This window comes from Alosa sapidissima, chromosome 19 (assembly GCF_018492685.1).
Source record: "Alosa sapidissima isolate fAloSap1 chromosome 19, fAloSap1.pri, whole genome shotgun sequence".
Taxonomy (NCBI): domain Eukaryota; kingdom Metazoa; phylum Chordata; class Actinopteri; order Clupeiformes; family Clupeidae; genus Alosa; species Alosa sapidissima.
In genome coordinates this window covers 23659440-23731364 of record NC_055975.1, presented here as the reverse complement: position 1 = coordinate 23731364, position 71925 = coordinate 23659440, and the positions used below count along the sequence as shown (strand labels likewise).

At 43.1% G+C, this 71925-nt stretch overlaps 2 protein-coding genes across 7 annotated transcripts; one reads left to right on the top strand and one right to left on the bottom strand.

Annotated features, from left to right (window-relative positions):
* Positions 1-833: 833 nt before the first annotated feature.
* Positions 834-30519, bottom strand: nsd2 (nuclear receptor binding SET domain protein 2). 3 transcript variants are annotated; one of them, XM_042072382.1, is made up of 24 exons: positions 30298-30519; positions 27018-27808; positions 26248-26404; positions 25878-26029; positions 24808-25512; positions 24498-24626; positions 24079-24250; positions 23738-23818; positions 23444-23553; positions 23000-23186; positions 22526-22638; positions 21873-21968; positions 19689-19815; positions 19262-19462; positions 15929-16108; positions 14938-15094; positions 14233-14435; positions 13671-13774; positions 7170-7439; positions 6778-6894; positions 4282-4423; positions 3730-3836; positions 3364-3562; positions 834-1631 (listed from the first exon to the last, which is right to left on the bottom strand). In XM_042072382.1, exons 2-24 carry the CDS (start codon positions 27777-27779, stop codon positions 1285-1287), a joined length of 4818 nt encoding a protein of 1605 aa, XP_041928316.1. In that variant the 5' UTR covers positions 27780-27808; positions 30298-30519; the 3' UTR covers positions 834-1284. The 3 variants fall into 3 exon arrangements, with proteins under 3 accessions (XP_041928316.1, XP_041928317.1, XP_041928319.1); XM_042072383.1 differs by lacking the exon at positions 30298-30519 and adding an exon at positions 30205-30274; XM_042072385.1 differs by lacking the exon at positions 30298-30519 and adding an exon at positions 29171-30162.
* Positions 30520-31713: 1194 nt separating this feature from the next.
* Positions 31714-70765, top strand: letm1 (leucine zipper-EF-hand containing transmembrane protein 1). Of its 4 annotated transcripts, XM_042072437.1 has the most exons (16): positions 31714-32169; positions 42388-42445; positions 42687-43182; positions 55568-55711; positions 55947-56084; positions 57806-58009; positions 58317-58436; positions 58613-58744; positions 58854-59012; positions 59396-59524; positions 60312-60344; positions 61315-61449; positions 61818-62011; positions 62968-63000; positions 66383-66521; positions 66734-70765. In XM_042072437.1, exons 1-16 carry the CDS (start codon positions 32091-32093, stop codon positions 66884-66886), a joined length of 2346 nt encoding a protein of 781 aa, XP_041928371.1. In that variant the 5' UTR covers positions 31714-32090; the 3' UTR covers positions 66887-70765. The 4 variants fall into 4 exon arrangements, with proteins under 4 accessions (XP_041928371.1, XP_041928373.1, XP_041928372.1 ...); XM_042072439.1 differs by lacking the exon at positions 62968-63000; XM_042072438.1 differs by lacking the exon at positions 60312-60344 and having other exon boundaries at positions 31715-32169.
* Positions 70766-71925: the final 1160 nt, after the last annotated feature.

Below are 71925 nucleotides of genomic sequence, written 5' to 3'. Positions count from 1 at the left end.
ATAAGCAGACCAGACCACGGTTTAAAACTATAAGAAAAAGGTTGAAAATTTACTTTTAAAAATGTAAGTGGATGAAGATGCAGATGATAATCACAGTATTTACAGAATGAATGTAGACTATTTTAAATGACCGTTTACACTATCATAGCTTATCAGTAAATTTCGACATGCATGGATGTCTCCAAATTTGGGCTTTAAGTTTTACAATGTGATTAAATTGTTCCACATGATTTCATAACGGGCCAAATACAAAGTAAATGTTACAAATATCGCCTAGCTATTGGTAAATCATAGGACAGCTGACTGAGAGTTTGTGAAAGTAGCTTTAATGATCACAAAATGCTAAGCATGCATCTAGGCTATTTGAGTTTCTCAAAGCTGAGCTGTGCTTAAATTGTTCTATACATGATTTCATAACAGGCCAAATATAAAATAAATGTTAAATATAGCCTAGATATCTGTAAATATTAGATGATCAGATGATTTACAGTTCTATGTAATGTTTCATGTTTTTGTAATGTTTCATACAGTGATGCAGGTCTACTGCAGTGAATAGGCTAAATACAACTTTGACCATTTTTATAGCCTACTACTGTATAGTTAACTTTGGCCTTTGTGCCCCCCACCAAATATGCCCAACTGAAGGCCAAGTGGCCTTGCCCCCAGAATAGTGTAATTCCAAGCCTGTAACTGACCATTCACTGCATTCTATTCTACAAATATCAATCCCCTTTTCTTTAGCCTTACCTAAGTGCTTATTTATGCACACCACCTTACAATGATACCAACATCTCGAACTAGTCACTTTAAAAGATTTAAGGATTCTTGCCAAATATATACAATTTTTTTTATTGTACTCATAGGCCCTAATAGCAAAATCCAATATTTTGCTACACAGTATAATGTTATACAAGGGGAATAAAAACATATGGGCATCAAGATGAGGACACAAACACTAATTAAAAAGTCACAATTCTGTTACAAGATACCTGTAAATGAATCTTTATTTCAAATAACTGCAGTACAACTACGTCTTAAGTGTCTAATATAATTTTTCTTGCCTATATAACCAACTGACATGACTATTGTACGTAAGGTTACTGATGAAATGGGAAGATTGCTTGATATTAATTTACACTTAAAAAAAAAAAAAATGTACATTAAAATAAAAACAAAGAAAAAAAAAAAAATGTTTGATAGTGGACTCTTAGGTCAGGGAATGGGAATGTTAGGTGGAGTTGTGAGGGGGGTAGGGGGTTTCAATATCTGGAGTCCACTGTCTCTTTAGACTTCTACTGACTTTTTGGAGTTATTCTTTTTGAGGGCCTTCCTGGGCGCCGCTCTAGGCCCTCTCTTAGCACCTGTTTTTGGGTGAATCTGGGGCAGAGTTTCGGCCAGGGCAAGGGTGGTAGGGAACAGGGGTAGTTCAGAGGGGCCCTGCTGGGACTCGGAGGGGAGCACCAGCGGCTCCAAGGCTTCGTGCTCCTGGCAGCAGAGCTTGCCGGTGGTGGGGCAGAGCTGCAGCGCCCCCTCCTGGTGAGCCTTGCAAAAGGAGTTAGGACAAAGCTGGCAGAAGGCGTCCGAGTTCTTGCCACACACGTCACAATGGTGCCACGGGCAGTCCCAACGACCTGCACACAAGTAGGAGGTCATGGTTAAACACAGTGACACACACACACTTACTTAACACCAGACAATCCCACAACGGCTTACAAACAAGCAAAATGTCATGGTTAAACAACAGGACACACACACACACACACAATAATCACACACAGACAACACAAAAGTGTCGCTCGACAAAAACAAATTGCTGCCGAAAGATGTCGTCAGTGACAAATAGTCAAATAGAATGTCTGCTAGTTTCTATAACAACTTGGACATTAAAGTTACATGTCACGGCTCTGATGTCACTGCAAAACAAAAGTAAACAAATACACCGTGACCACAGCAACACACAATAGAACTCAAACTTCAGTAGAACTTTGAGTTCATATCCTATCCGAGTATGCGACAATGTCTGTGCCGTTTAATTTTTTTTGATGTACGCATCAAGCTCTGTGACACTGCAGCAGACAGAGATTGCCACATTTATGTCATATTATGTCGCATGAGCATGCGGTAAAAAAAAATGCTACCTTATCAGATTTAATATTGGACCTTTACTTAAAAATACTTTATTTGTAGCCAATGGCAGTCATTGCAATGGACATAGACAATGTTTATGTGACAGGACACGCTAAGACATAATTTTAGCGGTAAACACAAGTAAGCTGGGACCCTGAATATTTGAAGTAGGCTAGCATATGGATTCACTTAAATTGAGGATAAAATAGGACAGGAAACCCCAGTGTGTGGTGTGCAGTGAATTGCTGGCACATGAGAGCATGAAGCCATCAAAACTAAAATGCCACATGGAAACAAGGCACCCCTGTCAAAGTCAAACCTGTCGAGTACTTTGAAAGGTGACATCAGGAGTTTAAGACTTTGTTCTTTGCATTAGCAACAAAATGGCTCATGACAGCTGAACGAATGTGTGAAAGTTAGCTTTTACCATACAGGTGCAGGACCTGTCAAAGCAAAGTCATCATGCAATATGCTCGAGTTTGTAAAGGGACAGGCACACAAACAGGTCACTCTGAACAGGGCTCTTCAGACAGGGTTGAAAGGTGCTGTGGTGCTTCTACCTTTTGGACCTCAGCTTTTATTAAAACCTCGAGAAACTATCTAACATTGTGGGAAAAGGGGTAAAATATGGAATTGAGAAGTCTTTAACTGAGTTTTATGCCAATTTGAGCTGGGAAGAGGACAGATATGAGCAACTCGGCAACTCACTCAGGACGCTGAATGAATGTGTGCGTGCATACTCTAGGGCTGGGATGGTATGGATGTTTTCTTACCGCGGTTGGAAAGCAAGAGCAGTTTCACGGTATACCTCTTTACCACCCCCCCCCCCCCCCCCCAAAAAAAAATCTGATTGCGAGTTATGGATTATGAATTTTGTGCCACCATCACAGCCAATTAAACTTTAGACAGCCACAGCAACTTCAAAGATCACTGGACCAAATGCTTCAGACATTACATAAATAAGCAGTTTATCAACAAGGCCATCACGATTTTAGAAATGTTACATTCATGGCACTTATGCTCGGCCTACAGTTACAACGGTAGGCTGCTGCACGTTTTTAGCTTAAGACCTCTGCAGGCGGCGCCCAAATGTTTCACGGATTTTTCTTTCTTTTTTTTTTTGCGGTGATGACAGTGACGAGCTCAGACCCACGGTAGGGGTCACATGACCGCGGTATTGCGGTTACCGTCCTAGCCCTATGCGTGCATATGTGTGTGTACTGCTGAGGCACTGACCGAAGGGCCTCTTGGTACGGTCCAAACAAGACAGGTGGTAGGCCTTGGTGCAGCCCTTGCGATCACACAACACCAGCTCGCCTCCGTCTCCACAGCGGAAGCACTCATCCTCAGAATGCTTCTTTCCCTCGCTCCGACTCTTCCGCCGCTTGCTCTTCTTCTTTGTTGACTTGGTCTTGGGCTCCGACGCCTGGCCATTCTACGGACGGACACACACACACACACACACACACAACAGATAAGTACACCTGATTACAACAGGAAACTGACTGGTTACATCTTTATGTAAAGCAAAAAGAACTTAAGGAATTTGTAACAGTTTGTAGGTCAGTACTCAATACTCAAATCAACTGTGTAATGTCTGACCTTGGGCCGGTCTCCAAGGAAACCGCTGCAGTTTGGTGCGCCGCAGCGACACACTGTCTTTTCGTTGCCAAGGCAATCCAGGTTGTAATTGAAGGTCAGCTCTGTGCCTGTGAAAGACCGCCAATGGTTATTAAGATTAGGCATTTAGTATCAAACACTCCACCACACACACACACACTTATTAGGGACACAGACAGGTAAAAAGTATATAAAAAGGTGAGAGTAGGGGAGCTGGAGCCCAGTGGCAGTGTCAGTGTCCCACACCACAAATGGGTTTAGAGCCCACAGAGACCCAGGTTAAAAGTCCGGCCTAAGGTCATTCCCCCGCAACCCACTCCCCATCTGTTGTCAACTTCAACTGTCTAGCTCACCAGAATAGTTCAATACATTTTCAACAAACAAAATCAACCCGGTGTTTTTGTTTTCACTGAATGCAGTCCATAGACTGCGCTTTAAGTTAAAAACGAAATGAAAATACCGCAATGTTGAGAATAATATCATCCCCGGTGCTATCATTTATTTAAGAATTCTCTCCCAGTCTCTCTCGCTCACCAGCTGGGATGTCGCAGACGGCAAAGAGACCGACGCGCGTGTCCCCATTGACCGTCCACTTCTGAGTCTCACAGTTGGGCTGGCAGCTGTGGTTCATGAAGCGTGAATAGTTGCCTTTGGGTCCAGCGTCTATGATTCGGTCCTGAGGAAAAAAAAGTACCATCATAGTATAAGTATATATACTCTTTTGATCCCGTACGGGGAAATTTGGTCTCCGCATTTATCCCAATCCATGAATTAGTGAAACACACTCAGCACACAGTGAACACACAGTGAGGTGAAGCACACACTAATCCCGGCGCAGTGAGCTGCCTGCAACTGGTGTTGTCTGCATGACTCACACCGACATAGGCAATTGGGGAAAAGTCTGTGCTATAGGCTACTAAAGAAATATTTTTCAAGGGTAACACTGTCCGAAGATTTCTGCATAAGCCATTGTTTCCCAACCTTGGGGTTGGGACCCCATGTAGGGTCGCCTGAAATTCAAATGGGGTCGGCTGAGATACTGGGCATCTTAAAATTGACCAGTACATTACATAAGAATATACATTCAATAAAACAAATATCAAAAACCTCATGAAACTAATATGGATTCATTACACATACCTGCAAACTCAGGGCTGAAAAAGGTGACATATTTCCGAAAGACCCGCTCTCTATTCTAGCATGTCTGGTTTATTCGTACCTCTTTTCAATCCATTATTATTTTATATTTTTTTTGTGAAGAAATACATCTATCCCTCATGTTATGTTGGTGTCTTTCTGCTCCTCTTGTGTCTACTGAGGCTGCAATGATCACATTCCTACTAAAGGGGCGGGTCTCAGCAATAGGTGTGTTATGTCAGTCTACTCTAGAAGCCTAGGTCTCGCTTGTTTGCGCGCTAATTATCAAGAATTATGATCTATATGCTACACAGAAAACAAACAAAACAAACACCCATCACTGAGCAAGTCAAAATATTTTGCAAGGTCCACCAGAACGTCATGGAAAATATAATGCTAAATGAAATAACTTGTGAACAAGCAATAACGTTCCAAGACAATATTAAACTATTAAGCCCAGCTAAATTCACAGTCACACTCAGTGCAGAGTCGTTTTGTTTCGCAAAGCAATTCAAAACGGCCAGCTGCGGGAATGTGAATTTGCGAGTAAACACTTGTTAACCTCACCTCAGCAATCTTTCATTTAACCCACCGAGGACAAGAGAAAAGTAGCCTAACAATATGATGCTTTAACTTGAGTTTATAGTCAGAGAGAGTGTAGCATGTGGCCCGTGTTTGTTAGCTAACATTTTCTTTTTTTCCTTGGTCATATCGCTGCTGCAGGCCATAGGCAGGCTCTGCGTAACAGAAAGTGAGACAGATAAAGCCCGCCCTCAGAAACAACTGATAGGTAGGTCTTCAAAAATAGCACAACGAGAGGCCAATCACTTGCCTATCAATCTCGCATGAAATCGACGATAGTCTCACTCCAGACTATGGGAAGTTGACACCACACACCCCCCCCCCCCCGCAAAAAAAATCTCTTCGGATCTACGATTCACTTGAATGACATATTTTGATTCAAAAACGCCGATTTTCGCCAAAAGGTGACTAGTTTGCAGGTATGATTACAATCTAGTTACCTAAAAATAAACTTAGACAGCCCGCATGAGATCTTAAAAATCAAAGTACTACTCTCGACTGGATGTTACTACAACAGAGATGAGATGCGTGTTCTCGCAACATGTTGTGAATGATTGGGGTCACCAACGTTTTGTGACATCAAAATAGGGTCAACGGCCAAAAAAGGTTGGGAACCCCTGGCATAAGCCAACTAAAAACAGTTATAGAAAATCCACAGCTTCAGTACTACACGGCTGTGCTGACCTTGTGAACTGTTGTATTGTCTACTGTAGTGCAACTGAAGTCTGCACAGTGGCACTCCCAATGCAATACTGTTCCTCTGGCGCCCTCTTCTGACAACTCCAGTCACTGCACAGACTGGAGGACATCAAAGAGAGGCCTCATCCTTTGCTATGCTAGGCTAGTTAATTCAGCTAAAATATACTCAGTGGGTTGCCGCCATCTTTAACAGTAGTGTCAACAGACAAGCCAATTATGTGCCATTTTATTGATGGCCACAGATTATGTTGTCACATAAATTGGTGATGCTCTCAGCAGGAAATTGCCAGCCCATTCACCAATCCAGTGATGTGGCACCTAACTGGCTTGTTTGTGAAAATGTGGGCGGGAGTGAGCACTTGAGGGACTTACTTTTTAAAGATGGTGGATGCTAACTAGCTGGCGCTAACCCTCCAAATCCAGACCCACTTATACAGATAGCGCACCCACCTGGGACTAAGCTGGGTCTTAGATTTGGGATTTACTGTGACTGATTTAAATATGATTTACAATAAAATGTAACAAAATGTCTGATAAGAATATAATCATTGCAAGTAATTGTGAGCTTTGCTGCAACAAAAACTGACACCATTCACACGTGTTGTTCATTACCTTGTCGATGGTGAGCATGTAGAAATCAGACATGTCATTCTCCTGGGCGTATCTGATGCGGTTGCGGCATTCCTCCTCATCGATCAGCTCGCCCACGTACTCGTTAACAAACTGTCCCTGCAGACACACACACACACTTTCAAATGGAGCTCAGTTCAAAAAACTGAGCAGGAAAAAAAAACGGCCCCACCAACACTGCGTTTACCCAGGCCTTCAACAAAGCACTACACACCAATTTTATCTAAATACTTTCAATTAAATTCATATTCACAACTTCCTTAAAGCGGAAAGGTACCCAATGCTGAATCTCAACATCACAATCACACACATAATCCACAGGCTTCCTTAAAGCGGACCCGGCAATACACTGTCCATCACACTCTCACACACACCTTCTTGATGTCGTGCAAGGTGAGCAGGCCCCAGCCCTTGCCGGCGGTGCGGATGATCTTGGTGTCGGGGTACTGGCGCTTGGTGAAGTCCTGGTTGTGGCAGCGCTCGCCGGCCGGGCACACCTGCGGGTGGCACTCGTACAGCAGCATGCGGTTCAGGCACTCCGACTCGAAGCTGCAAGGCCGCTCGTCCGACGGCTTGCAGTTGCACTTGGGGATCTCGGACACGTCCGCTGTGTGCACCTGCACCCGCCCGTGCGGCTTGTTGATCTGAAAGGTGATGTTGGGGGATAGACAGGAGGTTGGAGTTGAGAGTGAGTTTACGAGGGAAACATGGAGGGAACACAAGAGCCATCAGTTTCCTACAATGTGCAGTGACGGCACAAGTGATTACATTTAGTAGCATCTAGGGAAGCCTCCACAGCTTCCTTTCCCCCCCAATGAGCTCATCGAGTTTTTCCCCCTCCCCATCACAACCCAAAAAGTATAGTAATAATATACTAATAATAGCTCAAATGTTAACATTTAAAATTGATTTGATACTTAGCATGAGGAGACCTGGCAAATGTGATGTGCATATGTCCATGTTTTGTTTCTTTCGGGGGGTTTTTCCCCTCTTGCACTTCCGAGGTACAGGTGGTTTTAGCAAATGTGGCCCACAGAGGGTTCATTTCAATTTCAATTTAATTGTCAGGGTATATACAGAAATTCTTTAAATTGAATTTAATACCTTCACAATATGTTTTAATACCAACACGACTTCGAGCTGCAACTAGGGGCAACCTTTCGAAATTCAGTGTTGGGGGTAACTACAGTAATTATAAAGTAACGGATTACTGTCATTTTGTTACTTAACTTTCTGAGTAAGAAAGTGTAGCAATGCTTACAATTCAAATCAAGTATACATTTACTGGATACTTTGTTCCTTTATTGCTTCAATAAAAACACTGGCCTATACACAATTATTTGTTATTTAATCCTAACCCAAGATAAAAAGTTATTTCATTGTTATGTGTAGGAAGAGCACACACCACTTCTCCAGCACTACACTCTTTATTTCACTATCATTCTATCTCAATCAAGACAAATGAAAATCAGAAAAGGTTTACTGGACTTTCTTCTAAATAGGCCCACAACCATACGGTATACACACACACACACACACACACACACACACACACACACACACACACACACACACACACACACAAACACACACACACTTGCTGTCTCATATACTTTACCAGTCAAGGTATCACATTCAAAAATAGGTGGTCACATTTTACAAAAATACTAATTATTGATTGGGTGCTTCTGGAGAATGTGGGCCCCATGTGATGAAATACCTTTGGGCCTGCATGCTCCCCGTTTTTTGAAAAATAACCCCTTAAATGATGACTTCTGGGGAATTTTGTGGAAAGTAATCGATACATTGACTTAAAATATATTATATTATAATATATTGATAGCATATTACAATACAGCCTATAAAAACCTACATAGGTTGTTATATTCAACTAATTTTAAGCAAGTCTATTGGGACTTTGATCTCATCACATACTACATCAAGGGAGTAAGCCTATAGCTCCTGGGCAAGCTTTGAATAATGTAAAGGTCACACCTGTTAAACTAACCTTAACATGACATTTACTGAGGGTAGAACATTTTAAATCTTAGCCTATAGCCTAAACCTTATCTTATAGCCTAAACAAAGAAACACTGTCAGGCCTATGTTTAACCTCTATTCTGTAGTCAAGGCAGGGGTAGCTCATTGCAAATAACCCCTTATAACATGTGCATAATGTTTACATGTTATATTCTTGTTTTTTCCCCCTTTCATTTAATTATATTGTTTGAATGAAAAGGCCTTCTGCCTTTATGGGGACTTTAATTTGAACTTAATTTGAAAAGGGGTTATTGTGATATTGTATGTAGGCCTAGTTTAGGCTATGTCTGCTGCTCTTACAGCCTATGTCATTGAAAACGCGATGGCGCAAATGATTACTTTTTTGGATGACAATGACAGCTGGTAGCGTAGACATGCTGATAGCTTCAATGACGCATATTTATGTGGAGAGACAGTAGCCCTACGTGGCCGATGAGCTACTGAGCCAGGCAGTTGACTTCCACCTCCGCACGTTGTTGTTTGATGGCAAGTATAGACATTTATTGTCTTTTTACAGACGTGGCAACAGGGCTCCGAACCGGTTCAAGGAACGAAAACGAAAACCGAAAACGAACGGAATTTTACGAGGAGCGGAAACGGAAACGAAAACAAAATAGTCTTCAACTGTTCCGGAACAGAAACGTTATTCTGAAATCCACAAAACCGGTTAATAACGGTTTTTTTTTCGTTCTCAACAAGGTAAACAAAAACAATGCTTGAACATTCTATTTGGGCCCCAATCTACTTCCTCTGCATTAAGATAACATATGGAATGTTAAAAAGTAAGTCTTGTGGGGCCAATTATGATGCTGATAATGGAACTCTCTTGAAAGGGTAAATTTCACAAAAGCATATCCTATGTCAGGGAGACTATTTCCGGTTGTGCGAAAAACAAGCCCGCGGATTTAATGCTGCAGTTAATTAGGAAAACCCGATGAGAAAACATTTCTCATTTAATGCGGCGTCCAACAAATCGACCTGCCAAGTCGAGGGCTGCGGGATAGAAATCATTGGGAATCACGGCGGCAACCTGCAGAGACACATTCAAAGACGACATCCAGAGGTGTTCGAGAAGTCACTACAAGACCACCAAAATCAAAACAAGAGGCCAGCTGAGGATGGGCAAAGTACTTTGGACTCGGTCATAGTGAAAAAGCCCAAACAGGTCCAAGTGGCATTAACCCCTGAAACCCTCAAAGAGGCGTGCGTAGAGCTAGTCACGGTTAACGGGAGACCCTTTTCATTGATGGAAGATTCGGGATTTCGAAAAATAATCGACCCAATACAGAACGCTATGGGAAAAAATGTCACAATCAATTCATCTAACATTCGGGATATGGTGTCAGGGATTGCTCAGGGCGAAAAGGAAAAGCTCGCCACTGAACTTAGCGGGAGGCTTCTGATGCTGAAAATAGATTGTGCAACATGTAGAGACCGGTCTGTGCTGGGTATTAACGTGCAGTACTCTGACGGAAAGGGGGTTGTGTTGCTGCTCACCTTGGCAGTGAGAGATCTGACAGAACGGCATACGTCTGAGTACATCTCCTCTGTGGTGATGGACGTCTTGCGTCAATATAACATTAGCTTGCAACAGGTGTATTCAGTCACTTCTGATAATGGGGCGAATATGCTCAAAGCCGTGAGCTTACTGTCAGATATCCAAGAGGGAGCTGTGAGCAACAACGATGCAACCTGCGAGGAGACGGAGGAGATTGGGGAGGATGTTGAAGAGGTTGGGGAGGATGCGGGAAACCAGGAGGAGCTAATCCTTCAACTCGATTCTGCGTGGCCCGGTCATATGTTGCGTAGTGTAAGATGTGCTGCACATACTCTACAATTGGCCGTTGACGATTCATTAAAACAAGCGTCCAACATCATAGCAAAGGCAAGACGTGTAGCAAAACGATTACGCACGCAGAATGTGGTGTGTGTTCTTAAGAGAATGGGGCACAAGAGAGCAATTGTGGATTGTGCAACTCGCTGGCACTCCACTCATGATATGCTCCAGCGGCTGCTCGAGCTTAGGATCTTTTGTGAAGACATGGCCCCAACCATCCCCGAGCTACATCTAAGTGAATCTGAATGGGAATATGTCTCCAACACAGTAGATGCACTGCAACCCGCGAAAATAGCCACCAAATGTCTCCAATCTGATCAGCTAACTGCTGGTGAGTTCTACGGCATATGGCTCAAATGTTCCCTGGACACAGAAAAACTAGCAAGCCCCTTTGCGAGAAAGGTAGCCCAGTGCCTCAAAGCACGCCAGAGCACGTTATTTGACAATGACGCATTCTTAGCTGCTTTATTCCTCGATCCTAGATATCGATTGTTTTTGACCGAGTGTCAGACCGAAAAGGCGAAAATACACCTGCAACGTACATGGGAGGCAATACAGCACCTAGATCCACGCAATGCAGCCAGCGACACCGCTGTGTGCTCAGCAGCCTCCCCTACTCAATCTCAGACATCATCTGACGACGAAATCGAGCACCTTTTGATGGAAAAAGAGAGAGAGACCAGCTCAACACAGCGACTCCCCCAGGACTCCATCGCGTCACTCTTGGACGCATACTCCAAAGAAGACCGTCTAAGGCGCACCGAAGATCTGTTTCAGTACTGGGCTAGGTATTCTGTATCCAACCCCGACCTGTACAAGCTCGCTATGAGCGTCATCCCTCTCCCTGTCACGCAAGCCAGTGTCGAACGGGCATTTTCGAGTTTGAAATTTATTCTTTCCCCGTTAAGATCATCATTGAACGAAAAGGTGCTTGAGGACATTCTGCTGGTACGTCTGAATAAACAGTATGGACTGTAGCAGCCAGTCACCCCCTCCAAAGCTAGACCTAAGCACAATTGAAACCTATTTTATTGCATTTGGTAATTTTATTTCTTCTACTGTTGCAGCACTCTCACTTTTGCCTTATCTAGGCCTATTTTTATTTATTTTTTTGTTATTATTGTAGGCCTATTCTGACAGCCTAATTATTTTATTTTATTATTATTGACGGCCAGGCTAGCCTAATATTTTCTACCACTGATTTTTGTGAATTTGTTTTTTCAAAAGAAGCGCAGATTGCACACAGAGTGTGTCACTGTGGTAATTTTATTTCTGTAGCCTAATGTTGCCGTAGGCCTAGGCCCTATTTTGAAAACGAATGTGACTGCACTGTCTAACTTTTGCCTTATATCTGCCTATTTTTTGTTATTAAGCCAATGCAGATAGAATTATTTTATTTTATCATTATTGACGGCCAAGTAGCCTAATTGTAATCTCTTTAACTGATTTTTGTGAACTTGCTTTTAGAAGCGCATTGCGCTCACAGTTTGTCACTGTTGTGCTTTAAATGTGACGAAACAGCACAGAGCGCACTTCAGATACCAAAGTGTTCTACTTGTTTGATTGTAGGCGAACAGTTTGAAAAAAAAAAAAAAAACGAATAAATGGACCTTTGGTCCAAATGTGTATATTTTGTCTTGCTGTTGTAATGTAACCTATCCGTCTGCCACTTCGGATCTTAGGCCAGCTCGTAGCGTAGGCTACTCAAACTGATTTGGAAATTGTTTGTAGCCTATGCGTAATAGCCTATTTTGCCTGTCCACGCCTTGTCGTTTTAAAGTCGGGATTTGAAATGTTTGCGCAATTATAGCCTATTCTATGTAGAAGAGTTAAACGGGCCTTGTCAGCAACAGACAGGTTCGTTTATAAACAGGGTTGGAATTATAGCGCAAGCCTTTGAAGATCTCCATGGATAAAACTTAGGCTACAACCAGGTAAGGAGTTTAGCACGTATCCAGAAATATTTTTGATAAGAAATTATTTATAGGCATAGGTTAGGCCTACAGTAAGTCTGTAGGCTATGGGATGGATAGCCCATCTGAATGTTTTTGGATGCCGCCTGTGATTTATTATTTTTGGGCATAGCTACGGTATAGGCTAAATCAAGGGGAAATAATGAGTACGTCTATTCTAAGGTAAAGTCCACAAAAATAGACTTGATAGGCCCGCCAAACACTGCCGGAACTTTAAGAACGAACGATATTTTGCGTTCCGAACCGGTTCAGGACCGATATGTTGGTGGCGGAACGCATGCAAGAACGAAAACGTTAAACATAGGCCTACCTGAACCGTTCGGAACGGAACGTTTGAAAAATAATTTCGTTTTCAAGCCCTGCGTGGCAATAAGCCTCTTGGTTGTTGCCAACTAGCCTAAGCCAGTCTTTAAATCTCGAGTACTCTAACCAAATGTCCAAAAAATTACATTTTCCCATGACTTCGTCAATAGTAGTTTTTGGCAACAAGTTTTTACCGCGAACGCACACTGACATGTCGCTCAGGTCCTACTCGCACATATAAGTAATATAATATAATAAATTCACACGAATTTTAGGAGATAGGCCTGCACTTAATACAAATGGAAAACCTCATAGTTAGTGGTTCGAAAATGTAATACCTCATCAGATGACGTTTATTACTTTTTAATACTTTTAAATAGCCTTACATTTGGCTAATTTCATTAACTAACTTTTAATACCTTTTACAACCCCGCAGACACCCTGATTGTACTTATACTTCAGGAAGCAACAGAGGGAAACAGAAGTATGTGATTGCCTGCCTGTACAAACACTGGATTTAAATTCATTCATCTCCTCATGGTAAGTTCATGGTAAGTCTGCTCCCTCATAATGTGTCTGATTCAGTGCAATGTACACAGCTTGTAGCCCATGTACTTAAGTATGCAGTTTAAGAGAGTTTTGATTGGATGAATATAGTGGTGTTTGCTCCATTACATAACAGAGGAGAGGAGGGAAAGGGTAGGAAGGTCAAAAGGTGATACCTTGATGTATTTATAGGGCGGTGGCTTCCTGTTGTTCTCCTGGGCCTCTTTAGCTTCTCGCTCCTGCTTCACCTGCTTGAAGCGGGCCTCAGCATCCAGTAGGGCTGCACAGAGATATTCAACAAGCACAGACATATTCAACACTCCTTTACTACACCGTTGTTTGATTCTTATACCATTACACTAGTAACACACATACATGAACAGGTGTACTAAGTCAACAAGGCTTACACACAATCACATAACGAATCAGATGTTTGTTTAATTTAAGGCCATTTCCACAACTAAGGCTATTTAATGGCCAGAGCATTGTGTGTTATAGAAACTTAAATATGTTTTTTTTTAAATCTATGCTAGTAAGATATTCTAAAACCTTCAAAAAGGTGGGACCTTACTAAAAACAAGGCTTACACACAATCACATTACGAATCAGATAACATTGTCAGACCGTTCCCCTTTCTCATAATTTGCATACAGAACAATGAATCCTGAATAGTATTACATAATGATGTGCACAGATGGGTTCCTGGTAGTTGGCCCTATGGCGGAGCGGTGAGCTCACCGTTCTTGAAGACCTTGCCAATGTTGGTCTGCTGGTACTTGCTGCCGCGGTCGCCCTCCACATAGGGGAAGACGCGGCCCTGATGGGTCCAGAAGTAGTCCTTGGAGCCGAAGAAGAAGACGGGGAACTCGCCGATCTCGTGGCGCAGGTGCTGGATGTTGGTGGGGATGTTCCGTGGGTGTCGGATTTCTGCTGGCCACCACCTGGGGAAGGGGCACCATTACAGCACCACACCTCAAAAACTAGATTTATTAACAGCCACGGGCACAGTTTTAGAGAGTGGCATGGGTCAAAAGAGTACAACATTACATCAGACTTCAAACCTACAGCATTTATTAATAGTCACGTTCATAGACTCCAACTGATGAAGGCAGACCAGCAGACCCCCCAACCCAGGAGAGAGGTGCAAAGTAATAAGTAATAATGGTTAATGGTCATCTCTGAGTCTGACATGTCTGAAGTACGTTGGAACCTGCTCTTAATTAATGTTTGTAACCTGCTCTTAATTAATGTTTGTAACCTGCTCTTAATTAATGTTTGTAACTCTTAACTTTATTAAGTACCTTGAGACAATGCTGATTAGTAATGGCTTTACATAAATGAATAAACCTGAACCTATTGAAATATACATTGCGTATGAACTGACATATTTTAGGGATTGACACAGAGCTTGTGTGGGTCAAAGGTAAGGGGGTCGCTGCGCACCTGTAGTTGCCCAGCTTGACCCAGATGATGTCGTGGTACTTGGGCCGCTTGCCGTTGCGGCAGTCGTTGCAGAACCAGCTGCCGTCAGGCATGGCGATGTTGAGACAGTCGGGGTGGAACGCAGCTGGGCACGATTCACAGCACAGCAGACTGCCACCTGAACACACAGACACCGAGGGGAACAAATGTGTGAAACGGGGCGAGACAGACATCATCAGGAGTGACATTCTTGCCGTGGGGTTGAGTATGCGGGAGCATGTGGTCCTACAGCCTTTTCTGGTTTTGCGCTCAGGCCCACCAACACACAGCTCAATGCTGATGGTTAGAAGTTACACAGCAACTCATGACAAGAGTTCCCACTCTTGTTCCCAAGTCAAATGTAAAATTCAATGACTAAATTCCATGATATTCCAGAAATTCCATGATCCGTGGGAACCCTGTCATGAGCTAATTACATGGTTTTATTTCATAAACATTTATTACCTCAGACGAGTTATGTTGTCTGATGTCTGAAGTTTCAAACGGCCAAAACTCTAACACTATAGTTTTACAGGGATGCCCACCGAATTACAGTAAAACACAGTTACCACATCATATGGCCATAACAGAAACACGAGTTATGGTCATTTTGACATTTCAATGAAGAATTAGGGGTGTGCATCTCCCCCTTATAAGATCATCCGATATGATTCTAGATGCATGAGCAAGGATACAACACAGAAATTATACATTTGAATACAGAAGGATTTGGTGCGATTCGATGGGATACAATGTAATATGTATCGGTGAGTCTTTACACACGTAAAAAGAATGCTTTACTGATTGTGTAACTAACGCAAAATAAGGTAAATAATTTACTAAAGCAAACTAAAATTTCAATTAGTTTTGTAATTACTGAATGAAATAACAAATGATCAAACCTTTAACCAAGTCCATGATGACAGTGGGCAATTTTAGGGTTGCTGGGAGACGGAGGGCAGGGGTCACTAACCTTTGGAGCAGACAAAGCACCAGCTGACATTGACGTGGCTGTGATGGCTGCGGCCCTTCTTGGCCATGAAATGAGCGCTGCAGATCATCGCCGTGGAGGTCAGCATCTCGCTACCTGCGGCAACGCACTGGTCTCCTGCGTGGTAGGCCACCGGGCAGCGCAGACAACGCATCATCTTACCTGTAGTCACAAGGGACACACAGAGCTTTTAGCAAATGAGTCATTAGAAGCAGTAGAATTTAAGATTAGGGCTGCACGATTATGGCCGAAATGATAATCACGATTATTTTGATCAATATTGAGATCACAATTATGAATTAATTTTAGTGACAAAAATATTTTTTCCCCTAAACATATTGGACTTGCTATCTGGCTCACCAAAATTCTTCCCCTCACATTTACTCCCCTAAATTACTGCAAATATAGACTTGACAGTGACTTCCAAACTAATTTTTTGTGCGTGCTACTTTGTTAATATTTGGGGAAACGTTAACTGCCTACCGGGAATCCTCCCAACGCTCCCCATTAGCCACTTAAGCTCTGCTTCTTGTTCATGAGTTTAATCGTTTAGTCCAGGGGTGTCCAAACTTTCGACTCAAGGGCCACATTGGGTTTTGAAAATTGGCCGGTGGGCCACACACAAATAATAATAATAATAATAATAATAACAATAACAACATTTTGTATTATTTCTGTTGTAGAAAATTAATTTCTTAAGAAATACTGTTCATTTGATGCTGTTTAATTCATTTATAAATAGTGCACTGTCACTTTAAGACTCTTTGCCAGCTCCACTCAAATAGTCTATGGCTAGTGCTGTGCCCTCTCATCAGTAGTGGGAACTACTGTTGCCATCGCGCTCTCTCTCTCTCTATTGCACGTTCAAATGCGTTCCCAATTAAAGCAACACCAAAGAACTTTCCCTCTGTCGCACGCTATTTGTTTATCCAGCACCGGCTTTGCAAATAAGATGTCCACAGACAAGATAGAATATGTTGCACGATTTATGAAAGTACGATGTATTGCGACATCAGATGCAAGTCAAATTTGTAGTTTCTTATGTCTCATTCCATCGAACTTCAGACCCGCTACCCGATCTGGCAAAATTGCATAGTGCGGTTATAGGCGATAGAGGGCCTCAAAGCGAATGCAGAAGTGCCGTTCACCCTGTTACAAGTTGATGAACCACTGAAACGATTTTGGAAACAGTATTTTAAGGTACAAAAAACTCTTTGGTGTTGCTTTAAATGGAGTAGCATTTAGATCTGCTGCAATGGAGATATCTCGATGTAACAAGCTGTTTTGACATTGACATTGTAAACGTAAGGGTGTAAAGCAGTTTGTAGTAGCCTAAAGTTAACCACAACGTCGTCTATCGCTGGAAAAAAATAGCGAGTGGCCTATGATAAACTAATAAATGCTCGGCGGGCCGGATTAAAGTGCGTGGCGGGCCACAGTTTGGGACACCCCTGGTTTAGTCATTTGTCGTTGTAATGTAAATATATGTATGTAAATATGTAAAACACAGTCGTGTAGGCTACATTTTCATTATTGTTTACTCGTTTTGAGTAGGCTATGTCTTGAAACGCATATGCAGTGTAGGTTGCACATGTAGCTTATAAAATACATGAATAAAATTCACTGATCCCGTTAGCTCAACTCTTATTATAGGCTATATCGGAGGAAGCAAACAAGGACTAAAAGTTAACGTGATAAAAAGGCATGTGTGGTTTACGTCATGTGATGTGTTTCACAGTATCAGTTAAGAGCCCTGCTTTGCTTATGTTTTTGGTTAACTTCACTTGCCTGAAATCCGAAATATTTTCGAACAATGATCCGTTTCGAGGGACAAGCTCTTGGCCTTCTGCTGTGCCACACATATGATTTTTGATCGTTTTTTTTGTATAGTCTAACTAGCTTACTAATAGTTAACATAATGCTACTAGTCCACAGTGCAAACTGAGCAGTGCATCAGGCTGAGCAGTGCAGGGAACAGCTGTCATTGGTAGGCTGCATGCAGGCACATGTTCAGACAGGTTTAAGGAGCGCTTGATTTGTTTTGTAGCGGAGCGTTCTATGGGTTGCCAGTTTGGTTTTATGGGTAGAGCACGCATTTTTAATATCGCTCGATCACGCAAATTTTATCGTGGGAAGCCAAAATCGTGATCGGGATTAAAATTCGATTAATTGTGCAGCCCTAGTTAAGATACAGAAGTACTAAATGTGACCCTGCAAGGCGAAACCAGTCGTTTTGGTAAAAATTACAAAATTAAGTTAATGTGCCCACATGAACGGCCATTGACCAAGCTTTCCAACGATATGTATATCGAGGGTATTACAAAAAGTATCGCTAAGATAAACCGCATCCAAACTTGGCATGGTTCTCCTGTCACCATACGCCAGAAGAGGAGAAAGTCATCTTTTTAAGTAAATAGTCACGTGCGATAGTGTGAGGACACAGCTATTATTAGCCTTACGCTAGCGTGACTTTGAAGTGGATGACTATGTCCAGTTTTATCAACCGAGTGAATGTCTTTATCTGCCCCCTAGTTAATACCAGGGACGGTCATAAGGTGTCACTATAGAATATAATAAATGTATTTCGGGGGAAGTAAGGGGAGAAGAAGTTCTATGTACACAGATTGTGTAGGCTATAGGCCCACTTTTAAAATGTGCTACTGCTACGTCAATGGAAAACTTCTCCTGGTCCTTAAAAGGATATTTCTAAAAGTTTGTGCTTTTGACCGTTCGTACCCTGAAAGGCAAGTCTTTCACATTCATATTCGGTTACATCTGCCAAGAACGATAGAGAGCTTACACATTGAGTAACGAGTAGGCTACATTTTAGCTCTACCGTAAAACCTTATAGCGGCGTGGACAAATGGAATGACTGCTAATGTGTTTAATCTTCACCTAAATAAAGTCAGGGTTTAACAGTCAAAACATATGTTTATCCGTGAAATTTGTTCACAATATGAAAGTGTAGACTGTATACTGTCGAATTATGCAAAAACGTGAAATTCGACATTTTAACCCGTACGTTTGTTTATCATAGATTTCCTCAAAATAGCACCGTGCGCAAGACGACTGGTTTGGCCTTGCAGGGTCACAAATGTGAATCTGAATTAAAGGGGCGATGTGTGATTTTTCTTTTTGTTTAAATAACAAATTGTAAAAGGACTTGCGCTTGTACCTCCCAGGGCTCTGAGTCAATATAATGCAAGAGCATCGAAGAGTGCTGTCACAAATATAATAATGTGGTTCAAGACAACTCAAATACACCTCATTCCTTTAACAGAACTACATCTATACTTGTGTTTGTGTGTACATCACCTTTAGTGGCCTTGGCTTTGGCCTTGCCGCTGTAGTGGCAGGACAGGCAGGTGTGTAACGGGCACCGGAACCCGCGGTTCTCGAACATGGTGAGCGGGTTGGGCCGCAGGCACTCCTCGTGGTAGAACCGACCACAGTGGAGAACGCTGCAGCGCCGGACCTCCCCTTCAGACTGCTTACAGCAGAAACACACGTGTGTGCCTGAGAGAGAGAGAGAGTGAGAGAGCGAGAGAGCGAGAGAGTGAGAGAGTGTGAGTGAGAGAGAGAGAGAGAGAGGAACACCGGCATAGAGATGGAGAAATGGATAGAAATAGAGAGAAATAAATGCTTGATGAAAATAATTGATGTACTGGGTAAATATGGATTAATTTCAAAAAGATAAATGAAGCTTACTGAGTGTTTGTGTGTGTGTGAGAGTGTGTCTTACCTGAGCTGCACGGAGCACACAGCACTTTCTCATCTGGAGTTAGCAGTCGCCCCAGACACTCTGTATGGAACGAGCTACAACACACACCCTCACACACCAGAAGGTCCTCTCCAGTGTGCTCGCAGCCCTACATAAAGCACACAAAACAAGAGAATTGCAATAAATAGTTATTAAAATAAAGACTCTCTCTCCATGCATACATGCTTTGGTTCAGCTGATAACAACTTTCTGTGGCGGCCATCCACAGCAAGAAAAAAAAAAAAAAAAAAAAAAAAAAAGACAAACCAATCCAACCAATAATCTAATTGATCGCCGTAGTGAGTACTCCGGCTCAGAATCCAGCTGGTTAACCTTACCAGAGCTCTTTTCCCATAACAAACCCACATGTTTCGTACAGGTACAGTAACGCTAGGTGGTTGTTGAGTAAAACACGAGAGACCGGTGAACGGCGTTAAGGACAACATAGCCTAGTTATAAAAAACCTAAGTGCTATCAAAATTAGCATGCTAATGTTTGAAATTCAAACATTCAAATTGTAAAATGCAGGAAAATGCAGGCCAAGTTACTGGGCCACGTGGTTTTGTTTTGTTTGTTATCATTGCAGTTTATTCATCTGTGATGGTTAAGAGTAGTGCTGGGCGGTATGACCAAAAATGTATATCACGGTATTTTTCAAAATTCTTACGGTTTCACGGTATATGACGGTATTTTTTTGTCCATGCATAATCAGATGTTCACAGCATTTTCTACAGGTTGAGAGAGGAATTGCTGCAGTACATTGACTAAGGATGGTCTATTTTACTGTCATGATGTAGAATAACTCCACACTAGTGGTAATGCAGTTTTGCATGGCCCCAGAAAATTATGCTGTTTACAAAGAGCCACTTATGATTCTAATGCATCAGAATTCAAAGACAATTGCAGTCAAAATACAGAACTTTCACTGTGCAAATTTCAAACATCTTGTATAAAACCAATACAAAAAGTAGTGCAACTTGCAATAATTATACAGTTTAAAATAAAACCTCTCTGCTAGTATGCTTACTCTGACAAATAGGCCTATCAGAAACATGCCTTATTGTTATTGTGTGGTTTGCATGACGTTAGTGGTAGGCTAACGTTAACTTCATGTGGATGTCTTGTTAGCCTGCCATGAGCTTCGGTTCGGTTGGCAAAACATTAACAAAAAAGTTTGTTTTGGTGCACTGATGACAGTCAGGATCATTTTCTAACTAGCCAGCTAGTATTGCTCAGTTCATGTCTATAACATGCTTCACTTGCTACCTGGATAATTTCAGCGAATATTCTTAAGGTGAGATAAATGATAAGATCATTAAACTTCACTGTGGTCGGTGGGTTGCTAACTAACGACATCGACATCACCTACTAGCTAGTTAGAGCTGTTGAACAATCTCAATAGAATTTCCGTGACTGTAAATCCCTTTCAATGCAGTATCCCTTAATATAACGTTTTTCCTTAACTAAAGAAACAATTTAAGGTATTCTGTGCAACACCCTTAAATAAACCCCTTACCTAAGGAGAAATTAAGCCTTAAGGGTCATACTTCAGGGGAAAAACTTAAGGTGTTTTGTGTTTACCCTCACTATACCTCGCAGTCGCACCATGCGTGCGTGTGAAAAAAGTCCCGTCGGAAACACTGTCGCGCGCGCAGCGTTCCAAACGTTGTGTAATCAAATACACCGGTATGGCGGTATATTAAAAATTCATATCATAACGAAAATATACACCGGTATATGGTGTGAACCGGTATACCGCCCAGCACTAGTTGCACTAGAGGCTTTACAGGCTGCGAGGTTCCCTAGCTACTCCTAACTGCTACATGCCTTTCAAACTGATAATCGTTTTTTTTAAAGTAAATGACAACCTGTGTTTAAAGTAAAAAAGACGTTATTAAATAATATACATGATAGTTTATGAATATACTTCCCTTATATGGTCTTTAAATGTTTTTAACTTGTGTTAATTGTATGATTTGACAGTTACATTGAAAGCTGTTTTTCCATGTTCATTCATTCATTTTCATATTATATCATGAAAATTATTTTATATTATATGAATACCACACACACAAAACCTCTTGATTGGCAGGAAACGTTGATGTCAAAATATGATTTCCTCACTCCCAACGTTGCCAGTACGTTGCCCCCATGCATAGTGCTTACCTGACACACACTCTCCTTCTTAGTGCTTTTCTTTGCCGCTTGGGTCTCATCTGTGCTGTCATTAGGAGACTCAGGCCTGTCTTCACACATAGAGCCCTAATAAGACACACACACACAAACACACACACACAAACACACACACACAAACACAAACAAACAAACACACACACACTTGAGTACATAAATTTATGTCCATTTTGGTTACATTTGCGAGACATTAAGATGTTAAAGGGACACCAGGCAAGCCTGATGCTTTTTCTCTACGAAACACCCCCTCGCTCGGTCTGAAGCTCTTTTCCTTTTCTTTGTGTCTTCCGTCAAGGGTTTTAACTGCTTCTTCGCCGGCTCTGCCATTATACACACGTTTGCAACAATCTAGCGTTTCGTTAGCCTGCCTCTGTGCTGTAAACGGATCCTGCTTCAGTCGGCGGGTAGGATACACCGAACTTGCAAGTGGGATATTCTTCCTACAGGCAGTAGGGGCGGGCGAGAGAGCCTTCATTCGCCCCGTAATGAGTCATTTAACCATATACCGACTTACGAAGAACGTTGCCTGGTGTCCCTTTAAATAAGCCTGCCATTATAATATAGGGACTCTGATGGACCCAATCTGATCGGATGACAGGTTTCAGCTTGGTTGGTGATTGGCTTACCTCGGGTTCAGGGTGGGACTGGATGTGCCTCTTCTTGGGCGTGGCGGCAGCTGATTGGCTGCTGGATCCTTTTCTCTTCCTGGGCCGTTTCAGTGTCCCGGGAACTTCCTCCTCTGAAATACAACAGCATAATGATCAAAACACTTCAAAACACAGACAGACACACATCAAGATGACAAGTTATGCTGAAACATTGTGCAAAGTCTGAAACTGAACCTTTTGCTCCTATTGTGTTCTTGATGCTGTAGAGATGCATACTACCAGCATTTCACATAATCCTTTATAAGATCTGAGATGTGTCTCTGGTCATGGATGGCTTAAGAGAACTGGTTTAGACCATCAACACCTCTGATAAGTTCTATCAGGTGCAGTGGAACAGGGGTAGATGAGAAGTGCACTTTCATCACTCCAGAGGGACTTGACATACAATAGTCTATAGAATGTTCTAGAGAGTTCCATGGGCCATATTCTTACCTTTGACCTGAGCCTGGAGCTTCCCTGATGATCTTTTCCTCCCTTTCGCTGGGGTGGGGGGATTCTCCTCCACTTTCTTCCTCTGTCTCTTCTTCACCTCCGGCCCACTGCCCACCCCCTTCACCTCCGTGTCAGTGGTCTGTTTCTTCCTCCTCCTAACAGGGCTGGTGAGATCTGCCGACTTACCCTGTAGATGGATGGATGGATGGATGGATGAATATTAAGAGATTGACAAATACCCAAATGGGAAGCACTCTAATTGAGGCATTCACTGTACAGTACCACAGTAAATTGATACTAAATGGATTATACTGAGGGGATACATCAAAGCTTATCTGAAGGATCAAATAAGCAATTAGAGAGTGAATGAAACTGAGTCAACCACAGGGACGGTGTGTTCATTTCTTGTTGTGACCTGAACATCTCTCAACATCCAGGACTTACCTTTGGAGTCTTTGCTTTGGGTGTGACAACCTCGAGCTTGATGCGTTTCTTGGTCTGTTCTTCCTTTTCCCCGTACTTGTCCTCTAGCTCCCGCTTCATGCTGTTCTTTCCTGAAGAGAAAGGGATACACATGTCACTCTGTAGCTCCCTCAAAAACATTGAGTTACATTCAAGACCAATAATAATAAAAGATTTTATACTGTTGCCATGCAACTGCGCACAGTCTGAAACTTCCTTGAAAGGTTAAAAATAATGACATCATTTCCTTTTAATAGAGGAAATAGGTGCTCCTACCTTTGGGGTCAGGCTTCTCTTTGCTCTGAGCAGGTTGCCTCTTCGTCCGTGGAGCCTTGGGGACCTTTTGGGCTGTATCAGCTATTCAATAAAAGGATGTAAAGCTTAGTCACAAAACCACACAAGTGATGCTACCGACTCACAACAGATGAATGCTTAGAACCTTTGACAGGCCTTTGTAACTATTTGCGCGCGTCATGATGTGGTCTTGTATTTACGTATTTCGTGTCTATGTGGTCTTGCGTTTTACATTTGCTAAACATTCCCTTTGGATATGTTGCATTAAAACCACTACACAAAGCTTAATTAATTAATTCATTCATTCATTAAGGGAGACCTACCTCTGGCCTCTTGGCTGCCAGGCTCCTTGGTGGGAGGTTTAGTGGCGACGGCCACGGGCCTCCCCCTCTTCTTAGGGGTGCTGGTGGTGGCGTTGCCGGTCGTATTGGACTTGGGTTTGGTTTGCCTCTTCCTCACCGGAGCGGGGGTGACTAAGTCTGCAGGGAGGGACTCCTTCACGTAGATGTGCGCCCACACACACACACAGACAAAAACAGACACACATTGTTTCAAGGCAGTGCCATTATAAAACAGAGATTTGCATATAACTGTATAACACATTTTTTTAAAATAGGATTTGCATATCACAACTCACTCAGTCTACAGATGTAGACATTATAATGTGCAAGTGTGTTTAAACAGGGGTGTGGAACACATACAGGAGCTTTGTATGAACGTTTGTGTGTGTGTGTGTTTTCACCTGAGCAGCAGGCATTTCCAGTACTTTCAGGTCTGCAGTCACAGTGACTTTGACTCTCTTGCGTTTCTGTGGAGGTATTGGCGGTTCGGATTTCAGAGGTTCGAGGTTGGAAGCAGCAGTGGTGGTCTCCTATACACACACACACACAAAAATGTTCTTTATCTCTTCAATTTTATCTAGAATATGTGGTAATAAAAGTGTGTGTGCACAACTAAAATATGCAGAAACAAAAGTGTGTGTATATGTAACTAGAATATGTGTGTATATAACTATAACATGCTGGAACAAATGTGTGTGTGTGGGTCTTTACCTGAGCTAGTGTGTGTGTGGCCACTTCAGGGAGGCTTGGGGCCTTTCTCCTCCTCCTCCTCACAGGTGTGCTCGTCACCTGACCTTCTGCGCTGACCTTTGCCCCCTTCGTGACCTTGGTCACCTTGGTAACCTTTGCAACCCTCGAGACCTTCCTGCCAGGGGCCTTCTTGGGCGCTGAAGTGCTGCTGTCTTTGGAGTGGGCGCCAGGTGTGTTGATGTCGTTGAGATCATCTTGTGTGAGCGCCGGGGAGAGTGATGTGTGTGCGTCAGGCTGCTCCAGCTCCTTGTGAGTGCGCGCTTGTCCCGCGGGAGTGCTGGTGCACAGGGGTGGCGGGTAGCCACTCAGCACTGGCCCTCGGCAGGTGATGTGTCGCAGAGGGGCCTCCTCTTCCTCGTCCTTCAACGGGGTCTTCGGGGATTTGCTCTCCGAGGGCGCCTCCTGGTCCGGCTCCGACCGAGCTGCGGAGGGGCAGAGGTGACGGTCCAGTTCCTGGCCCGGTTCTGGAGCCTGCTGGCCGGTGTCCTGCTGCTGGTCTGAGATTGGGCTGGACTGGGGGAAGGGGCTGCGTGGGACCTGTGGAGGGGCGCACAGGGTGAACTTGGCGATACGGTCCTCCAGGGCCATGGTCATGGCTTCGGTTGCCTGGGAGATTCCAAGACGCAACGGCTTCGGTAATCTTTGCGGCACAACAGGGATGACCAGCTGCACGTGAAAACATAAACAACAGGCATGAACAGCTGTGCACAAAAATTCAATCAAGTCTATCCATACCAATGAATTGCCGACTCTCTTAAAATAACAATATAGAAAACAATAAAATAAAGAAACAAATAGACATCACAGCTTTAAATAGCATTATATCCAATGTTATTTACAATCAAATCAATTACACAGTCACACATAGACTAACAGCTTTTCCCTCAATGGAGATCTCCATTGCAGTGCTATTTCAGGCCAGGACTCGTCTTAATCCATGCACAGGAAACAGACCCAACAGATGTGCTTTCACAGCCTCTTGTTAAATGGAGGGTGTGGTGAGGTTGTGAGTAACGGCTGATGGCTGGTACCTTCTTCCCACCAGGCCGAGGAGAGGGCTGCTCCAGGTTGAGCTCCTGGTACTGCTTGCCATCACGGAATGGCACCATACATTTCTCAAAAACATAGCCTCTCTCGGAAGCCTCGCTGAAGTACTGAACATGGTATAGAATACTGTTCAAGGCTGCAAACAGACAGATAGACAGAGACACACACACAGTGAAAAATATGCTTGCATGTTTGCAAGTTATGACTACGCTTACTCAAGACACATTCTTATTTTAAACACCAGAATTTGTGTGATTACAACGTATGAAAGCAGCTTGTGTTTTGACTGCAGATATCCTGTTAGGATTTATTTCCAGTGTTAGTAGCTAAGAGACTGCTTGGCTGCTTACATACCATTCTGTTTCATGTGTTTGTTGAACTGGGGGTCGGTTGTAACCATGCCGGGCCACCAGGGGTACCCCAACATTTTGGTCCAAACAACGTCCCCCACAGAAAAGCGCTCGTGGATCGTTCCAGCTGGGCTGTTCACATATCTCTCAATTTCCACTCTCTTTGAGGAAGAGGGACAGAGGACCCAGAGAAAAAACAGGGAGAAGGAAGTAGGGAAGATGAAACCATCTGATCAATCAAACACCTTCAAATTATGTTCATCTAGATGGAACCAGACACAATGGATCATTTCAATCAGGATTTAAACCACACTGGCTTAAGATAATGCTGCACCATCTGTGGGAGATACCATCCAATGTTGTAAAGAGATATTTGTTAACTCATAACACATTCCCTTGGGGAAGAATATGAGATATTCACAAAAAGAATGGCGCATTTAGGCAGTAAATCCAGACAGACTGCAATATGAGCAGGACAAACAACACTTATGATTGTGTGTGTGTGTACGCTTATAAAACTTGGTGGAATTAACTTGCTAAACACACTATCAGATACAGCACAAACAATGTGGAAAAACATCTTCAAAATACAACCATTCAAAAAAGAACTCCACTTTCAATACATGTGTTGATCATGTCTGACATGATTTAAATTCATAAACATGGCCCTGGAATGTGTTGTACAGCCAGGTATCCTGCACATCATTAGACTTAAACTAGACTTGAACTAGACTTAAACGAGTATAAGGGGGGAAAAGGTGGGGGTAACTTTACCGGGTTACAGTTCACAGCGATGCATGATTGGTCCATGGAGGCAAGGGTAGTGATTGGCTTAGTGGTGAGAGTATTAGATTCTGTGACATGATTGGTTGAGGTGGTGGCTGCATCAGCTGACATTGGGTCAGTTGCTGACTGCACCACACCCTTGTGGGGCGACACTCGGACTGTGAGAGGCTTCCGAGTGCTCGCCGGGATCCTCTTCTTCACTGGACGGCCCTTCCGCTTCCTCCCAGTGCTTGGGCCTCCCAGAATCCTCTCCGGCATTGTGACTGTGACCTCCGGTCGCTCCCCATCTTCAGCGAAGCAGGCAGAGTCACACCTGCCGTTGGGCACGGGCTTGGTGCCGTTGGCAGCCACTTGGGGTGCGCGTTTGGGGAACTTGAGCTTGATTTCCTGGGCAGGGGCAGGGTTCGGGGGCGTGGGCTCCGCCCCCTTGATGGGGGGTTCTGTCGAGGCGGCGACAACGGTGGCGGCACAGTGTTTCGGCTGCTCACCATTGTTGAGGACGCGCGAGGTGAGATCCTTTAGCTGCTCGAGGCTGTGGCCGTGGCCGTGGCCGTTCTGCATCTTGGGCAGGGCACCGTCTTGAGGTGTGGCCGCCAGCTGCGTGGTGGCCTTGTCCAAGATAAGGGCGGAGTCTGCGCCCACCTCACCCCTCCCCTTGCGTCCGCCTGCCAGCGAATCGGACGGCTGCTTCATGCTGATGGGGCTTCGCGGCTCAGGCATCAAGGGAAGAGAGCCACCCTTACTGTCCATCCCATACACACGCAGTGTCCTTCTCTAACCTGTAATACACACACACACACACATACACAGGAGGGTGGGGGGTGATGAGAAATTAACAAGCAATTAACGTTTTAATCATTATTATTAATGGAGAAAAAGACAGAGACAGAAGCAACCACTTGGATGATAGGCACTTATTCTACATTAAGCATTCAGTGTTTCCCACAGAATTGAATTCTATTTGTGGTGGTAGGTTTGCAGAATTAACTTGAATGCAACAGTTTTTAACAAATTAGCGCAGCGTGGTTATGATGCTAACCAGATTTAAGCACAATTTAGCACAACCTGGAAAATCATTGTGCGATGGTCAATGTTGATATTGTGGTGGGCCGCCACAAATAAGTCAATGTATGGGAAACACTGAGCATTTTACAAACAGCTTCAGTCAGAAAACATCTGCAGTGCAACAGCACAAACTTGTGGTCGCTTTGAGCTTCTCCATACAGGCCTACTAAGTACTTTGGCGTTATAGGCCGCAGGAGGATATGAGACTCACTGTGAATGTCTATGTTCAGGGAATTGTAGGCACATTTGGAAATCATGAAGCTTATTTTAATTTTAATGCACGTAGAGATAGGGATTTTATCAAAGGAAGGAAAACGTAACATTATTCTGAGTAGTGAATTCGGTATACTACGTTTGAAAACCGGCCATCTAGTGCGATTTGTTGTCAGTTGCACCTGCAGCGACTAGCGAGTAGTTTGAGCAAGCAAGCCATTGAGAAGTACACTTCGTTTGGCTGCCACTTACTCCATAGTCACAAACGTCAAGCCGCTTCAATCGAGTTGATGCTGCACATTGCAATTAGTGGCAAACTGGCTCAAAATTAAGAGACCAATAATTCCTCTTAAGATTCTTACAGTTGTTTACAGAAATAAAAAGCGACGGCTCCCTCGAGAAGATGGCTACCCATTCGCTTCTATTGTGAATGGGTGGCCAGCTGGCCCCATCCCGGCGCGGCTGTCCTGAGATATTCGGTTACAGAACGAGGGAATCGCAAGCGAAAATCAAAATACAGTGAAGCGTGCATATTGGATATATGTGATAATATGCATTCGTGCCTAATAGTTCAATATGCATACATATTTTAGATAACTAGCACGTTTCTAAAAACATGTTATTCTCCTTCCCATTTAACATATAATTTACTTAACTTCGTTCTAAAAAGTGCAACTTAGCTAGCTAGCAGCATGCCATTAGAAACCTAAGGATACCGATGCTGATCAACTTCGCCAGCTGTCTATGCACTTAAAGTACGACTATCTCAGTGCCAAACTGAAACAATGTATAACGTCGTGTTTCCACTCTACTATAAGCTCAATTATTCTAAATGGCTGCTCAACTGTTGACTAAGGACATACCTTTTTGGCGTCTTGCAAGCTACTTTCAAATCTTTTCAATGCAAAACAACTGTTCAAATGCAGCGCCTTTTTAGCATATGCATTGCAGTCATTGTGGTTAATCGCTGCTGAGTGGCAAAACATAACAGTCGATTTCGCCAAGGATAGTCCGAAGCAATGGAAGGATGGTTTGCCTTCACCTCGCCCACAGTAGCTTAATGACCTAAAAACTCGGCCGTCTCAAAAGATAAGTGATAGTAAACCTTTCAACATTAGCTTGCGAAGTTGACATTTCCCCAAACCCACAAAATCGGTATGAGATCAACGCAAACGGGTAATGCCAGGCAGGCAGGCAGCCAGCTACACTGTATCTCGTTGATGAAAATGGCAACACTCTGCAATGAAATGTAACATTAACCATTTTGATTTAAACCGGTGCATACCAGCAGGGACACGGTACATATTCGAACTTGGCTAATGTATGTTACCAAGAATACTGGAACAACCGTTTAAAAAATCAAATCATTTTATATGCTCGATATACTTGGTTGCCAACCACTCCGTTTCATATTTTGCACATCTTCACAATTAACACTAACGAGAGTTGGCTAGTCAACTTAGACACGTCCATATTTACAGCAAACGAGGCACCATACATCTAATGGAAACGTTAGCGGGCTAACGTTAATCAAGTTAACGTCATATTTGAGATTATACCATGCATGACCTGTGCTTGCTGAAAAACAATCAAGCCTGATATCTTACACCTTAGTAAAGAAGTAACCGAACAGAGCTTGATAACCACTTAAAACATCTGTAATGTTAGCGCATTCTGAGCAGCTAACGTTAGTTAAATAGCTAGTTGGCAAGCTAGTTAGCTTCTGCACTGCTGATAGAGCGACTTGACATGCTAGCAAGCTAGCTACATGCACGATGCCTTAACACTCGAATTCACCCGCCTTATGTGTTGTAATCATACCAACGTTACAGAGATCATTTTTTTATTTTTGAATAAATGTATGACTGATCTGGTCAACGACTTAATGGAATATAACCTGTCTGCCGCATCTCGGAGAAGCCGACTTCCATTCAACTCGAATCAATGCTTGCGGGAAACTCTCTTCCCAATCAGCGCGAAAAATACTCACTTCCGATTGGTCGGTCCAGGCGCAGAGTTTAACCGGCCTTTTCAAAATTCAACCTTGCCATCCACAGCGTCTCCAAAGGACATTGTTGCAGTTATTTTGAATTTGGCTGCATCAACATACTCTCATTAAACTTAAAACATATGCTATATGATTTCTCTTTTGTCGCTCCACACAGACTATATCCAATGGAAGGATTCTGTGTTTTTCGAGAAATGATCTAGGATAGACGGGGCGTCTAGTGGTATGACGTCATGAAAAAGGGAGGGTTGCGGTTGGGGTTGCCAGGTTTAGAAAGATCAACTACATGAATAAATTAATTAAAACATAGTGGACATATCAGAGCCCGTCTTCCCTCGATATACATTATCTGGCTCTACTTTGAATCTAATCTTGCAATAATTACATTGTTAAGTTGCCTCATTAACGCGTAAAAGCGCTAAGTTTCCTTCCGTAAAAGCTTCCATGTAGATTTATATGCATTATAGTTACTCTACTAACATACAGACATACATGACATATTCTTTATTATGTCATCACAATCTAAACTGTTATCAGAATTGTTAATAATATTCCTGCTGTTATATAACCATAACATCTAGATACAACCAAACACATTTGATAACAACATCATCATCTACAACAACAACAAGGATACAAGGATACAAGGATACAAGGAAGTTTATTGTCACATGCATATAGTTACGGGAAGTAAGAAATGCAGTGAAATTATGTCTGGTGTCAGCCTATTTGTGCATTTATGGGGGGTGTAAAAAGTGCAGTAGAAGAGGGGTTTAGTAGATTAAGTGGCAAGGGCTGCATAAGAAAGGTGGGGGAGGATTGGGAGGGGTCACCAACAAGGAGCACCCAAGAGCAACAACAATAATAATAATAATAATAATGATAATAATAGTAATAATAATAATAATAATAATAATAATAATAATAATACACTCTGCAAAATGGCAACTATCATCATCATCATCATCAGTGCTACATTATTTTCCTGTGGTTATGGACTTCTGGGAAATATATATATTTGAATTTATTTTCGTACAACATGGCAACCCTGTTATACGCGCCTTTCAATGTCAAATCTGCCATATTTACCATAACATAATTAAGCCTATAATGTTTTTGTCGGTCGCTTTGTCAAGTACAGAGGAGAAACGGTAACATTTCAATATGATTTAACTCGAGAGTTTTGTATCCATTGAATTCACTGGTAGGCTGCTTTACATCAAGCGATTTCAACAGAATCGCCCGATTTGATGACATTAGCGACGCGCATTCATCTCACATTGGCAATCAGAAAGATTTTTAGCCAATCGAAAGTCATTTCTCTGTGAACGCTGTTCGCAAAAGTTTAATTTAATTGGTTGGAATGCCTGTCGCTCATAAATGGGCGGAGCACCTGGTAATTTCTCCGTCAGTACTGTCCTGTCACCGCCGAGTTGTCCTGAGATGGCTCCATGGCATCACATTGAGCAACGGAGAACTACAAAGTTCATAAATACTCCCTCTGTTGGTCGTGGGAGATTCAGGAAAACGGAAGCAAATGACTACTGTTCTTTTCATTAAGTTACTTCATTGCTTGAACCATTGTGGAGAGGGAGCAAGGACATGGGGCAAGAACTTGAGTTTATGACAGTTGGAGCTAACGTTAGCACTAACATTAGTTATCGTTAGTTAGACTAGCTGCGTCAGACCACAATCTCATTTTTTTCTACGGATAGAGCTAGCTCGCTAACCAGCCATCTGGGCAGTTTTTATACAGAGCAAGCAACTGAATCATAATGGCTTTAATTTTGTTTACGAGATCTCGGGCTCCATTAATGAAAACGTCAAGGTCCTTAAAAAACGAATTCAGAAAAGGTAAGAAGTTGTTTTTTAAAGTTGTTAACATCACACCTTTCGTCATAATAATTTGTGAACTTTTGTATAATAGCGTTATGTGATGAGGACTGATTTTAAGGCAGTGGCCATCATCTAGCTTCTAACGTTAACACAAGAGGTTAAGTTAACGTTAACTAAAAATAGAATGTCACACTTTAGCGTCATATATATATATATATATATATATATATATATATATATATATATATATATATTAAACGTAATGTGTCATGTCCTAAATTATATCGATCACCCATCTATTGTTTACGGAATTGGACTTGTTATGTACCAGGTTTGGCAGGGATTTAACCGGCTGCCACGGTCTGAAACAGAAAGTTCATGACCTAGCTAACGTTAGTGCTAGCCCCTCAACCAACGTTAACCACGATAAGGATTATGGTTAGTTAGCTACATCAGATCAAGGGCATGGCTTGGAGATCCACAGCCTTGCTATCCTGGTAGACGGGTATATTATTTAACGTTAATATATTTACAAATGTAGAAAAGCCTTTGTCCCTTTAAGTTTCCATTTGGTAAACTAGGTATAAATCGCTGACCTGCGGCTTTGCATTGTGCTAAGGTACAGGCAATACCTGACAACGTGTAAACACGTGTTAGTCCTTTATGTCACATTTTACAAGTTAGGCCCTTTACCTAGCTACTGTAAGTACATTCCAGAAACACTGGTGTTTTAATATGGCTGAAAGAAAGCATCGCAGTTAGTGTGGTCATTGTCGGTGTAATACAGAAGACTAACGTTACAACTGTGGAAGGCTTTAACCGCATAATCGTTTAACGCTGGTTAGTAGATATCGATCAATTTCAGACGACGTCCCAGGTTTCCAGTAGATGGATGCTTAGTTTGCAGTCGAAAGATCAAGAAGGAAAGTATTGGTGCTTCGACGACTCGACATGACTTCACCGACATAAGAAGACATCTTTTAAGGCACAAACTACTGTGCATTTAGCTGTCTTTCTCCTACTAGCTGTAGTCCTTAGACTACGTTTTCACCATCAATATCACAAGTTCTAGAATGCTTTCGTTTGGTTATTTTGTGTTTGATTTTATTGAATGCTAAGTTATTCTAAATAACTGACCTTATCTAACTAGTTAACTGATCCATATTCTTGACATTGATTGTCTAAACCTGAAAATGTGAAGTTAACGTTACATTAAAGCAGTTTATGGAATGCGCTCTTTGACAGCATTATCCCACGTCCTTTCTATTTTCCCATGTATCGAAACACATTGCGGTTGCGCTTAAATAAGAATTGCTTAGTCTTTTTCCGAGCTTAGACGCCGAATATAATGTTATAGAAATAGCATCATTATAGATTCATTTAACTTTCGACGATGACAAAACAGTAGGTTTGTGGAAGATATCCGTGTTTGTGTCCTTTTGAGGCGACATGCATCGTTTATGAGGGAGAATGCTGAACAGTCACCCGATGCGAGGTTATTTGAGGACACCTCAGTTCCCCACTGTCTGAAACGAGGCCGCTGCAGTCTGCAATGGCGGGGTTGCTCAGTGCATCGCAGACACTGAATTACATCTCGCATTGTGATATATTAAGCCGTAGTCATTTTTTAACCTCAGAGGTGGACACATTTAGTTCAGTTTAGAACAATTAGTAAATGCATAATAATGTAGAACTTAACCATTGTGGTATATGTTGAATGCAGGTAGGGGGGTTGCCCATTTCTAGGTCGGCCAAAAAAAATAAAATAAATGTTTTGCTCTCCACATCCCAGCCTCTGACTCAAAACTGCACTACACAACTGCAGTGTCACCACACAAACACCGTCAGCCTCCAAGTTACCTAGCAACCCTCTTTAGTATGGGATACCAGGTAAACCTCACTGCTCCCTTTCACTTTAAAGTCCCTCTTGTGGAAGTTGGGCAATATGTTAGTGATGGCAAATGAGTATTATACAGTTTTTAGACAAATACAAAGGAATCAGATGGGTGATTACTGTGAATGATGAAAGGATGCATTCTTATGGTTAGATACACTAAAACATACACTGACAGCTGATAAAGGCGTAAAGATTAGGTTATGTGTCCGATCTCTGGTTAGTCACAGTTTTTGTGGCTGTGCTCATTAATTGCTCTGTGCGCCACTGAGGGGCAGGCAAACCGCAGACTGGCAAGTGACCGTGTTAATCAGTCACATTAATGCTCTGGTTCCACACCTGCACAGCTAAACATTAACCTGTCTCAGCACACATTCAGGGTTGCTGGGTGTACTTGGATACAGTACATTCTCAAATGGCTTGCGGAGCATTCTATGTAAAGGCAGTCCACATGCACTCGAAGAACTAAAGTCTGTCAGAAATACCTAAATTACAGCCTCTGCAGCTGCATGGTTCGTAAACTTTATGGTCTGTCTGCTATTTGACCATAGGGATTGACTGTAGATCTTTGTTTGACACAATTGGTATTTATTCTATTGCAACTACATACGTTGCTGGTAGGCAAACTGGAACATGTTGCTGTTGTCATAGTTGCACAGATTGCAGTGTTCCTGAAAGCATAGTTGGCCCACAGTCGCCATTCGCCCCCATGTGGGTGAAGCACAGCCAATCAGAGTAAGCTTCTCCTCTGAAATGGAGCCAATTGAGGTGGCTCGCTTAGAAGTGGCCAATAAGAGTGAGCTGGGAAGTTGGGTCACTGCCAGTCTGAGCAAGCTGCCCTACCTTGAGAGCCTAAAATAAAGACGTCAAGACGGCTGTCTGCTTCACCCGAGCATAACATAGATTAACTGAGGTTTTCATCAAATTATCCAGAATGTGATTCCAGTGTGGGCCCTTTTACAGGTTCTGTGAGCGCTTCCAACCTTCCTGAAGAGAGTGTGTGTGTGTGTGTGTGTGTGTGTGTGTGTGTGTGGACTGAGATGTGTGTGCTAAACTTTATGACTACTGCCCTGAAACACATCTGTTGTAGCATAGAGGCGCCAAGCGTAGGCTTGTTTTCCCCACCTTCAATTTTACTGCTTGAGTTCCGTAACATAGCGTTGTTTTGTTTGTCATTGTTGTCCCTGTTTTCCAGTCAACTGCCATACTCACTAGGCCTAGATTGTTGTGCTTGTGTCTGCTGGTGTTGAGCTTATTTGACAATGGTATGAACGAAAGAGGATGACCAGGAAGTCAACTTCCTGTAGGGAATTCATTCAAGCCGTGTTGAAATGCCCTTGACTTTGACCCTGTATTTCTCCCCTCTGCGTGTTTCTGTGATGTACAGCAAGTTGTGAAACCACGTTTAACTTTCCTTCCCCTCTGTCTGCTCTCACACGGGTCTGTGTGTGTGTCGGGACAGGAGGGTCAGGAGTGGCGAATCATCGCAAGTATTTTTATGGTTCTGCTCCACTGGAGCTCAAAGGCCTCCGTGCGCCCCGGTTCGTGCGACGTGTTATCACGCTCACGCTCAGAAGGAGAAAGCTGCTCAATGTGATAAGAGTGAAAGACACACACACACACACAGCACACCCAATCATACATGAGAGAAGTCATAAAACCTACTGTAGGCGTTGCGTATGGCGAGGGGAAGAGATATAGAGACAAAGGCACACAAAAATAGTCGTGAGCTGATTTCTGGTTTGTGAACCTTGACTATCTTGCCCACATGCCAGCAGAGTGGACATCATGCGGAGTGAAGACCCGAGGGCCACATAAGACCTAAACACAAATGCACAAGCAGGAGCTGGCACAGAAAGCCTCAGTCCCTGAGTTCATCCCGTCACCACTGATCTGTCTGGCACGATTTCCTTAGGGAGAAAAGCTCCTGCAGTCTGCCTGTTTTGCCCTAGTTTACCTCAAGGAAAGCCCACAGCCACCCAATCATGCTGAAAGAGACTGAAATGAACTTTATTGTGTCCATTTTTGTTTCCAGGTCCAGCAAAACACTACCCCTTCTTTTGAAAATATGAGGCCATAGTGTACTTGTTTCTGGTGTAGACAGCTGCAGCATTTTTCAAGCCAGGATGGTTAGCTGTTGTATTGGCTCTGTAGGGAGACATGATGGAATAGCATTAGGTAGCGTGTGACAGCAGAAAATCTTACCCACCCCCCCCACACCAGCAGTCTGTGGTATCACTAACCACTCGAGAGCTGTATTTTTCCACTGGGTGTTTTGGGTGTTACCATAGCAACAGAGCTCTAGCAGCAGGCAGGAAGTACGTACGGGGACCACAGAGTTTGTGTGTGAAGGAGAGTTTATGTTAGTTCTGTGTGTCAGTGCAAGACCACACCCGAAGGCCTCACTCACAGCAGGCTTGTGTTGTCTTGTGTGGAGTGTGTCACTGAAACTGATACTGGGCTCTCATTGACTGGCTCCTGCATCTGGGCTTACTGTACGTAGTTGGCCTGTTCTTGGAATTGGCGTCAGACTCGGGGATAATTCCATGCTGGAGAATCCAAACCCACATTTGCAGCAGCACAGCTTAGTGTGTTGAATAGGTCTGCCAGCAGGGTATTCTTCGACCCGGTGAGTGTCTTAACGATCTGTGGGGCAGCTAGACCTACTACATGTAGACCTACAATAGGCCTTTACATTGTGATTAAAGTCTTAAATGGCTCTTTTGATGCAAGGGTGAAAATGTTAAAAATAGCTCTTTTGATGAAACGGTCTAGACATGCTGAGTGAGAAGTGAAACATCTCAAACAGTAATGTGACAGAACCAGCATTGTCCTAACTGGCCAAGTGCCACCCCTGGGTAGGATTTCAACTGTGCCCGAGAATCTAGCACACACACCATGGATACACCTGCCCTCACTGGACACTCCAATTGGCTGATCCCATGTCTGCCTTACTTTCTTGACCCCCTGCTTACTTAGCAACCGTTGTTGCGGTCCATTGTCTCAAATTGCTTCTGTGTGCTCAGCAGCACATTACAAATTACAAATTGAACATGAGACCTACATAATACAACAATTTAGAATTCAGAACTCAGAAAGAAACAATGTTACCTTTTTATGTTTATAGACAGTGTATGTTTTATTTCAGTCAGTGCTTGATAATGGTTCACAGAAACTGTATTTGAATTCTAGGATGAATCATCTAGGATGCAAAAAACTGATGATGTGATGCTAAGCATTCATCAACTCATGCCCAGTTGTGCTATGGTTATCTTGTTTTTTTTTTGTTTTTGTTTTTTTGGTTGAATTCTTATTCAAAAATAAACATCAACACGGAAAGTAGTACCCTGAAGGACTCTGTAGCAACCTACTTAGGACGTGCACACACTCTCTCTCTCTCTCTCTCTCTCTCTCTCACACTCACACACACACACACACACACAGGTTAACAGCATTTCTCTTGGGCCTACTAACAGCGTTTCCTCAGGACTTCCTCTTTCCTGTCTGAGTGAAGTAGAGCAGGGGGCATTGGATCAAAGGTCACGGAGAGAGAGAGTTAGCGAGTAAAAGAGAGAGAGAGAGAGAGAGATGGATGGATATAAGAGGAAGGGAGGGATGGAAGGAAGGACAGAGGAAGGTTGACGAGCGGATTAGACAGGTGAATCCACTGTGGAGACTGCATGTTCTGTGTTGTATTACTGTAGTATATCCTGGAGCTTTAGACGGGTGAGGAGGGGTCAAGAGAGATTTAAGTTACTGGTCTTGAGTAAAGGTCTCGTCTGCTGGAGTCAGACTGGAAGACTAGTGCGTATGGAATAGGATTAGAGGCTCTTGTGGATTGACACAAGTGCTCAGCCTTAACAGATGGGTCAGTAGACTGTGTGTGTGTGTGTGTTCGCTCGTGCGCAGTGTTCCCAGATGATAGACGAGCAGGGTTTCCACAATAAAAAAGGTCAGGGCTAATTTTATCCACCCCCACCTCTTCTTGCCCCCATAATAACCTCTGGGGCTGTATTCACATGTTGAATTCAGTGTACTATGTATACAAATACACACGAGTGTGGACATAGTTGTGGAGAGAGCATACTCAATACAGTATCGTGCAGCTCATAGACGCTGAAAGGTTTAAAGTTCTAAGTGTACCACACAGGTTCTGCTGTATTGGCACAAAGCGCTGATTAACCTTTGAACTCAGAGATTTCATCAGTGCACCACTGCACTGACTTTGGGGCAGTGACCTTAGGAGCTGTTTGAGGTCTGATTCAATCAAGTGTCCAATCAATGACCTCTGCTCACATGTGAACAGGAGCGAATGTGTTCGCACATTCAGAGACTGTGTTGCTTACACAAGTGTGTCCTTTGCAGGCCTCATAGTGAAGGCTCTGACGCTTGAGTACACCAGTGTCCCTGTGTCCTTTGCCAAAAAATGTTGTCTCTGTGCTCAATGTGGCCTACAGAGGCACAGGCCCTGATTTGATACTCCCACTGCCCTAGATCCAGCCTCAGCACCCACTGGTCTAAAAAAAAAAAAAAAAAAATCAGCCGCATTTCTTGCAAGCATGCTCTCATTTATTGCTGGTTCACATTTGAGCATATTCTCCTCCCAGGTCCACAGTATTTGGGAGTGTTCTACAAGGCTAATTAGTGTTTTATTAGTGGGGGGGGGGGGGGGGGCAGGCATGATGTCATCTGTGAGATTGCAGTGCTAGCCAAGACTTGTCTTTTAGAGGTGGGAGATTGTGGTCAGATCTCCCTGGTGCAGTTTGAGGATGACTACAAATAGAAATCATACAGATCTTGAGCTGTAGTACCTGCTTTTTAAAAACCTTGGTGTATGCTAGGGCTCGGTTAATTCCTGCTTGTGTGTGCGCTGAATTAATATCACCATGGCAACCTCCACTATAGCGAAAACGTGTGTGTGTGTGTGTGTGTGTGTGTGTGTGTGTGTGGGTGAGAGAGAGGAAGACTGTCCTTATGCGACCCAGCTGAGGGCGGTATCTTTGGCTAAGACTCTCGCTTGCGTCACAGCACTTGGCTGCCTGTGATTGGAGGAAACAGCATCTTGCCTGCTGCCACTGAACATGAAATGCTGAAAGCGTTCACCTGCTGTGCTGTCACCAGCAGAGGTGTGGTACACATCTCCCCACATGTTCTACATTTCCGAGTGCATCGAGGGAAATCAGGAAATGCCCCAGACTCTTACACCCTTTGGGGAAGCAATATGGCCTCGTGAATGTTTAAATAATCATACAAAAATATGAAATAGGCCTATTTGTGTGACTTGTCCCCTGATGGAAAATTACTGAACTGGATTCCCCAAGGAATTTAATTGTAATGGGTGCAGTCTGCAGCCCTGTTCCCCCAGCCTTTTCTTCAGAGGAACTAAATCAATTCAGAGAATAATGATCTAGGATTACCGAATGTGATTACATGATGTGATTATGAAACCATTTATCAAGGCTGTTAAAATATTAGGGGCATCAGATGCAGTTATTATGCAGGCATCATTTTCTACCACACCCTTCTATTTAATTTCTCTTCCCCTTTCTCTCTCCCTCTTTCTCTCTCTCTCCCTCTCTCTCCCTCATACACACACTCACACTTGCATCTGCACCCCCACTAGGGATGTAACGGTATGAAAATTTAACCTCACGGTTATAGTGACCAATAGGGCTGGGACAACGCGTCGACGTAATCGATGACGTCGACGCAAAATATGAGCGGCGATTCGTCAAGCATAACGTGTGCTGCTAAATATTTTTAATTTTACACCTTCAGTGTTTTCCATACGTTGACTAATCTGTGGCTGGGCACCAAAACCGGCCACCTAACATTGATGTTCTATGTTGTAGGCCTACTATTTAAATTAAAGATAAGATAAAATAATTTCATTGAGCTGCACTTTTTACTCACACAGCCTTTCCTCGCCCCGCCCGCTCTCTCTCGTAACGAGCCCGCTGCTCCTCCTCTCCAAAATATTCACGATTGTTGAAGGATTGTTGTTACTGCATAGAACACAGTGGGCTAAATTGCTATTAAATATTAAATCTTAGCATCGTGACCATGCTGCGCAAATTTGTTCAAAACTGCTGCAGTAAAGTTAAAGTAAACTCTGCTAAGATCTTATCACAACATGGTACATTGAGGAGACTAAACTAAGTTAAGTTACAGTATGCAATCAAGCAGTATCTCAAAGCTAATGTTAGAATACTGTGTGGATGTCAAGCTTAGCATGCTTACTTGCAGCTGCTTGTATTCGTTACTCATGCAGGGCTCATTTTATTGACTCTGAATGTTTGCAAAATCCCGATGTAAATGGAAAAGTGTTTTCCAAGACTCAAAAGTGCTTGTCCAAAGGAGGAGTACGAACCGTTATTTGAACTAACTACGAATTGCATCCACACATCAGCAGCCTTTTAACTGTGTTAATGTTATTTGCAAGGATTCCCACAGGAACGTCTTAAAATGACAGGCACTCAATTAGACATGCACTACTGAACTTTATTGAATGCTACCTCTGACTAAGAATGCATTACTTTGCACTTGTATAGTCTTTTATTTTGGAATCTTAAGAGCAATAAACATATATTACAATGTTAAAGAATTCATGTTTTTTCATTCAGAATTGAATCGGACTGAAAAAATGAATCGTTAGATTAATCGATGCATCGAAAAAATAATCGCTAGATTAATCGTTTAAAAAATAATCGTTTATCCCAGCCCTAGTGACCAAAATTATCACGGTTTTCGGTATTATCACGGTATTTCTAAAAGTGTGTTCAATATGTTCAGAAAGCACTGATCGGCCTACACAAGCTGAAATAGTTTCAAAAAGTGTTCATATTTAATTGGCTAGGTGCTTATGGCTTAACTTACCCTACCATAACTTGGAGTTTGCTATTTCTGTTATTTGGATGCAATGAGTGAGACCAAAGTAAGCGTTCAAAATAAAACTTTAGGCTACTGTATTCTCCTGATGACGTGAGTGGAATGGATTTAATGTGGACGCGAACATAAAAAGACGCAGAGTGGCTACATGATGCAGTGCACATTTTGCGGTGAAAAGGTTCCGCCTTTTAAAATCAGGTGTCGCCTAATCCGAATCGTAGTTAAAACCATCAATTAGACAACAGAATCAGTAGGGTACCAGTTTTGTTCCATTGTACCAGGCCTACTGTAGCCTGTCAAAAGCAGGCTCGGATGAAGCTGGGAAGGATTAAACACACGGTTTCCACACCGCGGTAATCAACAGTTATCACGTATACTAAGCTACCTTTCATGACTACCCATTCTTAATCCTAACTCTATAATCCATAACACCACACACACACATGCAAGCATGCACACATGCAGTGCCAGTCACGTATGCTGAGTAGTCATCTCCCTAATCCCGCTACACAGGTAAAGAACAGTGGCAGTGATGGTCATTCTCGTTCCTATACAGCAACACACACACACACACACACACACGTCACTTGTTCCATGCAGTTGATCGTGAAAACACACACACACACACACACGCACACCCTGTAGATAGACAGGTTATTGCTGGATTTATGGGACTCATGTTATGTCGTTGCAAGACGGAATGGCGTGCCATATCCTTTTGAATGGGTGCCAGGCAGAGTAACATATATTTAGCTGTCGTGACTGTGTGGCATATCTGTCAGCACATGGTTCTGATGTAATGCAAAAGGCATATAAGTTAAGGTGAGTCCAGTTGCAACATATTTACAACCATCTAGATGTCCTTGTTGACTTACACAGTGGATGTCTTATCAGGGCTCCTGTGTGTGTGTGTGTGTGTGTGTGTGTGTTCGTGTGTTCCCCTTCTTTGCAAATTTGGAACCAAATAAAAGCATTTAATTGTGTGTAGTGAATGAATAAGCGTGACCGTGTGTCAGTGAGTGTTCCAGGAGGTGTACTGTGACGCACTATTGTTATTTTTGATGTTGGAGTGGACGCTGGCACGTCAGGGCTCCCAGACGGGGACAGTTAACCCCAGCCACACACACACACACACACACACACACACACACACACACACACACACACACACACACACACACAGACTGACCCCTGTCTGACCAAAATATGATATGTCTGTCTGTCCCAGTGTTCCATCACACATACTCAGTCATTTACACATAGATACTCACAGGCAGACAGGTGCTGTGTGTGTGCGCGTGCGTGAGAGAGAGGGAGACAGCACACAAACGCATCTTCAGTTTTAATATGAGCAATTGAGCGTAAGGGATTGCTGCCAAGAAAAGATAAAGTATTCATCAGATGTCAACATTGTGTTTAAATTGAATGATTAAATCTCTCTCTTTCTCTCACAGGGAAGTTCACAGAAGGTGCCTGTATTAACTGCACATCTCTTCGGTTATCCTCTCACAGGTACACACACACACACACACACACACACACAAAATGATAAAAACCACAAATGATGTTGTCTAAATGTGGATGGGTTACATGATTATGTGAGTCCTTGTTCCTGCATGTGAAGTACATAATAGTAAACAATGACAGTGGTGATCCTGAGGAGATTAGCCCATTGATTGGTCTGGCTTGTTTGAGCTCTTTGCTGTGATGTCTGTGATTGATTGGTTGTCCTGTCCATGTCTTTTCCCTGTAGTCCCGATGTCCTCCGAGGTGGCCCTGCGTCTCTGGCCTCGTCCTGCAGCCCTGACCCTTTCTCCGCGTGGATATCGACGCGAGACAGCTACTCCCAGCGCTCCGAGCGTCTCTACTGTGCCGTCCTCGTTGCCAACCCTCCGCTGCCGCCGCCGCACGGGGCAGCGTGTGTCCGCTCGCGGCTTGCGCACACACACGGGCGCCAGAACCCTGTGCGGTGGGTGCACACGAGCGCCCGTCGGTGCGACGACTCGAAGGTCGAGCGCTCGCTCAAGTCGCTGAAGGACAAGAACAAGAAGTTGGAAGAGGGCGGGCCGGTCTACTCGCCCACGGTGGACGCGCAGATCCAGCGGCGGTCGCTGGGCCAGCGGGTGCTCGACGAGGTCAAGCACTATTACCACGGCTTCCGCCTCTTGTGGATCGACACGACGATCGCCGGACGCATGTTGTGGAGGGTGCTGAATGGACATGGGCTCTCCCGGCGAGAGCGGAGACAGGTATTCAAATATGCCGTCCATACTCTGTAGCACTGCACATAGTATACTGTACATACAATTCAGTCTTGTCACTCATTTTCCTGTTCCTGTTCTGGCTCAACCGGTGGAACAAGATGTACAGTATCTCAATACATACCAGGGTTTCCGTTGTCAGGTAATTACCGGACATTGGCCGAAAAAAAAATTAAATGTCCGACAAAATTAAATCTCTCCGGTCAAATTGTCCGATTGAAATTGGCTAATAATCCCGTCCCCTAACGCAATCTGAATTTGAGAATAAGCCTTAATATGTAAGCCTATATTATACGTCCTCTGGCTATGTTTTTAAATGAACAGGCTCGTTTGAAAAGTAAGCTATTAAACAACACGCAACAAGCCTATGCTGCATTTCAAATAGGAAGCGCACGCTTAAAACGTCCATGTTAAACAACGAACAAATGAGTGAGGCGGTTCAAACATGGCCAGGCCCAGGCAGACTAGCCTTAAAAGTTTTTTCAGAGGCCAGATGCGATGGATGATAAATTGGTAACGTCTGAAGCCTCAGATGTCCGGTCAACTCCACCACCACCACCAGATAAAAAGCAGAAGTGTCGGGCGTATCTGTCGGAATCAGTGACATTGGAAGTGGAGTTGCGGGGTTGCGGCCGCTCCAAGACACTGTCATTCTCCGTGTACACTGGACATGCAAAGTGTTCTTTACCCAAAGCATACAGTAGGCCTATGCGTTCTCTGTCTATGATCTGCAGGGTTAGGGCCTCCTCGACGAGGCGATTGCTGGTCCGAGGAGAATTTCTGGCACAATTAAACGGTATCATTGAACCGCGGACCAAAAGAAAAAGAAACTAAACATTTCCCAGAATAGGAAACATTTCTTAATTTATTGTTTTCAAATAAAGAGGCATAGCCTTAGGGGGTAGTGGTGTGAGCGCTCATTCTTTTGTGTGCGCATCTTTGCAAGTTAAACAGTGGAACCACTGGAGATAACGTGGGTAGCAGCAACAAACAACGTAGCCTTTTTAAAACAATGCATGAAGCGGACTCTTGCTGTCCATGAAAACATATACTGGCTAGATCTTGTTAAGCATGTTTACGTAAGTTAGGCTAATGAACATGTTGCATTCTATTCTACATGATTATGTGATTCTTTAGGCTACATAGCCTGTATCCAGTTTTCCTCAATTTGATTAATTAAGAAGGGATAATAGGATATTTGACCGGCATATCATCAAAATGTCCGGAAAACGAAACCTCTGCCGGTCACTTTGACCGGCACCATTTTTTTCTAGCAGAAACTGATACATACATACTGTATACCTACACAAGATGTACAGTATCTCAATACGTACATACTGTATGCCTACACAAGGGGAGGAATGTACACTCACAAGCATATACACACAATCCAAAGTATCAGTTACACTCTCAAGTGTGTGTGTGTGTTTGTGACTGTATGTGGTGTGTTCTTGTAGAAAGGTGCTAAAGCTTGTGGGTCCAATACACACACAAAAACACAGTCACATGTTGTGGTCCTCTACCCCCTGGGAACGGATAATTTAGAGAGGATGTGGTTATCTCACTACAGAGCCCTCACCGACTTCTTTCCTCCGAAAAAACACACGTTTTCACCTTTTCACCTACACGGGATATAGAGGGCAACGTTGGTTAGCGGATAGGTTTAGTGTGTTTGTGTGTGTGTGTTTGTTTGTCTTTGTTTGTTTGTTTATTTGTTTGTTTGTTTGAGTGTGTCGTTGTGTGTTGTGGGGTTAGAAGGGCAGGACCTCATGTTCTCTCTTTTTTAATCTGTGGCATCTAACTCCTGATTGGAGCCAGTAATGAGATTGAGGATTTAAATCGGACTCATGCTGCCCTGTAATAGAACATTTCCTTTATAGTCACCTGACCTAGTGTCCATTCCTGAAAGGAGCCAAGCTAGCCATAGGGGCAAGCCAGTGGCTTGATAGAGGCCTATGCAGTATTGTAGCTTATAATGGAATTGGACAATGATATTTTCAGATTTTCTGGGATTTTTATTTCCATGAAGGTCTTACAAAAGCATTATTGCACCTTCATGTTTATCTTTAGATTTAGTCTAATAGTATAGTATGGTGTATATATACTCTTTTGATCCCGTGAGGGAAATTTGGTCTCTGCATTTATCCCAATCTGTGAATTAGTGAAACACACACAGCACACAGTGTATACACAGTGAGGTGAAGCACACACTAATCCCGGCGCAGTGAGCTGCCTGCATCAACAGCAGCACTCGGGGAGCACTGAGGGGTTAGGTGCCTTGCTCAAGGGCACTTCAGCCGTGCCTACTGGTCGGGGTTCGAACCGGCAACCCTCCGGTTACAGGTCCGAAGTGCTAACCAGTAGGCCACGGCTGCCCAATTTGGTGTTATATTCTTTCTAGTCCAGTGTATGCGGCATTATACTGACATGTATTTTGGAAGACAGTCATCAAATCATCCAGTGTACTAGTTTTACAGCGTGTTTAAAACACAACAATTAAGTCAAACTTAAGTACTGACTGGTGCCAATACTTAATGTCTAACCTAATGCTTAGCTTAGGCAGCATTATTAATGACTGTGTGGTGATGCAATTGAGTGTGTGTGTGTGTGTCCTCCGCAGACCTCCATTTACTTTTTTATAGCCCCTGATATAGCTGTCTCTATGTAGTCAATGATTGATCAATTAGGACTCGCATCTTAATGTGTGTGTGTGTGTGTGTGTGTGTGTGCGTGGCGCGTGTGATGGGGGGAAAAGGGGGATTCAGGACAAGTGAGACTTCTTGGACATTTTGGGACAAACTGGTTGAGAGAGGCTGTGAGAGTGTTGGAAGGTAGCCCAGTATCTATTGTGGTAAAATGATAGTCCATGGAGGCCTGCAGTGTCCTCAGTGAGGTGAAGAGAGGGGTCAAATCAGGCAATCTCTCTCTCTCTTTCTTTCTTTCTTTCTTTCTTTCTTTCTTGTTTTCTCTTTCTCTTTCTTTCTTGTTTTCTCTTTCTCTTTCTTTCTTGTTTTCTCTTTCTCTTTCTTTCTTTCTTTCTCTTTTTCTCTTTCTCTTTCTTTCTTTCTTTCTTTCTCTCTTTCTCTTTTTCTCTTTTTCTTTCTTTCTTTCTTTCTTTCTCTTTTTCTCTTTTTCTCTTTCTTTCTTTCTTTCTCTTTCTCTCTCTCTTTCTTTCTCTTTTTCTCTCTTTCTTTCTTTCTTTCTTTCTTTTTCTTTCTTTCTTTCTTTCTTTTTCTTTCTCTCTCTTTTTCTTTCTTTCTTTCTTTCTTTCTTTCTTTCTTTCTTTCTCTTTTTCTCTTTTTCTCTTTCTTTCTTTCTTTCTTTCTTTCTTTCTTTCTCTTTTTCTCTCTTTCTTTCTTTCTTTCTTTCTTTCTTTTTCTTTCTTTCTTTCTTTTTCTTTCTCTCTCTCTTTCTTTCTTTCTCTCTCTCTCTCTCTCTCTCTCTCTCTGGGCGGAGTGCTGCGAGTGAGACGCGTGAGTGTGGCCGCTGTGCCTTTTTTCACTGTTTTCTCTACCTCTACTTACTTTTATATATTTTTTCTTTGTTTGGGTGGTTTGGTTTGGGTTTAAGGTTAAGGTTGGGTGGGTTGCTGTTAGTAGTTCGCTCCGTTTGCTACTTATACCGAGGCGTCTGCCCCCACCTGGGAGCATGGCGGCCTTAGGTACAGGAGTGTTTGGGTCCTTAACACGGCGACATGCCATTAAAATAACAGCTAATGCCAGCGTTGAAGAATGTAGCTTGGCTGTTGGTGAGATGGTCGGTCACGACAAAATCCTCTCCGCGGCTCGTATGAACAGGGCTGTTGTTTTGTTTCTCGAGACGGTAGAGTTGGCAAATGATGTGATTGAAAGGGGAGTAGTAATTGATGCTGTTTTCACCCCAGTGCTACCTTTATCATCACCCTCTAAAAAAGTATTTATTCCCAACATTCCGCCCTTTATCAAAGATGAAATCCTAATTGAATCTCTTTCCCGTCATGGCAAATTAGTATCACCGATAAGGAAGATAGCGATTTCAAGTAGCAATCCACTCCTTAAGCATATTGTGTCGTTCAGACGTCAGGTGCATATGATATTAAAGGATAATAAGGATATAGATTTTACTCTGAATGTGCCCATAGAGGGTTTTCATTATTTGGTGTATGTGTCCTCCTGTCAAATTAAGTGCTTTGGGTGCGGCCAGGTTGGCCACCTAGTGCGGACTTGCCCAAACAGTACAGGCACTCCCGCTGAAGGCGAGGGTGAATCCAATAATGAACAGCCCCCCAGTATTAATGTTCCCAATGGAGAGGGTGCAGAAGCTAGTGGTGTTCAGGCAGAGGGAGGGGAGGAAGGTTCCTCAGCCGAGGTGAGCCTCCCGCGTGGGCCTACCCTTGCGGAGCCAGCAGGGGAAGATGCAGCCCAGGCTGAACCCGAAAGCGTAGATTTTTCCCAGAATAGCGTAGCAGGGGAAGATGATCTGACAGATGGGATTGATTCAGAGGACGAAGGATCTCAAATGGAAGCTGAGGTTGAACCTGTTTTTAAAATGCCCCACAAAGGTCAAAAGCGAACACAAAGTGATGAGACCGTGAAGGCAAAAAAGAAACATGCGCGAGGCCAAAATAAACCCGCTTCGGTAGAAAGTGATTCTGACTGTAGTGTGGATTGTAGTTTGCGCATGAGTGGTTACCCTACTCAAGAATACACTGTGCAGGACATTAAAAATTTTCTGAAAGAAACGAAGCATGTTAGAAATGTTCAGATCGACAGCTTTTTCCCTAATATTGAACAATTCATGGCCAGAACAAAGCAGTTCATTTCTGACGGGCTTTTTTCTAACCCTGAGGTCTACCGTTTAACCAAGTTCCTCACTAAGTTAAATACACTTTTGGGTAAGGACGGTAAATCAAAGAAGGCAGCACGTCCCAAATAAGCAGAATCATGTGTTTAATCATGCAACTTATTTTTCTTTTTCTTTTTCATTTGTTTTTGATCATGGGTGATTTTCGTGTAGCTTCCCTAAATATTAATGGGGCTAGGGATCCCTTGAAAAGAGCCCAGTTTCGACTCCTGTCACGTATTAAGCGTCTAGACGTCGTGCTCTTGCAGAGACGCACAGTGATGCAAGGAACGCGACTGATTGGGCTCTAGAGTGGGAGGGTCTTTCTCTTTTGAGTCACAACTCCAACGTTAGTGGGGGAGTCGCATGTCTTTTTTCAAAGAGCTTTACTCCCATTTCTTATGAAGTGGTGGAAGTTATAGAGGGAAGATTGCTAAAAGTTAGAGCTGTCTTTGAGGATCATGTTTTTGTTTTTGTTTGTGTGTATGCACCAACTACAGCAGCAGAAAGAGTGGCATTTTTAGAAACATTGTCTACTGTTATAGCTGGATGCAATGGTGATGAATATTTGTTTATTGGGGGGGATTTTAACTGCACAGAGCAGGACATGGACAGGAATCATGTTGAGCCGCATATGCTTTCACACAGAAAGCTTAGTCAATGTATGCAGACACATGACCTAAGTGATGTGTGGAGGAATTTTCACATGGATCAAAGACAATATACTTGGACTCATGTCCATAGTAATATGATTTCCTTAGCCAGGCTTGACAGGTTTTACTGCTTTAAACATCATCTTAATATTTTTAAGAACTGTGCTATTACTCCTGTAAGCTTTTCAGATCATAGTTTGGTTGTGTGCAGTGGGTTCCTGAGCTCAGTGAAGCCAAAGAGTGCTTATTGGCATTTTAATACCACTTTAACCCATGATAAGGAATTTAGAGATGTTTTTAAAGCTTTCTGGGATGGTTTTTGTGAATGCAAGACATCTTTTATCTCCTTACAACAGTGGTGGGATTTTGCCAAATTACAAATCCAACAACTATGTAAACAGTACACTCGAAATATCACAAGTGACAGAACCCGGTCAATTGAAATGTTGGAAGCAGAGTTAGTAGAAATTCAGAATTTGGCTTACTCTACTGGGGATCATGATGACATTGACAATTTGGCAACCAAGAAGGGCGCCTTAGCTGAGCTGCTAGGTGTTAATGCACAAGGAGCGTTGGTCCGTTCACGTTTTCAGTGTGTGGATCAGATGGATGTGCCTTCAAAGTTTTTCTTTAGCTTGGAGAAGAAAAATGGCCAGAGGAAATGCATTCATTCTTTGCAATCTGAGTCTGGAACACTTTTGACCAGTGTGCATGATATTCGAAATAGAGCTGCACAGTTCTATAAAGATCTATACGGGAGTGAACTAAGCGGTGTACAGGCTGACAGTGTGTTCTTGAGGGGATTGCCTCAGGTTTCAGAGGAATCCTTGGCTGAACTTGATTCCGCTCTGACGTTGGAGGAACTGGAGAGGGCCCTTCAAGGTATGGAGTGTGGCAAGGCCCCTGGCCTGGATGGAATCCCCATAGACTTTTATAAGTCTTTTTGGTCTGAGGTGGGGGAGAATTTGCTTGCAGTGCTTAACGACAGTCTTGCTAAAGGACTTCTGCCCGTGAGCTGTCGTAGGGCAGTCCTCACGCTTCTACCTAAAAAGGGTGATCTCACTGATATAAAGTGCTGGAGACCCGTGTCGCTCCTGTGTAGTGACTATAAATTGTTGTCCAAAGCACTGGCTAACGGATTATGCAGGGTGATAGATCAGGTCATCCATCCGGACCAAACATACTGTATTCCCAGTAGATCCATTTTTGATAATGTTTCTTTAGTCCGTGATGTCATAGACATGGCTAAAATTTTGGGGCTTGATGTGGGTTTGGTCTCTTTAGACCAAGAGAAAGCTTTTGATAGGGTGGAGCACAGCTATCTTTGGGACGCGTTATATGCCTTTGGATTCAGTGAAGGCTTTATTCAGAAGGTCAGGGTTCTGTACAATGGTGTGGAGAGTGTTCTCAAAGTCAATGGTGGTTTAGGTGTTCCTTTTAAAGTTGGCAGAGGGGTAAGGCAAGGCTGCCCTTTGTCTGGTATGCTATACTCTTTAGCAATAGAGCCTCTTTTGCAGCAAATAAGACTAACTTTGAAGGGTGTGTCTGTGCCTGGATGTAATGTACCTCTTCGGTTGTCAGCCTATGCTGATGACATAGTTCTTCTTATTAGTGGGGGAAGGGATATAGAGATGGTTGTTGACATTCTTAAGGAGTTTGAGATACTCTCATCGGCCAAAGTTAATTGGTCAAAAAGTGAGGCTCTATTGCTGGGTCAATGGGTGGAGGGAGTGCCCAGTCTCCCAGATCATTTGAACTGGAGGAAAGATGGTTTCAAGTATTTGGGTGTTTTTCTGGGGAATGATAAAATTATGGAGAAGAATTGGGAGGGGGCAGTTGAGCGGGTTAATGGAAGGCTTGAAAGATGGAAGTGGCTATTGTCAAAAATGTCATACAGGGGGCGGGTACTTATCATTAACAATCTGGTAGCATCGTCCTTCTGGCATAGACTATCCTGCGTAGACCCTCCACCTGACCTGTTGCAAAAAATTCAGTCTGTTTTGGGGAATTTTTTTTGGGATGGGCTGCATTGGGTACCTCAATCTGTTCTGTTTTTGCCTAAGGATGAGGGGGGGCAAGGCCTCATACACTTGCATAGTAGGACTGCAGCTTTTAGACTGCAGTTTGTAAAAAGGCTCTTGACAGGGCCTACAAATGTTGCATGGAGGTGTTTGAGCTGTGCAATACTGAAAATGGGTGGGAATTTGGGGTTGGACAAATCCTTGTTTTTGATGAGACCAGATGTAATGGTGTTTTCAAATCTGCCACCATTTTATCGTAGTTGCTTGAAAGTTTGGGCCTTGTTTAATGTCAAAAGGTTTGGTTCTGCAGTCTCCTTATATTGGCTCCTGAGAGAGCCTGTGGTTGGAGGTGCACGTCTGGATATCTCCTCAACCAATTTGCCTTCGCTTCAGAAGATGCTGTGTGGTGCCAAGATTGTCACTTTGAAAGATGTAGTTGACCGGACAGGGCCACACTTTGGGAATAGGAGGGGGCTTGCTGATTCCATGGGACTGAGATCACTTCGGGTTGTGTCGCAGCTCCTGGAAAAATGGCGTGCTGCCTGCACCTTGGATGAACTTAAGCTACTTGTGGACTATTGTTCAGGGGTGTGTCATCCTGACCAACTGGACCCTTTTCCTAGGCTGGTAATTGCACCCAATTTGGATGGGTGTACAGGTCCACTTTTAACATCTAGGAGCCCAAACACTATGTTGCTGGATATGGTCACGGGGAAACAGCTGTACCATGTCTGTGTAAAGGTGTTTAATAGCTTTTTCTTTTTGTTTAAGGTTAAAACCTTTGTTTTGCTTGCTACAAAGTTTATTTTGTGCGTTCAGTGAAGAGTTCTCCACAGAGATGTTTGTCCTTGGTTTTAAATATGTCAAAAAAAGACAAAATGTATGCAAACTTCTGAATTTTATCCTGGGGCAAGCCAAAATGGCTATTTATATCACAAGGAGGAATACGGTGGAGAACCTACCAGGAACTAATGTTGTTGTTCTGTTTTCTGCCCTGGTTAAAGCCAGAGTTTTGGTGACTTCCGGTTTTATAAGTTAAAGAAAAATCTGGAAACCTTTGAGGAGGTGTGGTGTACCAAACAAGCACTTTGCACTGTGATTGAAAATGAATTGCATTTTAGCCATCTTTTATAAAAATGGTTTTATTATCTTTTTTATATCTCTAATTTGTGATGACAAAGAGTGATTGATTGACCTGTTTTTGGTTTTGTAAAACTGGAATAAAGTATGGTTAAAATCTTTCTCTCTCTCTTTCTTTCTCTCTCTCTCTCTTTCTCTTTCTTTCTTTCTTTCTTTCTTTCTTTCTTTCTTTCTTTCTTTCTTTCTCTCTCTCTCTGTCTAACACTATCACACTTTCTCTTTCACACCCTCTCATGCTTTCTGGTGGTGGTGCTGATATTACTGTATATAGTATGGTTATGAGATGCAATGGTTAGCATGTCTTCATGACTCGGCAATATCAGCTGTGGCAGGGGAACTTCCTGGAATGATATATTTTGCCATCTGATGCATGTTGCCAGTAAGGGAAAAGTGTATTGTGGAGTCGACCAGTCCACTTTGGGCTTCCCTAATGGACTAGACAGTCTGAAGGCCATATTATTCATGTCTCCCATCGTGTCTGGTCGTAGTGGACAAGTGGCTCTCAGTGTTAAGTGGGCTACTCTGGCAGGGAATATTCACTGATGAGTGCACTGTTAACTTGAGCCTTTTTTAGAATGAGAGAAAGAGAAACCAATTAATTTGCCAGCCAACTTCTGTCAACATATCAGTGCATTTGTTAACATCGCAGTTCAGTATGCACTAGCTGCTTCCTGCCAAGTTCATTATTATACCATATCAGTGTTTGTGTTTTTAAGATTAAACCCCCACCATCCCTGCACTTGCATAACCGGTTTCCCCATCATTGGCCCATAAAGCTCCTGGTCTGGGGTGCATGAGGCCCACGTCCGGCCCACGTCCGGCTCACATCTAGTGCAGAGAAGTCAGAAAATGTTCCTTTGATCAAGCATGATGAAGAGGGCACATAGATGATTTAAAATGGCACTTACAGTGTTTCCCAGATAATTTAATTCCATTTGTGGTGGCTGGTTTGCAGAATTAACTTAAATGCAACAGTTTTTGACTAATTAGCACAGTGTGATTATGATTCTAACCAGATTTAACAACCTGGAAAATCATTGTGTGGTGGTCAATGTTGATATTGTGGTGGGCCACCACAAATCAGTCAATGTATGGGAAACACTGACCTAAGCTTTGTTGTTTTTACTTTCTACACTTTAGAGGCCAAAACAATTCAGATAAACAAACAGGTCTAAAGTAGCTTTGTGAAACCGACCCCTGCTGCTATCTGTGAGGACCTTGCTAACATATCAGCATTAGTGTGAGGCATTAGTTTATTATTGGCAGTTACCAGTGCCTGGGTTCAACCCGGGCTCATTAGCATGACGGGTTGGCAGCTTAGAAATAATCACATGCTCAATGCCTTTTATTTTTAGCTCGATGGCAGCTAGAAACTTAAACAGTGTTGCCTGCATCAGAGGGAATCTTATGCTTGTTTTGGTCTTGACGAGAGTTCAAATTCTGCTATAATGTGTTTTCTTAGCTTCAGGCACCATCAATTGTTCTTCAGCAAGATTAATGGTGGATGTTCTAGAAAACTCTGGGGGAAAAATAAAACATTGCAGATGACCTCCACATTCTCGGGAATTGATAAGAAAGCTTTTGACAAAGCAAAGGTGGGGATGTTATCTAGTTCTACATGGTAAGGCTTTAGGAAATATTAAACAGACTTAGACATTGGATCACTACAGTGGGCGTTGAGCCACCCATTAGTGTAAACATCAGTGCCAGTTCAGTGCTTTAGCCCAGTACAAACAGCAGGCCAGCTTTACATGTGGAATTTGAATGCAAATATGGGTCTGTGGCTTCAGTTTTATTATAATATATGCAGCCACATTACAATAAACTGAGTAATTTAAACTACAAGGCAAACATTCTAAATCTTTATATCACCTTTGATAGAGGCTAATAGAAAAGAGCTATTTTTCTAGGATCTTGTTGACATACAGTTAGGAAGGTTGCGGAATGTTCCAGAAAAGAAAACGATAGCAAACCATAGCAAACACTGCTTAACGTTCTGAACGTACAAAATTAAAAGAAGAACCAGGCAGTCCAGAAGAAGGCCTCTACAGCGCGTCAGTATCTGCGCTAACGGCCAAGCTTCTCCAGTTCCCCCGGGCCTCTCGGAATCTTTGTGTGTGGGGCCAGCTGACCTGGCGCCCCCTGCACTGGCCGCTAACGGCTCGGCCCCACGCCATTCATCTAACGCAGCCCTCTAATCCCCCGGCTTTGCCTCTTTCACATGCGCGCTCTTTCAGAACTCGCCTGCCACCGCTCAGTACTGCTCAGTGCTGTCTCCTCTCTTCTCTTCTCCTCTCTTCTCCTCCACTCCCTCTCCCGGCCACTCTTTTAACTGCTCATTCCTCTTCTTGGCCCCCCATGTCCTCTCTCTCTCTCTCTCTCTCTCTCTCTCTCTCTCTCTCTCTCTCTCTCTCTCTCTCTCTCTCTCTCTCTCTCTCTCTCTCTCTCTCTCTCCCATATTCCTTACTGTCCCTTCCCTTCTCTCTCTCTCTCTCTCTCTCTCTCTCTCTCTCTCTCTCTCTCTCTCTCTCTCTCTCTCTCTCTCTCTCTCTCTCTCCTTTCTTTCTTTTTCTCCCTATGTTTCTTGGAAGTGATATACATGTCAATGGGTGTAGCACAAAGCCCTATTCATGCAGCCTGGCTTAAATCGGCTTCCAAATGCACCCCCTGACAGGCAGGTGGGGAGGGGGTACTCAACCTCTTCTTTTTGTGGGGTAGAGAGAGGGGGGGGGGGGTACAGGAACCCTAAACTGCCCCCTACCTCATTATTCTTCTGTTAGCCAGGCCTCATTGCCCCCCCCCCCCCCCTCTTATTTCTCCCACATGTTTTTTTTCTCCCTCTAATGCACATCTGCTGATAATAGGTAATGATGTGTCAGTTGTTTTTTCTTTATGGTCCCTCACTTTCACCCTTTCCCCCTTCTATCTGCTGTGTACATCTATGGGTTGTGTGTGTGTGTCTGTGTGTATGTGTGTTTCTCTCTGTTAATTAATGCCCCTTTACATTTTTTTTCTTTGAAGCACTCATGTCATGTGTAAGTTTGTTTTTGCCTGGTCCCTCTCCCCCTCCCAGTCACCCTCATCTCCATGGAGACGTGCATTGTGATGCTCGGCTGTGGAATGGACTGCAGTGCCTGCACGTGAAAGTGCAAGGAGACAGAGGGAGGGAGGGAGGGTGGGGCGGGGGGGGATTGCAATGGAGGGAAGCTCAGCCAAGAGAGGGAAGAGGGAGGACATGGAGAGGAGGAAAGGCCCCAGTTCACTTGGCCTGTGTGTGTGTTTGCTGCTGGTGGCTCACTGGCTCAGTAGCCCTCTCTGCTGGTGTACAACCATACTGCTCCACATAGGCACTGCAGTGGAAGCTTTGAGTAGACAACCGTCTCTTTGATCAGTGAAAACTGGTCTTTTTTTCTGAGGATCTCGAGCAGTGCATCAGCTGAATGCAGTATTTTGTGTGTGTGTGTGTGTGTGTGTGTGTGTGTGTGTGTGTAAAAGTGAATGCATGTAACATTCGCTTGCATCATCAAAGATGCTACATATATGCTAGTGTTTAAGCAATAAAGTCACTTATTTTATAACTACACCCAGTTAATGCCACAATTTGATAGTTGAACAATATATTCAGGGCAGTTATACAGTGTATATATATATAATACTATTGTTGTCTTCTGTCAAGTAGCTTCACAGATAATTATGATTGCCTAATTCTGTGTTTTCATAATGTTATGTAATTTCCAGTTCCTGCGGACGTGTGCAGATGTGTTCCGACTCCTCCCCTTCCTGGTGTTCATCATCGTTCCCTTCATGGAGTTTCTGCTGCCCGTGGCGCTCAAGCTCTTCCCCAACATGCTGCCGTCCACCTTTGAGACACAGTCCAAGAAGGTCAGGACCACACCAGCCAACACCTGCCCTAATGGGCTGCTTAAGATGGCTGCTATCGGTCAAGCCTTCATTTATCAGGGGCAGTTCATATGTACACATTATATCACATTGTAAGATACTGATGAGGTGGTGATGTCTTTTTACATATTTGTATGCATATGCCTGTGCTATATACCCTTATAAACAACTAATTGTAACCTGAATTTTGTGTGTGTGTGTGTGTGTGTGTGTGTAGGAAGAGCGGTTAAAGAAAGAGCTGCGAGTAAAGTTGGAGATGGCCAAGTTCTTGCAGGACACCGTAGAGGAGATCGCCCTCCGCAACAAAGCATTCAAAGGCAACGTCACCGAGGAGTTCTCCACGTTTTTCCAGAAGGTACTGTCCCTGACACACACACTTACATGAATACACAAGCTCAAGAAATAATCTGGAAATCTGGAAGGAAGATAAGGAAGCGAATTGTCTGGCTTCATGTTCTGATGGCGTCAAATCAGAGGGTGTGTTCAATCTTGCAATGCTGCACAGATCTGGTTAAATCTCACAATACAAACATCCCTTACGCTCAGTCAGATCTGCACAGTGCATGATCTGAGGCAAATTTCTTCCTACAGATACAGGTCTTGTTATAACCTCTCTGTAGGCTGGGTGAACCCAGCCTGATCTGCCGGCGCTTTCTTTTTCACCCTGCAGCTCAGGCTGGAAACCTGTGCATCTTTTTCTGCTGCTTCCGTTACAATTTTGCCGGGACCAATCACAAGCTGGCTTATCCACCTGACGCGCTATTGGCAGGTTTAAAACGATGACGATAGCGGGAGAGCCTGGAGTTTTCGCGTCGCTCTGCAAACATCACCCGGTTCGTTGGTCAGATTGGTGAATGACTATCAAATTGCGTACAGAGTCTTTTCAACTATGCCCGTTGGATCACGCCTCTTGTGCAGTAGAAAATAAAAAGCGGACTCCTCAGACCAATGTTCAATCTTAAAAGATTGAGCTTGGTCTGGTGAAAGCCAGACTAACCTCTCTGTACACTTTCAAAGTTTACAAAACTTTGGTTTGTCTGTAGAGACACTCACCACACTACTACAGAAGTGTAATTAAATTTTGAGCATTGTCAGTGGTAAAAAATAGTGTTTGTTTTTTGACGTGCTAGCTGACCCCTTAGCATTCACTGTAAGCCCATTCAGTGATGTAAATAAACGGACTTGCTCAAAACTCCACCAGTTAACGTAATTTTGCTCTCAATCAAAAGTTTGAAGTTGTTAACTACCATAAATAGACCCTAGGTTGCTTTTACTCCGGAGTTTACACTTCAAGAGGCTCATTATATATTAATGATTCCTTCTAATAAATAGCGAGTTTAATTAATAATAAACAATAGCTTAACCAAACCAACACATTTGTGTTTACCGTTCACTGCGATGTTGCCAACTGTTAGGACTACCGCTTAAGCAGCTTTACTCTTGGGGTCGTGATTTAGGCAATGACCAATATGTGTTATGTAGGGATGCTCAATATTGGATTGCTGCCAGTAGTCAATATGCTGATATTTTCGAACTCAGTTTGGTTGTTGATAGTGATGTCGTACCAATAACGTTGTGGTGTGTGTGATGTGGTGTGTGTGGGAGCATTCCGTTCACCCACTGATGTTTGTGCTCAGGAAGGCTTCACTTGCTCATGGTATCGCCTTAGCAAATAGAGTTTGCTTTGATATCAAAATAGCTTTGTGTTAGACTTTATACTTTTGGAATTATTTGTTGTCATATAAATAAATGTACCTTCTTCCTGTCCTGTTCTTAGATAGATAGATAGATCCCCAAGGGGAAATTTAAGGTCTCAGTAGCATACAGACATCACACACAACATGCACTTACAGCATAAAAAGTAATATACAAATAAAAAACTCCACTGTACAATAGAGACAGTAGAAGATAAACATGATACTAAAATACTAAATACTAATACTGCTTCCCTTTCTCTCTCTCCTCCTCTCCCTCCTCTCCCTCCCTCCTCTCCCTTCCTCCCTCCTCTCCCTTCCTCCCTCCCTCCCTCCCTCCTCTCCCTTCCTCCCTCCCTCCCTGTCTGTGTTTCTCCATCAGATCCGTGACTCTGGCGAGCGCCCCAGTAACGAGCAGATTATCCGCTTCTCGAAGCTGTTTGAGGACGAGCTGACGCTGGACAACCTGACGCGGCCCCAGCTGGTGGCGCTGTGCAGGCTGCTGGAGCTGCAGTCCATCGGCACCAATAACTTCCTGCGCTTCCAGCTCATCATGAAACTCCGCGCCATACGCACCGACGATAAGGTGGGAGGGTGGACAGAGATGCGCGCGCACACACACACACACACACACACACACACACACACACACACACACACACATACATATATATATATATATATATATATATATATATATGTGTTTGTGAATCTAGATAGATAGATAGATAGATAGATAGATAGATAGATAGTGTTTGTCAGACACACACAAAAGTGCATCTGTGTGAAAAGACAGCACTGAATAGCATTTGAATATTCTGGACATGCATGTATGTGGTACTGAACTAAGCATCCTGAAAGTAACGTGTGTGTGTGTGTGTGTGCGTGTGCAGCTGATAGCAGAGGAGGGAGTGGACAGTCTGAACGTGAATGAAGTGCAGGCCGCCTGTCGCGTCAGAGGAATGAGGGCACTGGGAGTGACAGAAGATCGCCTGAGAGAACAACTCCAACAGGTAGAACACACACACACACACACACACATTCATGAAATTGACTCAGTGGGCCATCCTGATGAGTTCTTTACACACATGAATGAATATAATATGTTGTATGTTTTACTCTCTCTCTCTCTCTCTCTGTCTCTCTGTCTCTCTGTCTCTCTCTCTCTCTCTCTCTGTGTGTCTTTCAGTGGCTGGAGCTGCACTTGGATCAGCAGATCCCCACATCTCTACTGCTGCTTTCTAGAGCCATGTACCTGCCGGACACACTCTCACCTGCAGACCAACTCAAGACCACACTACAGATCCTGCCAGAAATAGTGGTACGTGTGTGTGTGTATGGAGAGGGGTGTTTCAAATGTCTCTGTTTTAGTGTAATTTTAACTGTTTGTGAATTCAGAACCTGAATATTGTGTGTGTGTGTGTTTGTAGGCGAAGGAGGCCCAGGTAAAGGTGGCAGAGCTGGACTTCTCCAAAGTGGACAACAAGACTAAGCTGGAGACCACTCTTCAGGAGGAGCGGGCCATCCGCGAGGAGAACCGCGAGAGGGAGATGGAGAGGCTGGCCGACGCCGCCGAGAAAGCTGCACGGGTCAGTGCAGCTGCACGTCACTCACACCAGCCAATAAGGGCAGGCCTGCTACTCACAGCATGCAAGCCGATTGGCCACTGTACTCAGTAAAGCCCTTTACTCAGTGAACAGCAGCATACATGTGAGAACAGAGTAGATGCTGGTGAAGGGAGGATATCTAGAACTTTCTGTCAGGATCAGACTGTTGTTTTGCTGTGAATACATACAGTTATTAGTATATAGATATCAAGGGCTCACAATGTGGTCAAACTTTACGTTAGGAATCATGGTTGAAAGTGAGTATAGGGCCCATGTTGTACAGTCTGAATGTTTGTTCCATTCTGGGGTATGTGTGTTTTTAATATTGTTAATCGATCTTTGGCCTCCTCATTTACTGTCTATAGGAGGGTGACCTGGAAGCAGAGGTTGCTAGGCGACAACAGTTGGATGTGGAGCATTCTCTGACCAGCGTTGATCAAGCCATCCACTCGGAAACACTCAAAGACACTGCACCCGCCCTGGAGGGCATCAAGGTAACACACACACACACACACACACACACACACACAAAGTACAAACACACACACACAAAGTACAAACACAAAGTACACAAAATAAACGCAACGCACCTCATATTTCAGAATTTCATATTTAGAAATGTACTCATTCAAAAGCACTGAAGTAGAACCATTCAGTCATACTACCGTGGCCCACTGGTTAGCACTCTGGACTTGTAACCAGAGGGTTGCCGGTTCGAACCCCGACCAGTGGGCCACGGCTGAAGTGCCCTTGAGCAAGGCACCTAACCACTCACTGCTCCCCGAGCGCTGCTGTGGTTGCAGGCAGCTCACTGCGCCGGGATTAGTGTGTGCCTTACCTCACTGTGTGCTGTGTTTCACTAATTCACGGATTGGGTTAAATGCAGAGACCAAATTTCCCTCACGGGATCAAAAGAGTATATATACTTATACTTACAGTATGCTTTCCTTTAGAGTGTGGTGTATCCTCATAATGGATTTCATAATTTCACATCAGCAACTTATACCGACACACATACTCTCCATCACTTATACACACACACACTCTACACACACACACACATGCTCATGTACTGTGTGTGTATATATATATATATATATATATATTAGTTTCTATGTGTGTCTGCATGTGTCTGACATAACTGTAGGATTCTGTCGTCTTCCATTGCTGTCTCTTATTTTTGCCCACATGTGTGTGTTATGTTACATTTTCCAAGACAACATAGTTCTGATGAGAGTTTCTATTGATGTGTGTATGTGTGTATCTCTCCATGCGGTGCAGTTTGAACAGTGGCAGAAGTATCTGCGCATTCAGGTTAGCTGTTGTATGGTTCTGTGGACATGCTGGACCCCCCTTCACCCAGATGGACTCTGCTCTGTAGAACCGTGAAGGTCATGGCTCAGACAGTAACATACAAAACCATGATTCAATACAACAGGCCAGGGCTTGAAGGTCCTGTGGTTCTGTGGACTTTAAAAACTTAAAGCTTTTTTTTGCTTTGTGAACCTGTGCGGTCCTGCATTTTTTGTTGTTGGTCCTCTCACAGTAAGCCAGTCAAAATACTGGAAAGAATAAGTGCATGTTTTCTTATTTAATATGGAAAAAAAAAGCCTTTTACACAGCAAAACTTCAGCTTGGTCAGGTCACACTCTGACGCTATGATTACGTAATGACATGGAACTTTGCTCTGAGATTGAGCCATGGTGTCCTGGTTTGGAAGAGCAGTGCTTGTCCGGGTGTTTGGTGACTCCTCCCCTGCATGCTCACTCCTGACCTCTGCTGGTGTCTGGTAGTCACTACAAGTGCCAAGTAGCCTACACAATTGAATCTCCCTGGTCGTCTTTCCTTGGGTGATTAACGTCGTCGTCCTTACTCACTCACTACCCTGTACCCCCAAACAGCCAATCCTTCACTGTAACCCCCCCTGACCCACGATGCTTCCCTCTGTTGGGTAGTTCTATGTAATTTTTGATGGTGATTTTAATTTAAAGTTCTAATTTAGATTTAGATGTAGCTCATTACTAATTTATTTATTTATGTAGCTTATGTAATATATTTTGCTGTTTTTTTTCTAAATGTATAGTGGTATGTGTGTGTGAGTTTGTGTGTGAGCATGTCTGATGTGATGTGAGTGATTTATTCATATGCTTATGGTTGAAAGTGTGACTCTCTATTATTTTGGTTATCATACCTGTGTGGTGTGGGTGTGGGTGAGTAGATATGTGTGAAAATGAGTGTGTGTGAGTGCATGGTTCTAACATGTTGTGTGTGCATATGTGATCAGGGAGAGGAGATCACTAAGGAGGAGATTGACACGCTGAGCGACGCCTGCACCAAACTCAAGGAGCAGAAGAAGCTGCTGACCAAAGAGAAGGAGGAGCTGGAGGACCTCAAGGAGGACGTGGAGGAGTACAACGAGGTGTGTGTGTGTGTGTGTGCGTGCGAGTTTCCCTTTTCTCCCTACTAAGGGTTCATACCAGGAAATATTCTATTTGCTTTTTTGGGAAATCAAAACATTCCAATTATTGTCTCAGACTTCCAAAGCTCCTGAAAATGCCACAGATACCTGATTGAGGCTTGTACACACACACACAGTTCTGATAAAGTATATGCAATCAGAGATTCAAAATGAAATGCTTGGAGTTCATTCTTTTTCAGGTTTTTTTTTTTTTTTTTTTTTTTTTTTTTTTTAAATTTTAAATTTTTTTTTTTTTTTTTTTTTCCATTTTCTGGGTCTCACTTTATCTGACCCCCCCCCCCCCCCCCCCCACCTTCTCTCTGTCTTAGGACCTTGAGGAGATCCGTAAGGAGCTGTCCAAGACGGGTCAGGAGCGCGTCGTGGAGGAGTCCAAAGCCAGCCAGCGCCTGGCCCGACGGGTCAACCGCATGATCGGCCGCATTGGCAAGATCATCGGTGAACTGGAGAAGGACAAGGTGGTGCTGGACAACCAGATGGACAGTGGGACCATCCCCCCAATCGGGTAAGAGCTATAGAGATGGGCTGGAGAAGAGTTGGAGGAAGTGTTTGGAAGGGGGCTTTGTATGAGCATTTGAGTATTGCATGCGTTTGAGTATTTAGAGGACATAATATGTAATAAAAAAAAAGTGTGTGTGTGTCTGGGTTGTATTTGTAAAACCGTTGTGTGTTATTTAGGGTATGCTTGTGTTTTCGGGGGTGGGGTTTTGTGTGTGCATGTATGTGCATGTATGTATGAGTGGTTTAGGCGAGTTGTAGGATGTGTGTGTGTGTGTGTGTGTGTGTGTGGTGGCAGTCTGTTTTGATTTAACGTGAGTGAGCTGCTTGTGTTGAATTGTTACTCTGACTCATTCCAAACAGTTATTCATCATATCCCCTTTACTCAAAAGCTTCCATGAGAAAGAAGAGAAGGTCCACCAGTATTAGAGGAGCACTCTAAAGACTAATCACTAACATTCCAATGGACAATTCCAATTCCAACAGTCACTCATCCTGGACTGCTGTCTGGACTTTGCTATGCTTGTCCAATGTAGTAGCTTTGTTACGCCAAGAGTAAAGAAGAAGTGGCAGTAATGGATACATTTCTATTTATTTCTACAACTACAATTTCTACGATCTTACCAAATGTATTGTTGGTGTCACATACAGTGCTCCTCTAATTCTGACAGGGATATCCATCCACCTCTACTGGAACATGGTCCAGACATCTGCTCTGATGTAAAACTCATGTCTGATATTCATGAGCTTTACATCCCCCTAACCACCCTATTAGTCAAAACCATGTTGCTTATATTACTGTCCAATGATGGTTTAGGGAGTGACCTCACCAGGGTGGTAACGTCTATTTTTAAAAGGGTTCCCAGTCTATCAAAAAAAAAAAATACGCAAACAAAACAATATTTGCTCTCTAGTGCATTGCTATTCGTATTTTATTATTTTTTTTATTTTGAATTTTTGCAGATTATTCTTTCATTGGTCTGGAGGCTGTCAGAGGTAAGCCCACTCACAGGGAAACAGGCGTGAGGTGTGTGAGGTGCCAATAGTGATCACTCACCAGACTTTAACACTGGCTGTCTCATCTCAACTCTTACTCTCCTCTTTTCATTCATCCAATAATCACGGCATCCCACAAACAGGCTCTCCACCATCACTGGGTGACACTGCAGCTGCTCACCTTATCACACTTCATTTCTATTATTGAAGTGATGTATGACATTGTTTCGAGCGCATAGGTAATGAAGGGGTACATTAGTAATAGGATTACTTATAATGCATTGCAATTGTCAAGGTAAGACTAGTATAGTATCAATGTAAGGATAGTATATTGTGGTGCATATAGCATCAGAGCTATTTTATGAGTTGAAGACAAACCCCAGGCAGGTATGTGTGCCTTAAAGCATTGGTTTCCAAAGACTGGGTCGCAACCCACAGGTGGGTCGTAGGGGATTTTATTTGGGTTGCCAGCATAGCCTAGTGACAATTCATGTTGTGTATTACCCCTATCTTATACCTTATATAGCTTAGGAAAGCTAACAGCTTTCTGGATCTAGTTTGTTAACTACCACAGTCATGAGTTGGGTCGCGATAGTCTGTCATTTTAAAAAAGTGGGTCCCCAGAAAAAAAGTTTGGGAAACACTGCCTTAAAGGGATATTCCACCATTTGGGGAAGATTACATTCATTTTCCACCTCCCTTTGAGTTAAACAATTGATTTTTACCTTTCTCAAGTTCATCCAGCCGTTCTGAGTCTGGCAATACCACTTTTGGCTCCAGCCTAGCATAAATCATTGAATCGGATTAGACCATTAGCATCTCGCCTGCTAGCATCACGTTTAAAAGTGACTACGATTTTCAGTAATTTTCCTATTCCTAAAACTTGTCTCTTCTCAAGTTAGAAAGTGTAATAAGACTGATGGAAAATTAAATGTGGCGATTTTTTTAGGCTGATTTGACATGGAACTATATTCTCTTTCAGGCGTAATGATCCAGTCACTAACCAATTCGTCTGCTGCAGCTCAACCTTGTTGCTGGAAGTTAGCCTACGGGGACTATTTTCAGGTGCTGCGTGATATCATTGTGCTGCTGCGCCCATGGTGTTCCTTGATTATTACGCTAAAAGTGGTATCGCCAGACTCAGAGAACGGCTAGATGAACTTGAGAAAGGTAAAAATCAATTCTTTAACTCAAGGGGAGGTGGAAAATAAATGTGTAATTCCCCAAATGGTGGATTATCCCTTTAAGTACAGCACCAATAGATTTTGTATTATAGTAATGGAATTTATTAGACCTCTGAAGTTTGCCTACGAAAACGACCCAAAGCTGCCGAACCATCTTTGCCAACATGGGGAGATTTGGATGGATCTGGTGCTAGCTTGTATGCATGGTAATTTCAGTGCATTTCAGAGAGCATAGAATTTTTTTGACATTATGTCAAAATGGTTGTTTCTTGACATTCTGTTGGTCTTTCATGGTAATTTCTGAAAGTTTTAAACTTTAAAAAAAGTCCACATAGCACCTTTTTAATATAAATTAAATGTAAATAAAAGTGTGATGAATGTCATAATTCAACTTCAACATATTTTAGTCTTTAACATATCCAATCATAAGTACATTTTTTAATCAAAATACGACAGATGGGATAATCTTTTTGTAGGGCATGTTCAGTCAGTAACAGGCCTGGGCCCGTATTCACAAAGCCTTTTATCTTACCACTAGGAGTACTCCTAAATCGCACTAAAAGATTTTAGCTAGGAGTTTTCTCTTAAAAGTTATTCACAAAGCCTTTCAGACCTACTCTTAGTAAGGAAAAATGACAACTCCTAAACTAAGAGTGAGTCTTCGTTGCTATGGATGACGTCATTACTCATGCACGAGCTTGACTGAAGTGACCACCTTGATTGGCTGATGATTGTAACGCGGGAATGATTCCAAACACCTCCCTTACGATGATGAGTGACAGGTGACAGGTCTGAGAATGCGTGCGCTACACAAGTAGTGCGAAGGACGGAAGATGATGAATAACTGAATAAAAAGCCCTAGCCTAAATGAATAAAGAGTAAGGCTAAACAAATAGCCTAGTAGCCTATTGAAACATAGACCTACGGATTGATACAGTAGGCTATCTTTGCAACATTGTTAAATTAATCTGTCACCATATGCCTACTTTTGCAAAGAGGAGAACATTTTAATTTGATTCACAATGAAACGTTACATTTAATTCACATGTTAACAATGGATAGTTTTGGTTGTTGTTGGTGGCGTTATTGCATCCCTTTTATAAATGCAAAATTGTTCCCTCGAAATGCCACAAAAAGCTGTTTGTGAATAGGTCTTAGTGAGTTAGGAGTCCTCTCGACTTCTTTTAAGGTGTCCCAGACTTAGGTGCTACTTTTAGGTCTAAAATGCTTCGTGAATTACTTTTAGTGAAAAAAATTAGGAGTCCTAAAGTTAGGAGTGACACGCCCATTATTTTTAGGAGTTGCTCCTAAATTCGCCACTTAGGAGCTACTTTTAGCCTTAAAATTCTTTGTGAATACGGCCCCTGAGCAAAAGGATTCCTACATTAATACATTCTGTAATATGCTGACCACAGGCTTAGTAACATGCCTATTAAACACAGAACATATTTCATAATATGTTAATCTTCAACCCATTATCCATTCACTCTATTATTTACATACATATAAAACCCACTGGACGCTTCTGCAGCAGGCCCAGTGAAGATGAGTAGAAGGTGTTCCATTTCCAAGCTTCTCTTTTGCATCTCCATGTAATTGTATCCATCGTTGCTACTGATTAAGGCTTCTACTGATCATGCTGTACAGTTTCCCCTGCCTTTGCAAGCTGCGGTGTTCTGATTAATTGGCCTGATCATCACAATACAAAATGCCCGTTGTTCAAAAGGCATCTGTGATTCAAGCGTAACGATTGCAAGCAGTACATCTTTAGGGCTTGAATTGAGTGGCAAAGGCATTCTAATTCTAGTGGATTAGAATGTGTAAATAAACTGTAGAATGTACAATAAACATGGGTGTCTCCAGGCGGGACAACTCGGCTTCTGATCACAAGGGGAATGGTAAAAATGAACAAGTAATGGTTTTAATGAAGTTTGGTTTTGATGGAGACGCTGATTTGAAAAGAAGATAAACCAGGCCATTGAGTGGCGCACACTCATTGGTCAAGCTGGGAACCTTGGCATGAGTTGCCTGCGAGTCTGTGTGTCTGCGTGTGTGTGTGTGTGTGTGTGTGTGTGTGTGTGTGTGTGTGCAATTGTATATGTGTGTTTGCCCAAGCTTTCTCCACAACGCGTGCTTACTCGAGCCACGTTTATCCAGAGTGCATCTCCTGTACGCGGCATGTTCTTGTTCTCGTTTAGGGAGAACCTGATCAGCATCGCCGAGCTCATCGCCATCATGCGGCAGATACAGAACATTCCGGAGCAGAAGCTGCTGAGAATCGCCGATGCACTCGACGAGAACAAGGATGGAAAGATCGACATTGATGATGTCATCAAGGTGAGACGACAGAGGGTCACAGCAGGAGAGATCTGTGTGTGTGTGTGTGTGTGTGTGTGTGTGTTGAGCTGGGGGAAAAGGTATTGACGTGTGACTAGGTAGTTTAGTTGATTCATCTGGTGATCAAGGACATCTGTAATGCATTTGTCTGAGGTGGTGTTTTTTATCAATAACAACAATTTGCAGTAACCTGTGTGTGTGTGTGTGTCTAGGTGGTGGAGCTGATCGATAAGGAGGACATCGACATCTCCACGGACCAGGTGGCTGAGATCATGGTGATGCTGCAGAAGGAGGAGAAGCTGGTGAAGCGGGAGAAGGCCAAGGAGAAGGCCGAGAAGGAGCAGGCCGCCGAACTGCAGAACTGAGGCTGGCCCTGGTGAGCCCCGGCTCAGGGAGAGGTCTGCTGCAGATCCCCCCCCCTTTCAGCCGTCACCACCATCCACCAGAGTACCATCCTGTTCAGGCCCACCACCTCGACAGCAAACGTCACCGCCGTCAAGCACAGCCAACCACAGAGTCTGAATGGATGCATTCTTTCTGATCTTGTTTGTAAACCTGCCCCAAGAGTCAGAGAGACAGAGAGAGAAAGAAAAAAAAAAGTTATATGAAGTAATAGGAACAATCTGTTTTTCCTTTGCTTCATAGAGTTTGAGACTTACATTTTCCCTGGAAGTAAAAAAAAAAAAAAGCCTAACAAAAAAAACGCACAAATTAGGAACAGAACTTTGTTCTTCTAAGCCAGAATAGGCTATTTTGCAATTGTGTTTAATTGAAAAAAAAAAAGATTGATTATTTATTGTAACAAAAAGGTCATTTAATTTTGTTTTGCTTCTACTCTGATATGCACCTTTGCTAACTAGAACAACAGAACCAAACAAAAATATTTACAAAGATAATTACAATAATTTCTTCTGGACTTGGGACTCCAAGGTGAGTCTTAAATACCCTTTGCCACCCTGCAGTATATCATTTTCCCCGAGGAGAGGAGAGGAAAGATGGAGACCATCTCTAATGCACTTTTGCACAGAAATCACACCATCATTCACCATTCCACTCTTCTCTGTTTATTTGACTGTTCTCCATTTTTTTTGTTTTTAGTTTCCTGTTCTTATTTCTGGGTCACTAACTAATCATAACATCAGGCACCATTCTTGAATGTACAGTTAATGTTGAGGGGACAGCATACTGATGTATGCTAAAGTGTTAATCAATTAACCAAAGAGATAAGAGTTTTTGTAAGTTTTTGTGTGATTATAAAATTACACACAAATGGCTCGATTATGCCAAAGTGGGGCAAGGGACTGTTCGGCTACGCGCCTGAAGAGGAGGCTGGTGAAGCTTTAGGTGTAGACCGTTACTGACTGACTGGCTGTCAGACTGACTTGTTGATTGATTTGGTTCATCGAATCAATTCATTAAAAAAAAAAAAAAAAAATCATACCTGAGGCTTGTTACCTCTGAGCTTTTAACATGTGTTGGTTTTGGCCAATGTGTATGATGTGGCCTTTAATAGAACTGCAGATGTAGACATGCACCCACATCCACATATAGTCTCTCTCTAATACACACACACTCACTCACTCACTCACTCACTCACTCACTCAATGGTATTTAGATCAGAGTGAATTCAGTTCTACATACACCCATGCTGCTCATATACGAGTCTTGCTTACACTTACACTCTCTCTTCCTCTTTCGTACTCTATCTCAATCTTTCTCACACACACACACACACACACACACACACACACACACACACACACTGACCTTCCTGTGACCCATCGCAGACGGCAGAGACGCCTAGTTTAAGGGTTTGGGTGGATTTCAACTGAACACACCCTTGTGTGGCTACCAGGAAAGGGTGTGTGGGTGTGTGTGAGCGCTCATGCACTCCAGGCAAGCGCCTTGGATAAACGAGGTGTGCAGGGACGATATCAACTTTAAGCCGTCCCTGGAATCTCAGTGTTTTGACGTTCAGGACAGAGAGTTTGTGTTTTGAAGTGTAGGACTCAGTGTGTGTGTGTGTGTGTGTTTCTTTCTGTCTTAGCCCAGACGGGTAAGGGTAGGCTGGGTACAGTCAGCTTGATGGCAGAGAGAGAAACACTGGCCCTGCATGCAGACACACGCGCACGCACACACACACACACACACACACACACACGCGCGCGCGCGCTAGTGTGTGTGTTTGGAGTGTGAACTCAGTGACGCAGAGGCACAGGGTACAGGAGTCTCGGCATACATCATCTCCAACATTAAACATGCCAGCAGGAGACTCCACTCTGCCCCTGACCAGAACCCTATACACACTGTCCCCGAACTGACACCACGTCTGCTCTCTGTTAGTGTGTGTGTGTGTGTGTTTGTGAGAGGGGCAGATGGGGAGAACGAGGGAAGTGAGAGTATTTGAAGAAGTACATAAAAAGAAAGACTTTTGATTACGGAAAAAGAAATGCTAATGTGTATGTTTTGTGCTTGTGTGATCGGTACTGCCATGTAGGCCTTCTTCATCTGCAATGCAATAATGAGTTGCTCTGTATCCTGGTGTCTATACTGGCAAGGCTTGACTGACGCATCACTCATTCTTATTGTCTAATTGCACTAGAGTCTTGTAGAGCTTCGCTGAGGATGTCTTGATGTTGACTCAGGTAATTACTGTAAAACCCTGAAGGGTAGCTTAGGTTGTGGTGGTGGTGGAGGGAAGGGGGGGTCACATTCAAATGTAACGAGGAGAAGGCAAAGACGACAACATATTTTTTATACAGTTCATCAAAGACAAATATCTCACAAAAACACATACATTGTGCACAGGTTTGGTCGACCTGTTAATTGACAGACTTGTCATTGAAACAGCTCAGTGCATTCATGCTAAAGAAGCGCTAGCTAGACCACTTAAGGTTCCTTCTTAAGGAACATGAACTCCAACTTTCCTTTGGGGAAGAGGCCATTTTTTGGCAGTCTGTTAAAACAGAACCCCCTATCTCAGTATGTTTCAAAGCAGTGCAGAATGCCTACTTCATCTAGAAGATGGACTGTCAAGAAAGCACTGCATGCATGTATAGTCAGACAGACAGCGCCTCTTCCGTGCCATGAAGAAGTTATTAAAAACGCCAATAAAATTCAGCCTTAGTGGCTGGCTTGGTATCTGCAGCAATAACACTTGATGTGTGTATAATAAATATATATATATATATATAACACAGAAGAGTCCAGAGTGAGTGAGTATACTCGGGTCCAACAGTTGAAGTGTGAAGTAGCTTTTTTGCCCTCTCCGGTGTAAGGTGTTGAGGCAGAATACCTCACCTTGGGTACACAGGTGACCCAGTGGTGCTGTGAAATGCATTTCAGAATACCTCACGTTGGGTACACAGGTGACCCAGTGGTGCTGTGAAATGCATTTCAGGTTGCCTGTTTCTGTTACCACGCTTTGGAAACTTGATCATCTCACCTGTTGTGCAACTCTGATACAAATTGCTTTCAGCAGGTGTAAGGGACTGTTTAGGACAGAGAATGTGTTGATTTTGATGTTCACATGACAATATTGTCAGTTAGGTGCATATGGGCTTGTGTGTGTGTGTGTGTGTGTGAGGTGAGAGAGGGAGAGAGGATGCACACTTACACGACTCCAGCTCAGATTTTCAGGACCGCTTAGTGGCACATCATCCAGCTAATGTGTGTCCATTGTTTCCGCACTCAGTGTCACCTTTAGCAGCTTCTTGTGTAAATGCACTAATGGGAGAGTGTTTGGTGCGAGACAGAGAGAGAGTGTGTGTGTGTGTGTGTGTGTGTTGGGGGGAGCTATAAAGCTTGTTGCAGCTGTAAAGACGCACCCTTGGCCAGCTACGGCCAAAGAGACTGTCCAGCTATGACCATGTGTATGAACTGGGTATTAACTGTTCTTATTAAGAAGACATTTATGCCGTTTTTAAATCTACGCTGTCAATATTCCTGAAAACAAAAAAAAACAATGTAATATGTATTTATTTATTTAATTATACTGCTGGCAAGTTTTGATGCGAAGGGGAAAGGCCGCAGCTGAGTACTTATTCATAGCTATGAGAAAATTTTGTCAAATGAAATGACGGTAGATGTTTACTTGAATCAGTAGAGATGTAAGGATACGCAAGCTTTTCATTTTTTTGCAATGAATAATATTTTTCTTTCTTGTAAATATTGCACTCATCTAAAATAACCATAGGAGATGGGAGATGTTCAATAAAATTCGATCTTTGTGTGATGTTCATGGACCTTTGTTTGTTGATTGATTGATTTTGTGGTTTAATTGATTTTTGCAACACACATCTCATCCTGTTTTTCTCCATCCTGTCATCCATCTATCCACTCTCCACCCATCCTTACTCACTCGTTCATGGATCCTCCTCTCTTTCCCCTCGTCTCTCTCAGCCCTTCCCAGCACGACTGCACTCTTCCTCTGGCCCAGCCAGAGCCTGACGTCTCGCATTGATGTGGACGTCGCTAAAGCCGCCATACGCACACAGATATTGCACTTGTAGTACTTAAAAGTAACACCCCCCCCCCCAAAAAAAATACACAAAACAAGAAAGTTGAAACTTAACCGGGCAACGTAGTGGAACAGTAGCACATTAAACAGTTTAGATTGCACTATAAGACACTGTTAAGTGGAAGGACCTTGAAAGTGGGTCATTTAGTCAAGCCTATGGCATAGGAACTGATTGAACCCCTTAACCATAATGATCCAAAAGAAGCTCTCAGGTCGAACAAGGTCCAGTTTGATGCAGTGGTAGAGAGGAGATTTAAACTAAATAGGCCTTAATTGGTGAGAAGACAGGAGATGGTGTAGGATAGCCTACAGCTACTTGAGAGGTGTTTTTGTTCAACCACTCACTCTGGTTGGGCCTCTTTGGGGGACCTGGTTTGCAGGAGTTTTGGTCCATTACAGAGAAAAGTTTTATTTGATATGTAGGTATGGGTTATATTATTTACTGAGCATTATGAGAGTGGTGTGTCAGTGTGTGTGTATTAGGGCAGCTGAGTTGAAACTAAACACTCAAAATCAGACCTAGTTTGACTTTGTGAGTGAGAGAGTTGGGGTGTGTGTGTGTTGAATTTACATGAAAAGACAAATGTCTCTTCTGTGTAAAGGCATCATATAAATGATGCTTCAGAATAATGTAGTACTGTCAACAGACTACAGAGTGTTAGAAAATGCTGTCGTGTCAGTACTTGACCTGGACTACAGGGGGAGCGGTTTCCCCAGTAACTAGCTGAAACAACATCTGGAAACAAAGACTCCTTATATGGGCATGTTTCCTGTTGAAGTATTTAACTGCCCTTTTTTGAATGCATTGCTATCACAGCTAGTGGCTGTCCTTTAAAGAAAAGACTAACTATTTCGCAATTAAGCAATGTGTATTCCAAAACAACA

What these genes read in the sequence shown, in the direction of transcription:
- nsd2 (XM_042072382.1), bottom strand. Translation starts at nt 27,779, where the DNA reads ATGGACAGTAAGGGTGGCTCTCTTCCCTTGATGCCTGAGCCGCGAAGC. An exon ending in CAAAGCCAAGGCCACTAAAG is followed by an intron (nt 16,109 to 19,261) that starts GTGATGTACACA and finishes TTGTGACTACAG; the next exon opens with GTAAGATGATGCGTTGTCTG. An exon ending in TGGCAAGGTCTTCAAGAACG is followed by an intron (nt 13,775 to 14,232) that starts GTGAGCTCACCG and finishes ATCTCTGTGCAG; the next exon opens with CCCTACTGGATGCTGAGGCC.
- letm1 (XM_042072437.1), top strand. Translation starts at nt 32,091, where the DNA reads ATGGCTTTAATTTTGTTTACGAGATCTCGGGCTCCATTAATGAAAACG. An exon ending in AGATCCTGCCAGAAATAGTG is followed by an intron (nt 58,745 to 58,853) that starts GTACGTGTGTGT and finishes GTGTGTTTGTAG; the next exon opens with GCGAAGGAGGCCCAGGTAAA. An exon ending in CCGCCCTGGAGGGCATCAAG is followed by an intron (nt 59,525 to 60,311) that starts GTAACACACACA and finishes CATGCGGTGCAG; the next exon opens with TTTGAACAGTGGCAGAAGTA.